Source organism: Polyodon spathula, chromosome 9 (genome assembly GCF_017654505.1).
Source record: "Polyodon spathula isolate WHYD16114869_AA chromosome 9, ASM1765450v1, whole genome shotgun sequence".
In the NCBI taxonomy this organism is placed as follows: Eukaryota; Metazoa; Chordata; class Actinopteri; order Acipenseriformes; family Polyodontidae; genus Polyodon; species Polyodon spathula.
Genome location: NC_054542.1, coordinates 47090142 through 47155411, shown reverse-complemented (window position 1 = coordinate 47155411; position 65270 = coordinate 47090142). Strand labels below are relative to the sequence as shown.

The following is a 65270-nucleotide window of genomic DNA, read 5'->3' as shown; positions in this document are numbered from 1 at the left end:
GATAACCAAAGCAATGCTAGCAACAGTATAGAAGATCTACAGTGGAAATGACAAGAGGTTTACAACACTGTTTATAATGCAAATAAATAAATAAATAAATAAACACAGTATAAAGGCATTCAGTATGAAGCTATTCACTGATAAGGGCCTAATACTCATGAATCATTGTAGAAAATAATGTTTGGAGGGGCAGACTCCAGTTTTCAAGAGGTCTGTAAAACAGATGCCTTGTATAAAACAGAATACACAATGTAGTAGGGAGCTATGCTGTTGTTTTTTTTTTTTTTTTATTACAAAAGTATTGAATTTCAAAATCAATAGAGATATAACTACAAAATGCAACTTTTGTCAGCTTTGTAGTGAATGGATAAAAAAAAAAAATATAAAAATAAAAAAATTAATGTGTTCTGTAGCTCGCACTTTTTAAATGTGCTGTCCCTCATGATAAAAGACTAACTTGATAAAGCAACTTTACAGCAACTACCCTGTTGCAAGTGAGTTTCATTCACAATTGGCAAATAGCAGGTGTGGCATATTTATACTGTTAGCAAGATAGCAGGAGCTGTATTGGAAGGTGTTGTCCTGATCAGGAATGCACAAATTGTTAGTGATTTATGAGGAACCGCCTCCAAAGTGATGACTCTTGCTGGAGAATAGACTTAAATGCAGATTTTAACATCCAACTGCCCTGGAGGAATCAAAGGGGGTAGATATTGATGAATGGTCATGTTTCCTCTTAGCACAATTTAAACAACTTGTCATGTCAGATCGGTGCAGTCCTGGCTGCCAGTGGTGACCCCCAACCCAACTGACAGCATTTCAATGGGTGTTTCTGGTTTTTGTCCAACCCATGTACATTAAGCCTTATGATTTAAAGCCAAAAAAATCTGCTAATGTTTTTGCTGATGATTAGATATCAAGCTGGGGGATCTAGGCAGCTCTCAATAGAAACTCTAGCCTGTTGCCATTTTGCAGATTCATAACAGGAGATGAGCATTCAGACTTTATGAAGTCACCTGCCCCAGGGACTCACAAATGCATGTGTCTAACAAATGTTCAAGTCATATCTCGCTGATTAGCAGGAAGAAGGACATCTTGAATGCATTAGAGTCAAACTGGAGTTACCTGACGCATTGATTTTTGTTCATTCATATAAAATTATAATACATTGTTAAAGCGGTCGTGTTTGTGTTGAATTAATCTGGGTTTTGTAATCTAGCAACAGAGGATCAGTTGTCAAACTGAGTAGACTAAAACACATTAAGTTAATTTAAAAAAAGGTTTACACTTCACACAAAGTCTAGCATTACATTTTAATTATGCTGCATTAATAGTGTATTGATAGTGTATTTTGAAAAGTACCAAATAACAAAGCACACAACTGTGATATAGGTAACTAAAGGAGTTTTTATTAGGTATAGTGGTACTGTAATTATAATGTAATCCTTGGGTATATTATTGGAATTCAAATGTAATATATTAAATACTGATAAGAGTAAGGTGTAAATGTATACATCCAATGATTAAAACATTGCCCCAATACAGTATGACTGTAATATGTTCTATTTACTGACCATTATTTCATTGTGTGAGTAGCCTTTTTAGTGAAAAAACTTAGCTTATTGGCTAAATTTTCTAAGTTAGGCTTCTGGGTTCAGTCCAAAATCAAGAACAAACAACCTGTGTGATATAAATTCGAAGTTGCACAGTAATAGAATAGAATAGAATAGAATTAAGAAATCTTATTAATTGATTGATTCAAGCACTAAGTTTCAGACAATTATTGCCGTTACATTGCAACATGTTTAATTCATTATTTTGCAGCAGCTTCCCGAATGTTCACATAAATTAATTTTCAAGCAACAAAAAAAAAAACTGCACCCCTCCCCTGGGAAGTGGAAACAAGCAGCGTACAGAGAACTGAAATTATAATTCACCGTTAAAAAAAAAATATGCATTCTAGTTCTAGCTGCAGTATCTGTCCACTAGGTGGCAATAAACACTGGGTTAAAAAATAACAATAATAACACCCTAAAGGGGAAGTTATTTTAGCCACAGTTAACTTGGGTATTTTTTCTGACACATTGCTAACAAAAATCATATTATTTCCCATTATAACTGCAAGTATTTACTTGAACTGTATTTGATCCTTCTAATGAACAATAAAAAGACTATTGTTTCCAGTTAAATGTGATGAAGAAGGTGTGGTGCAACAACATCTAGTGGTGAATTGGTAACAAAAACTATAAATAACACAACACATTGACTAGTGTGCTGACATGGCACGTGACTGAAGAGAATTCAAGAAAAAAAAAAGACAATCATTATCCTTGTGGACTTCTCAAGACACGCAGAAGAGGCACAACCCTCCTGGATCTCTAATTGAATGAACGCCTGTGTGGGCCATTATCCAACAGCACTGGATTTAAATGCACTCACTTTAATTAGGGCCATTTTACACACTATGTACAATCAGAGATAGCAAATTACAGTATAGAGGCTGGAGCTCCTGCCTTTATCAATTGTAAAGCACTGAAGGTTGTTTGCTTAGAGCTGGCGGGTGGAGCTGACAGAAGATTTTGGTTTAAAGTCACAGTTCAGCTGGTAATTAGGGGCAAATCAATGCATTGAATATTCACAGTCTGTTTATCATTGAAATTTGATTCAGTCTGGAATCCAGTGAGAATGAGATGAAGCACTACAATGAAGCAATCTAGCCCTATAACACATTACAGTTGCATTTACTCTGTGTGTTTCTTTTTGTTGTTTTTAGGGAACAGAAAGAATACCAGGTGTAAGGTGTTTCATTTGGGTTCTTAATACACAGAACACTCCTCCATATAGGTTACATTATGACGAACAGGACATTGTACCTGCTAAAAGGTGCAATTTTGTCATATGCCTCTGTGGTATTTTGAAACATTCTTTTACGGACAGGTATTACCAAGTCACACAATGAGAACTGTCATAATAATACATCTATACTGCATGCAGTAAGTTCATGTATACCATTAAAACCAGGTGAGGTTACTGCAACCCATGGCAGTAACCATTGCTCTTACACTTTTGTCACCACACATAGCCACCAACTATTGCATAAAGGGGAATGGAAAAAGATTACCGTGTCTCTGAAGTTAAATCTGGACCCTCTGTAGTCCTACTTTCTGGAAATCCTTTCATTCATATTTCACTATGAAGTACTGTCTTTTATAATTAATATTGTTATCTTTTAATAGCTAAACATAATTTTAGAGACTGTCCGTATTCACCTGCACTGGGACTAAAAAGGTAATAAAAGTGAATAACATTTTACGTATGCATTTCTATCATGTGGACAACACCCACAGCAGTTTCTTCAGGGCATTATGAGAAACGGTACCATAGACAGATTAAAAAAGGAGGGGGGTAAAGAATGATGCCATACACTTGTAGAAAAGGATGCTAAAACTCTACTGGCAACTGTTTTATTGTGGGATTTAGACCACAAAATCCTGTCAGTGCCAGACTACTCAGGCAATGGAAACATACAGAAATATGATTATGTTATAGTGCTGAAAACCTCATCTTAGACTGAATCTGCGTGCATTCTAACAGTTCAATATACAAAGGAATAAACATCTTTGTGGGACTTACAAATTAATGTATATGTAACTATAATTTTTTTTTATTATTATTTATTTTATTATTATTAGCATTAGTATATCTATAATCCATCAATAATATTCAGTGGACATTAAATTGAACATATTTTAATTTGGGGAGGAAAGAAATTACCTCTGCGAGGTTGTCTATTAAGTATCTTAAAACAACACTATCTTGTTGAAACATACCAGACAGTTAGCATTGCCTGTTGGATGAACAGTTTAAATGAGCAGACTATGCACTTTATATATTTGACCATATCCTAGTGTAATGAGTGCAGTGGGGAGGAAAAAAACAAGTTATACTATACTAGCAAAAAGCAAGGTTACCAGCCCAGTCAGGCCATACACAAAGCGTCAAAGCAGAAGAGAAACATTAGAGGCGATGTGAGAGAAATGTAGGGAATGAGCATCCTTCCAAACCATTAACAGAGAAGTGTACCCCAGGCCCCCGCCCCCTATTGCTCTAACGTGACATCGATGTCAGCAGTTGTTATGCTTCTGACAACAACAAAAAAGCTACAGTTATACTAAAATATAGTTGTTTCACAACAGGTCGTATTTGATCAGCTTATTTCGTTAGTAAACCTGAATTCGTTCAGGCCCTTATTGTAAAACTCTGTTCGCCTGAAACAGCGGGCGACAGTCTTCCCAGGCAGGAGAAGGTTCCAGCACGATGACTTTGAGCAGGACTGATGTCTCCAGGTCGTGGCACGCTGGCTTTATTTATTATTAAATGTACTATACACGCCTACAACTTGCATAGTAAACACAGCGACAGCCTAAATCCATGGGGATTCGTTTTGTAAATACAGCTATTCACATTTCGGTCAACTCATAACATGAATCTAAGCTACCCATGCCTGTCTTTTCCAGATGTAAACACACTTCAATTATTTGCTCTTATTAGGCATGGGACCAGGGTGATGTGGCGCACTGGTAAACTCTGTATGTGGTCGTTCCATGAAAACAACATGTTTAATGTTAACAGTGGCAATATGAAAGTAAATCCAGTTTGTTTATATTCGATAAACAAGAAAGTCTGCTATTTCAGTTGTTGCATAGGAGAAGGGCGCTGGTGTACGTGCACCCTCAGTGATTAAGCACAGCAGCAGACAGCAAGGCAGTTTAAGAGTTAACAAAACAAAACAAACACGCACGCATACAAAAATAAGTAAATACATAAATATGGTAACACTGATGATAAATTACATAAGCGTGCACTTTGTTTGTATCTGGATATAGAAAGACAAAAAAGAAAAGAATTGCAATATTGTATTTTGTTTCACTAGCTATTGCGAGACATATGAGCAATCATGAACTACGCTGTTTAGTATTGAATCGGAGGGTATCTTAGAATTAATAGATCTATGCATCAGCGAGTCTGGAGTTGAAAGTTAATGCAAACGAAGTAGACTGTATTTGTGATTCTAGCATAAAGCATTTTACAACCACTCTTGTATTACTCTGTCAAACTAACTGCTATAATCACATACTCTCTGAACTGATTTCATAAACCCCGCCCCTCAACGCTCCAGCTGAAAAATCTATTGGAGGAGAACCCAGAGGCAGGTTCTGTCTCCATGTTACTCATTGGTTGGCAGGAGATCAGTAACTATGTTTAACGCACTGTGAGGTGAAGAGAGTTAGTCAGTGAGAGGCACTGAGAGAGAGCCGGGGGAGTGTGGTGTAAAGTAATTGTCCTAGCGTCTCCAACTGTTGATGTGACACACGGATTATACGCAAATCATTTTGACTCACGAATGGTGCAATCTACACAAATTGGATCCCTGACTTCATGTGCTCTATAATATACGTTGGACTAATTAAGAAGTGACAAGGACAATGCAAACCTAGAGGTGTTTTACCCTGCATCAATGCAGCACGCCAGCCAAGACATTGACGACTGATCACAATGTTAATATCCATTCTGGATCTATATTTTCTAGCTGGATCGTCACACTCTAATAGGCATTCTTCAGCGGAATTCTGTGACTCACAGAAGACACCGTGAGCCAAGGCAAGCTATTGCATTATAAACAACTGAGAGAAATTGAGAGCGCCGCTCATTGGTATTACCAGCAGCACTTTGTGCTAACGCCGAGTCTTGTGGCTTTTCAGATTCTGCAAAGATACAAGGATAAATGAAGAGAGAAAATGTGATGCTGTTTGGAGCGAAACATATCTATGTGAGTGTCTTAAGTAATTTAATAAAACAACAAAACCTTAGTTATACATGTACTTAAAAAACACAGGACAAAACAAAGTCAATGTATTGCTGGAATGTGTTGCAATTGAAGTTAAAAACGGCTTAGCCAGTACAGTCGAAGTGGATGCAACAGCTTAATCAATTGAAGGAGCCCTCGGTTTTTCTGAGCCATCGAATACAAAATTAATCTATCCATACACGCATGTGATATTTTGTAGCTGTTTTGTGTATATTTTTCGTTACAAACTGTTTACCCACCGTATGTTAAGAAAGCTACATTAATAGCATTGTCATTATGTAGCTCAATCTGATGTCGCTTTAAAAAAAAAAAAGAAAAAGAGATGGCTACAGTAGAGCGTTTTGAATGAAGTACTAATTAAGCTACTATAAATATATACATTTTTTTGCTTTTGCAGTTTATAAGAAATGTTACTGCGGTTTAATCGGGTTTTTTTCTGTTTTGTTACATGATAGCATCCATTTGGCTGCATTTGTACAGTCTAAGTAATACACAATTTAGCAGACAAGTGTATTATACTATACCGGTCAAGATGCATCAACATGCTGTTTTTTTTTTTTTTTTTTTTTTTTTTTTATCAGTCTTGGAGAATATGTCTTGTATTGCATTTAATATTACTGATGGTAAATGCAGTGCACTTAAACCAATAATAACAATTTGTATCTATTTAAATGAAAACAGTCCCTCGTTAAAACAGCAACCCCTGACTAATATAGTGTTTATTACTGTATTTCATCTGCTGATCGGAGAATCTTTGGTTTTTCTTTTGTATTTCAGAAGAACACAAACAGCACAGCAGTTTCTTCTGGACCCTGCAGTGGCATCCTATAGCAACAGAGCTGTTTCTGGGCGTTCAGTGGAACAAGAAGACATTTCATTTGAATTCTAGCGCTGCACAGCACCATCGTTTGTAAAGAAAAACGTATACCTACAGGCTGCTGTCCTTGTGCAGGATTCCTCTTTATTTTCTGTATCACCGTAAACCGACTTTTCTTCCTGATGACATTGAAGTGTACGAATGATCATTTTGTTGCAAATATCAACAGGTTTAAAACGACAACAAAAATCTAAATACTAATCCGCGCGCACTTCGTAAGGGATGTACCTTTCTATTTTCTTTTTCCTGCTGCTCTGGGCTCGAGCCCTGACACTGAAAACCCTGAATTATTCTGTCCCAGAGGAACAAGGGCCCGGGACCGTGATTGGGAACATTGCCAAAGATGCCAGGCTTGCATCTGGAGAGCGAAACAGGAAATCTAACTTTCGGGTTTTAGAAAATTCAGCCCCACATCTGCTGGACGTGGATCCTGAAAGCGGACTGCTGTATACTAAGCAGCGGATCGATAGGGAAACACTGTGTAGGCGAAACCCCAAGTGTCAGCTCTCATTGGAAGTGTTTGCCAACGATAAAGAGATCTGCATGATTAAAGTGGAAATCCAGGATATAAACGATAATTCGCCCAGTTTCCCTTCAGAACAGATCGATATTGACATTTCTGAGAACGCAGCACCGGGGACACGCTTCCCAATTGCCAGCGCACACGACGCCGACTCGGGGGAAAACGGGTTAAAAACGTATCAGATCACCCGAGACGATTATAATATATTTTCATTGGACGTAAAAGCCAGAGGAGACGGGACTAAATTCCCTGAATTAGTGGTTCAGAGACCTTTAGACAGGGAGGAACAGAGCCATCACACACTTGTGTTAACAGCATTGGATGGTGGGGAACATCCCAGATCAGGGACTGTGCAAATAAATGTTAAAGTTATTGATTCTAATGACAATAGTCCATTGTTTGACCAGCCCTCTTATATTGTAGAAATACCTGAAAATGCCCCTTCCGGCACTGTAGTGATAGATTTAAATGCTACAGACCCAGATGAAGGCACCAATGGACAGGTAGTCTATTCTTTTAGTGGTTATGCACCAGATAGGATCCGAGAGCTTTTCTCTATTGACTCTAAAACAGGTGTTATAATGGTTCAGGGGGAAATAGACTATGAGGACAGTGGGATTATTGAGATTGATGTCCAGGCTAAGGATTTAGGACCCAACCCCATTCCTGCCCACTGTAAAGTAACTGTCAAAGTAATTGATAAAAATGACAATTGGCCCTCCATTGGTTTTGTTTCTGTCCGCCAAGGGTCCATCAGTGAGTCTGCGCCCACAGGCACTGTTATTGCCCTGGTAAGGGTTACTGATAAGGATTCAGGGAGAAACGGACAGCTCCAGTGCAGAGTGCTGGGCAATGTGCCTTTCAAACTGGAAGAAAACTATGATAATTTTTACACTGTAATTACTGATAGACCTTTAGACAGAGAGGTTCAGGACGAATACAATGTGACGATAGTAGCCAAAGACAATGGAATCCCTCCCCTCAATTCAACCAAATCTTTTTCAGTTAAAATCTTAGATGAAAATGACAATGCACCGCGTTTTACCAAACCAGTTTACCTTCTGCAGGTGCCTGAGAATAACATCCCAGGGGAGTATTTGGGGTCAGTTTTGGCACATGATCCAGATTTGGGTCAGAATGGCACTGTATCTTATTCTATTTTGCCATCGCATGTAGGAGACGTGTCCATCTACACATACGTGTCTGTGAACCCCACAAACGGAGCCATTTATGCTCTACGATCCTTTAACTATGAGCAAACCAAGTTTTTTGAGTTTAAAGTCCTAGCAAAGGATTCAGGATCTCCTCATTTGGAAAGCAATGCAACGGTACGGGTTAGTGTTTTAGATGTAAATGATAATGCCCCAGTTATTGTCTTACCTCTCCTACAAAATGACACTGCTGAAATTCATGTCCCCCGAAATGTTGGGGTAGGATACATTCTAACCACAGTAAGGGCAGTTGACAATGACTATGGAGAAAGTGGCCGGCTAACTTATGAGATTACAGATGGGAATGAAGAGCACTTGTTTGAGATGGACTCTGTCACTGGTGAGGTGAGAACAGTGCACCCTTTCTGGGAAGAAGTTACCCCAGTTGCAGAGCTAATAATAAAGGTGACAGACCATGGAAAACCAAAACTTTCTGCGGTGTCAAAGCTGATAATCAAGGCTTACACTGGCTCTCTGCCTGAAGGGGAGCCCAGAATAAACGAGGAGCATCGTCATTGGGACATGTCTTTGCCTTTGATTGTCACTTTGAGCATTGTCTCCATCATCCTCCTTGCAGCCATGATCACCATAGCTGTAAAATGCAAGAGAGAAAACAAAGAGATCAGAACTTACAACTGCCGGATTGCCGAGTATTCTCATCCACAGCTAGGCAAGAGCAAGAAGAAAAAGATTAATAAGAACGACATCATGCTGGTGCAAAGCGAGGTTGAAGAGAGGGATGCCATGAATGTGATGAATGTGGTTAGCAGCCCCTCCCTTGCCACTTCCCCCATGTATTTTGATTACCAGACTAGATTGCCCCTGAGTTCCCCCAGGTCAGAGGTTATGTACCTGAAACCCACCTCTAACAACCTGACTGTTCCTCAAGGACATGCTGCGTGTCACACCAGCTTCACAGGGCCGGTGACAAGTACAACGGAGACACCAGTTAACAGGATGTCAATAATTCAGGTAGGAAACCCAATTTATATCCGTCTGTCTTATAACCCCTCCATTCAGCACGTTGCTTCATTTTCCAGTTCAATATGTAAATATTATGGAAGATAAAAGTACAATTTGGAAAGGATTGTCTGCTGCTAAATGTAGTGCCAAGAAGGGTTGACATACTAGATTATTGTTTCTTTCTTTCTGAAAGCTGGGCTTTTGCACATTCACAAGGTTATGTTAGTAGTTTCTGTCTTACATTGGGTCATTTATATGTTAATTTAAATATATGTTTTTCTTGGTCTTTGATAAGTATTACAATGAAAACATTGAGCAGATTAGAACTTAGTATTAACTCCTGTGTATTGCATTTTGTCAAATAGAGTTTTAAAATATTCTTTGTCAGAATGAGCTTGCCTGTTCAGTACCCTCATTTCCATATAAAAGCAATACAAATGTAGTGAGTAGAATCAGGTTCATGTAAACAGCATTTGTAAATGCAAATCTTTTGGAGAGAGGTATGTGTTTTAAATGAAGTACCTTTTTCAGGATATAAGACCTCAGATACTACAGCTGAGGAAAAATTATGCTGTAGTTTTGCTTGTTTGAAAGGGTAAAGTTATATTTAAATTGCAGTATTTAAAAAAAAAAACTATGAGTAGTATACAAAAAAAAACACAACAGAATTGCCTTGTTGCATGTTGAGTTTTATTTTCACTTATAAAATGGGTATTTTAAAAGAGACTTTGGGGTTAAGAGGTGTTTTGTTGCCGTTGCTCCCGCTGTCCGTTCTTCGCTTTGCCTGCCTGCAGCCACTGGACCCACCCCCTGCACAGGTGTGTGATCAGATGCTGAACATTTATAAATTAATCTCGCACTTCCTGCCATACCTTTTAAATGTGTCCAGGTACGATGGTATCACGTCTTCTGCTGCGCCCTGCATTGTTTTAAATTGTTTCTTAACGCGGGTCCAGTAGTTCTCCACGTTACCAAGCTGTAAATTGCAAAGTCAGTTTGATAAGTGACCGGGTATTCCATGCAAATAACATCTTTCTCGTCACAATGAAGCTGTAGCACAAATCTTGTATGGATACCTCCTGTTACTACCCCAGATAACAAAGGATGATTTAAAAAAAACAAAAAAAAAACACACTCTCACCTGATGCTATTGCAGGTCTTGTGAGGAAGGGTCTGCGTGATTTAAAATAAAGGCAAAATAAAGGTTTAAAGGCAGACTCGTTTGTGCTGTGTCATGATGAAAATGGGCAGTAATATTTTACTTTAAAATGTAATGAATAAAAAGAATTATAAGAAGTGTAACAAATCAAAACTGCACTTTCAATGGCAATGTTCACTTCAACATCTGAAATTATTTTTTAATTAAAGCATTTTTTTTTTTTATGTTTTAAGGGACTATTGTTTCTAAGTTCAGGCAGAGGTGGAAGTATAATTATAAAAATTACTTTTTTTGTTAATTAAAACATGTTTATACTTTTTTTTTTTGGGGGGGGGGGTTTGTAATGTTGGTTGATCCATTTTATAAACGCAATAAGGCACTTCAGGGTGTGCGATATTCTCTAATATCCACACGCCCCGGACGGTTAAAGCCACTTTGCATCGCCTTGTGACTTATAACGCACCCGGGGCGTGTGGATAAAAGCATATTGTCCATCATCACCCAAGCACACATTCAATAGTGAAAAGTATATTCTGTTTGCGGTTCAATTCTCAAAGACTTCATTATATACACAGTGTGTGTGTATATATATATATATATAAAATCGATCGATCGATTTTAGAAACACGAAGCATTACTAAATGTGTAAGAACACATTGTAAGCAGTAAGGTATTGTGCTTAGACACTGTGGGGGTATACTTGTTCTCCACATCCCAAGTTAATACATCTTTGTGAGGAGCTATTCCACTAAGCCCCTGACAACCAGTGCATATCTGCTGTGCTAGGCCTGTTTTAAGCAATTTGAAATCTGTCATGTCAGACAAGGTTAAAGCCTTACTAAAACACTGTATGCTAGGTACAGTTTACTAAACGTATGCAACAGGCAAGTTTCTGTTTATGCAATGTAATAATTCACACTATTATTTGACCGGTTGGAAGATGAGAAGAACCTTAAGGGAACCACAAAACTGTTAACTAGAAATTGCAAAGCAAGGATCACTAAAATATGTCGTCTTTCAGGAACAAGTGGGATACTTTAAAATGTCAGTCTGCGTTTAACTTTCTGGTAATTCCTTTTAATAACATTTCAACATTTGTTTTTCTGCTTTACATAAAATCTATTGACTTATCTTTTTTTCTGTTTAAATAACTAATTAAAATGCATGCAAGCTAGCTTTAGAACTTGGATTAGTTTGCATGTCTGGCCATTAATTATGCTCAAGCTCATAAGCACACAAAAAATGTGTGTGATGGGTGTGATTGAACTAAGGCCTGATGAAAGACCACTATAAGTCAGTTACTCCTGATTTTAAGGTCTTCTCTCATAATGTGGTTAACAAAGCATAATCGTTAGCATACCAGCATGTATTACCTCCATATACTGAACATGTGTATTCTATTATTTACAAGAAGCAATACAGGAAGATACCCCGTATCGCATTTCCTATGAAAAAAAAAAAAAAAAAACTCTTTCTCCCCTGTGGTGAAGTGGGTAGCCTAAATCTGAGCTGAGTGGTTATTGGAATATTGCAGGAAACAAAGGCAGAATTCCCTTTATTGATCTGAAGTGGCTGCTGTATCTTTCATTAAGTGCAGAAAAGGACCTCTGTCACAAGGTCACCTTAAGCCTTTTATGAGTCTAGCATCACACGCAATAATACTGAAACAATCATTTCATTTAATACCGATCAAAAAGTTCTGTCTCTTGGCTCTAAGTAAGTCTCTGCAGGAAAATTGCTAAATGCAAAATCCTATGAGGAGTATCATCATAGGAAAACAAAGTCTTTAATTTGATTTGAATAAGAAGATGGATGGCACATAATGATACTTAATTCAGTTTAAAAGTGTTAAATCGTATTACTTACATTTCAAGACAGGTTAACATGAAGCTAGTCTGCTATTCTTCAAGATAGTGAGCCATGTATGTGTGGTGTGTAAAGTGAATGAGTGTTTACTTTAACACACTTTAGGGTTTAAAGGACCAGTAACATCATTTTGTTGCACTTTCATTTGTTGTGTTTTAGCTGTTTTAAATGTGTTTTTCTTTAGGTCTGTGCTGAATGTTAATAATGCTTACAACAAAATAAAGGTTCCACACATGTAAGAAATCATTAAAGATTTCTGTTCCTGAATTGAATTAAATATTATGGCATTGCCATGTCAGTACTTTAGTTTGGCTTTGAGGGCACCATACTTTTGATTTAATCCAGCCTCAATGATCAATTACAGATAAGTTTCAAAAAAGGTATAGGCTATAGAGGCTTTGATGCTTAATATTAAACTAATGTAAACAAATTATTTAACCTTGACTGTTTCTTAAATATAAAACTCAATCCTAAAAACATTATATCAAGTTAAAAACACATACACATCTGTTTAAGGTGTAGATTAATTTCAATACTGGGAAAGATTGTTAACAGCCCTTATCGGACTCACAATGGTACGATACAAATAAATATTCTAGACATGTTTATTATCAGAGCCATAAAATATAATGAAATACACATTGAAATAAAATATATCGTTTATCATCTTATGCTATATACTTTTAAGACTATACCTTTAAGATTCTTCAGTCACCAAACACTTTCCCCTTTCCCTAAAATCCTTCAAGCCATGAAACTGGAAGTGTAGTCTCAGTGACTAATCTGCATTCCATACAAGCTTCTGAACAATATCCTGTAAATTCCCCTCTAGGTGGAGTCAGTCTACCTTGTGTATGGCACAATTTGGTCTGTGTTAATACTTGGTACCAGTGCACAGCATTGTGTCCTGTGCCAGTGTTGTTTGAGTAAGACCTAGTTTCACCACCTCTGAGCATGTGACACCCAGTTGGAATGCTCCACAGTGCTTCTAACCTGTTTAGCCTCTTCCACAATTCTCGTTTGTTTAACCTGTTTTGCAGAGCTTGGAGATAAAGACAGGAAATGTGTTCCATTATTTTATATTGCGCTTTCAGAAATGAAGGGACTTGTGTATGATTTGAACAAAATTGTGAAAAAAGGTGCATTAGTTTTTCTAGGTGGCATCATTTTATATATTATATATATATATATATATATATATATATCTATATATTATATATATATATATATATATATATATATATATATATATCTATATATTAATCAAATGGTGTAGGTAATATCCACCAACTCAAATCAACTTGGCATAAATAAGTATGTATTAGCTATTTACTTATTTTATCATATTACAGTATCACTTTCTCAGTGCCATACACACAGAAAAAGCTGTTTTACAGGGATGATTTTTTAACATTACATTTTGATCGATAAAATGTTGGAAATCATTCTCAGTTAGCTGGGGCTGTTGTTTCCTTTCAGCATTTCAATGAACTCTCCCGTGGCCGTATCTCAAAATTGACCATTTTGTCAGATGTGAGAGTCTGGGTCTCTGGTGGCTGATATATCAGCAGTATATTTTCAGAAATAAAAAGCAGACAGTGTGACTTCATTGAAACAGTACGACTCTTTGGGTGTGCAGACACAGAGGCATGGGTCATTCTGGCTGTGAACCAACTGAGGGAAAAAAACCGTCTGCGTTACTTTTGGTTAAAAATCTTTTTTTATTATTCTGTTGTAAATTCTAAGCATGTAGAAAACACAGCAGACAGTCTGTCACAGATTCTGTGTAATATTTGTGTGACAGTCTCACATTTGTCTGTTCTAGCACCAGTGATACTGTGTTTACTGATATTTGTAGTTCCTGCCCTGGAACTTATCCGTGCAGTTACATTGTATTGAAACAACACCCACGCTTTACTGAGCATCTGGAATAACAGCACTTGATTTGTTCGGCAAATAAAAAGGTAGTTTAAGAATTGGGCTTTAAGACTGCCCAGTACAATGGAGTACAATGCTACACAAGCTAGGCTACATTCTTTAAAGGAATGTCGTTTTTCTTGTTTTTTCAAGCTCATAGGGGATTATTTATAAATGAGAAAACAGGAGTACATGATCGGATTTCGTCCATAGCTGCCTGTTTAATGGCAGTTGCAGTTCATAAGAGATAATTCTGATGTGTCATTAAGCCCCAACGATTTTAGTTTATGAAGGCATGTTTTTAACGAATTGAGAGAAAGGTTAACGATGACCTCATTAGTTTAAGGTTTTCATCAGTCCTGAGCGTCGACCTGCTATTCCTAAGAGTGAACGACAGCAAAATGCTGTGGATAACTAGGAATTATTTAACACTTTTTACAGTAAAGTCTAAACTAACGACTGGCAGACTATTTTTTTTAAATACATATTTTATTGCTACACTTGCTCTGTTATACAGTTTGACATACCTATGATTAACAGTGCTTATTTTGAAAAAAATATATATATATGTAACTTTATGTAAAGGAAAATGTTTATTATAAATACATATTCCCACAAGAACATATTCTCTGACAAATGATTTGAAACAGCGCTGTGAAGCAGAGAGCAGGTGAGAGACTGAGACTAGACAGTTATTAGGCTTCCAAGCCAAAAGCTGGGAAGCCTATTGTTATTGTTAAAGTTTTTTTTTTAATTATTATTATTATTATTTTTCTTCCCAAAAGTTTAAACTGCTGCTGCTTCGAGGCTGTGTAACTGATCAGGTTCTGACTTGGCATGTAAAAAGCTGGATACATTGGCAGTCAAAAATGTTGCTGCTGCGTCCTTGCAGTTGGCAGCGTGAAGTATTTTTTGATAAAATCTTTCGAAATCTTCTTCTTGGGAACCCTTGAAGCGATTGAGCTGAAACTTGGCCTATATCATTAGCATCCAAACCTGCATCAAGTTTGCAAAGCAGAAGTTGCTGTGATAAATTTTAATGTCAAAATGGCTGCCACAAATCTTATCGAAATGCGCCCCTAACAACAAACTGCTACTGTTTGAAGACCGTTTGTCTAATAAACTCCAAACTTGGTAGTTATCATCCCAGTAACAGTGGGATACAAATATGTAAAAATGATGATGTTTTATAAAACAAGATGGCCGCCACTTATACGTTTACATATGAAATTTAAACCTGCGTCAGTTGACAAATGATTTATTTGACTAACTCCAAACTTCACAAGCATCTTCCCTGATACTGTATCAATACAACTGACTTTTAAAAAATTGTGTTGACCAAAATGAAAATAGCCATTTGACACATTTTTTTAGAAACCTTTCGAAATCTTCTTCTTGTCAACCAGTGAAGCGATTGATCAGACACTTGGCATATATCATCAGCATCCAAACCCTAATTAAAAAAGAGCATGCTATGTACACTTGCTGTAATTCATGATCATTTTGGATGACTGTAACAGGGTCTTGCTTCTGGGTGTGTGCATTCGCTGTTGAGTGACAGGCAGGAGATCAAGACAGGGGTTGAAGTTGAAACGCTGGCACAGGCGCGCAGGATTTATTCACATACAAACAGAAAGTGAAAGTAAATACAAATGGTCATGTGACGTTACCAACGATGGTAACGCACAGAGGATTGCTACAGCAAGCTGTACAAAAAAATAACGCTAAATAAAACAGCACAAAAAACTATCAAAATAAAGGTGCCGTAATAATGGCGTGTGCTACTCCCTAAGACATGGAGGTCCCGCTCTATACACCTCGCTCACTGTACATTAGTGGGATTTACAATCCCTGAACTAATCTTTTCTGTTAAATCATAAACAAACCCCGACTTCCGACTACTAGCAGGGCTGTCGGCGGTTTCGCTTCTGATCCCGGGTCACTCTCACGGCGATCAGGATTACGCAGCCAGGTCTCCATGTCCGGGTAGCGTGGACAATCTTTTGCCGTTGTCCGTGGCTTTTCAGCAGCCCCGAGGTGAACAAACAGGACCTCTTTATACCCGGTGCTGTGCTGGAACACACCTACCTGCTGATTAGCCACAGCTGGTAATCACACACAGCAGGCAGGCTATCCCAGGACATCAGTTACTTCCTTAAATTAAATACAACAATTTACACACTTACTTGCACACAAAACCCACTCTTCATGTGCAGGGCTCCTACCCTGCTACAATGACCCATTAACATTTTACAGTAGTTTAAGGCCACATCTTTTCATTTTTATTTGCAACACAATGATTTGTCATCACTGAATGATGAATGTGTAAGACTATTTTGCTGGTGGCACTGGTCTTCTCTATAGGCAAAACTATGGGATAACTAAGTACCCATATATATACAGTCAGTACAAATGCAAGCCACACAATACATTTTTTTCACAGCATTGTAAATAATATAGTTTGAGATGCTGACTTGTAAAGTGGCATCAGGTTTACAATCCCGTTTTCTTATCACAGTTCTAAAGTATCACTGTGTTTCACACACTGATCTGTTTATGTGCATTGAAATTAAGTATAGAGTGCAATAAATAGCACCTTCTCAGCATCAACATAAATACGTTAAATATCTGTAGCTGGCAAAGAAAACATTCTAGTCTTTTTTTTTAATTTAAAAAAAAAAACAAAAACAACCTTGCAACTGTCGGCTCAGCAGTGGGATTTATATATGACGCATTATGATGTTTTCTTTGTATTTATAGATATCTTACAGATCTCAGATTATATTCAATTACCGCAACCACCAAAATAGTATTGGATTCTGCGAGTCAACACCCTGGTTTGAATGACCGCCACACCACAATGTTTAGCTGAAAGTCACATTTTACCGTTATTTTCAGTTTTTAACCATGCCCAAATAATGCCTCAGGAGGAACAAAAAATGCCTAGAAGTATTCAGTGATAAAGGTTCAGATGACGAGATGTGGAGATCGGTGGTTTCGGATCAGATCAGATTGATTACGCTTTCCTGTTACACTACAATCCATATTTTGGATTTTTTATTGTTTTTTGTATTGAACATTTTAATGCTATAGTGCTACTTGGCATGTTAACTTATTATTTTGTGTTGTGTTTTCACACTGGACACTGCAATTTCTTACTTACAAAGATTACGTAAAGCCCTTTATTTTAGAGGACAGAAAATTTCACATGCTTATATATTTTTTGAATAAAAATAATAAAATATTTAAAGTAAAAGAACAAATAAAATATGGTCTCAGGAAGAACACACAGTGTCATGAGTACCACTGTGCCACAGTACACATGTTTGTACACCATTGTCTTGTTTTGAATAAGACAATACATGTCCAGAATGAATCTTTCAAGAAATCTGGTAAATTAAAATAAATAGATACTTTTTGTTGTTTTATAATATTAATTAAAACTTAAATCTAGTAATTGCACAGTAAATTTGCTTTCAACATTTATTTATTAATTATTTTATAGAGCATTTTAATACAGCCTTTTACTTCAGTGCAGCAACAATTTCTGGTCAAAAAAGTCAAGACCAGATATGTTTGTCCACTAAGTGTTGCATTTTAATGAACAGGATTCAGCAGTCCCTGAGTATCACTTTGGGTAATTCTATTGCAGAGGTGGCCAAAGTTGACCCTTCCACTCCTTTGTTCCAACCTTGTTCTAAATAGTTTAATTGAACCAATTAAACCTCCGTCCAGACCCACTTCGTTATATAATTGTACCTGTCAAACCTGAAGGGGAACGGCCCTCCAGGACACCCCTGCTCTGTTGGGTATACTTTTCCTTTCTTTATAAAGAATTATGGTTTTGTCTAAAAAGGCTTCTGGTATTCATCTCAGTGTGTCAAACTGCACTATTAATAGCACTGCTCTTGTTTTTATGCTAGCTACTTTCTTGTGTGGCCTATGAAAGAATCTGAATCTCTGAATCTGTCACTTTCAATGCCTGAGGTTCTAGACCTAAACATGTTAGCTAAATGTTCCGTGCAGTTTAGAACTCTGTCTGTGAGACATCATGGAAATAAATAAGTTCCCTGCAAAATGTAACTGGAACGAAAGTAAAGACTATAGATTGTTGGAGTGACATCCTGTGTGGATAATCACAGAGCATTAGTGATGTGTAAAACTCAGCTTGTGTCAACATCCACTGCAGCAGTAAGAGACTTACCTGAAAGGAGCAGTACAGTACATTAGTTGCCCTTGATGGATTTCCCTGAATGAATGGGTGTGGGGTAGACACACCTGCGGCTGGACATTTGCTTTGTGCTTGGATATAAACCATAGCCTGTTTAGAGTTTGTTTGGTTGTGTCAGTTATATAAAGGTTACACCTGGATGCCAGTAAGTCTGTCCATGTGATAGAGAGATGCATTCACATATATTACACACTGTGACTTGTACAGTATTCTCTGCTTTTATTTATATATTTATTTTTTGGCATTTTTTTCCTGTTAAATTTCAGTTTAGACATGAAATATTAATTAATAAACCCAAACCCTAACATGAATTCAACATTAACAAAGGAAATGTAGTCAATATGAATAACAACTGCTTGTCCAAATCTGTGGGTTTACAACTTAATTTATTCAGGAAGCTTTCTGCTGAAGTTCTCAGGACTACATTTAACACTTTCTTTTCAGTTAGTTTCTAGTGTAATTGCATTGCCATGCTTCTCTCTGTATAATCAATTCTTAGTAAACTGAAATCAGCCATCTTTACCATGCTGTTCTGTTGCACTGTATAGAGATTTGAAGGTAAGTCAGCAAGCATATTTAGGTAGAGGGAAATTAGATTTGATGTGTTTTTGTTTTTTGTCAATCTTCAACACTGCAGTCTCTCCATTCCACCACCTACTGTTGCACAATCATCATTTGTTTTATTTTTAAAAGAGGACCATTTAATTGTAGCATGCACTGCAAGGCCTGTTACAACCCTTTGTCCTGTCTTGATAATTAACCACTGACACTGACTAGAATGCAATTATTCCCTTATTGTCTCCTTCCTGTGAAATGCTCCACAAATATCTCTAGTGCAGGTGTCTTTTTATTTCAAACTAATTTGGAATGAAAGGGAATAATAACCCAAGCATGACAAAAGATTGGTAGAGCAAATCGAAGAAATGTATGGACACATACGCAGACACAGTTTTGAAGTGACGTGCAGCTGGACCCCTATACTAGTTACATGTATGCAAGATTTTGTAATCCCAGATTGTAATAGGGTTTTTGTGGCTCAGTATAGTCCATATGTCTGTCTTTTTTATCTGAGCTTTTACATTTCAATTTTTACACACACACACACACACACACACACACATACACACACACACACACACACACACACACACACACACACACACATATACTCTCTGTGAATTAACCATGCATAAAGCACCATTTAAACAAGTTTATTTTTACAAAAAATAAAATAAAATAACATTCCCACTTGTGGATCATTTTAAGTAGCATTTTTTAAACTGTAAATAGCCTGGTTAAATGGCGGTTGGAAGTTCATTTCGAAGCGACAGACAAGCAAACCAATGGGTTCTCCCTAGGTTCGGCTGCTGTGGTGGGGCTGAAGCGATGTAATGTTCTTATTTTTTAATAACATTGTACTTCAATAATCCATTATTGTTATGTTTCTGGCCCCAAATGTGTGTGTGTGTGTGTGTGTGTGTGTGTGGAGGGGAGGGGGTAGCTATGTATTACGTTTGTTAACATATACTCAATTTTGTTATCATTAATTGTGTTCCTTTAACTTTATAGTCATTTAAGTAGCTTCAAATGTAATGAAACTAATTGGTTATCTGTATAACCAAAAAAAAAGTAAATACAAAAGTTATACCTATCAGCTCAAAGCAAAATGACCAACTGAGCAGTGTAGCATGTAAACAGTAAGACTAGAGTTCTTACCAAGTGGAGCTTTGCAGGAGCCTGATACATTTTTCAAGCTTTACTGGAGATGAGAATTGCATTTGTTAAATGTTAAACTTGGATAGTGGATCAGAACTATTTTAGAGCAGTTGTCATGTTCATGCTTGTTAAGCATATTGGCTTGTCCTGTAAGATTGTAAGTGTATGGCCAGCAAACAGAAAATGTGTTCAGATAATTCAGTGCTGTCTGGTGCCAAGAGAGATTCTCTATTGTCCCGAGGTTGTGTTATGGGGGAAATGTGATTAGACAGGTGTTTTTTTTCAGCTTCAGTATGATCAAATTACTAAACTGTTTGTATGCCAGGGAGCCAGTTGTACACAGGGTAACCTTATAATCCTGTTTCACAGCTTTTCCAAACACTACAAAACTCGATAAATACGAACCCGATTATATCTGCAGGATAACTCCATTACTAGGATTCAGATCCGCCTTATTGACAAGGCTCTGCTGTTAATATGACCCAGTATATTAAATTGACAGGAAAACTCAGGCGATAGAATCCATCTGCACTCTAATTGACAGGGAAGCCCTTTCAATAGATTCATAATGTTCTTTTTATTGACAGTGTGGCTCATGCTAAGGGCATATTTTAGGATGATGTAAATTTTGGATGCTGCACTGCTGTCCTGTAACAGTGCCACTACTGCCCCTTGAGTTTTACAGTGCCAGCCTGTGAACGGATAGAAGCTGGATATGGGCAAGCAAGGCATTTTTTATCATCAGCACCAACAGTTTAATCATGTGGGATGGATAGTATGTTATTTTAAATCTACTGATCTTTATTGTTTGTTTGTTTAATGTATACAGGCCATATTGAATATGTATGATAATGAGCATTGGGAATTCAGTGTTGTTTATTTGCTGTGTGCTTTTTTTTTTACGTGCTTCATTATCTGGCTATGCTTTTAAGAGATGTCACAGTGCTATTTGGGTAAAGCTAATGTATTGCAAGCTGCATGCATATTGTTGTCAGTCTTGGGTTTGCAAAACAGATGTGAGTGCCACCAACGTTCAAAGAAAATGAAGGCAAGTGATTTCCCTTGCTTCAGAATTGTGCTTTATGAAAATGTTCCCATCTTTTTTATTATTTTCATCTTCATAAAACAGCATCACAGGATTGCAGTGTATTTTTGATACATATTTCTTTTTGTTATTGTTTAAATTGTATCCTGTTAAAATACTATTTTGTAGGCTTTAACCTGAAAAGCCTTTTTAGAGACTCATTTCTTTAGAAATTTTGAGACCAAAGGACTGGGTAAAAGGTACAAACAAGATAAAAGAATACAAAAAATACAGCTATGTTGATGAAACCGCAAGGACATCTTTTCTATTAATGGATACTCTGCTATTGTGAATGTCTCTTGTATAACTGCAAACACTGAATCATTAAAAGATATACTGTAGAAAAAAAATACACATTATTACTTGTACAAATGTTTTAATAAAAAGTCTGTGTTGTAATATCAGAGTCCATGTCAGAGTTTCCATCACAGTTTTCTTGCAATCTCACTTGAATTGTGTCGGTCCTTGTCACAGATGCAGTGTCCCTTTTTAAAAAAAGGATTCAGATCCACACGCGTAGGCTGGGGTAGGCAAAGATTATCACTATGTAACACAATTTTTGTTCCTGGGTAGTAAGTGTTATTTCCTAATTGCTTATGCCTCAAAAGTGTAGAAAATGGATATTATTCCCCACAAACTTTGCTTTTGTGACCAGGACAGTGATATTTCAAAATATCACTATTTCCAATGGGAAAACGGGCAAATGTGTGTGTGAGGCGAGAGTGTATTAAATGGAATGTCCAGACAGTAATTTATGTGTACAGAAATAAAATAATTTATTTTTATTATCTATACACAACAAAATAATTAAATAACAAAAGAAAACAAAATGGTGTGAGGGAAGGAGTGCAGGGGTGAAATCCAAAACCGATCGTGATAACTCATCTTTAATCGTCTTCGTGGTAAACCATACATAAACAAAAAAAGACAAAAGAAATGTTAGTGTTTTTTTTTTAAAAATCCCGCTGCACCAAACTAGTCTCTCCCTCCACCCGTTACTCCTCCTATTTTACTTTCGGACCAACCCCGAACACAGTAGTACGTCCCCTTTAGTATGTAATGTCCCGCCTCTGTAGTCAGTGGAACACCAATCCCCAACTAACAAGTGTCCTTATCCTTCACTTGACTCCAGTGGCTGGAATTTACATACTCGTACTTCCGCCCCTCACCAAGGTGCCGCCCCTCAAAAAGATGACTTTTGCCATGGTCACGAGATCTTGGTAAGGGAAGTCCCGAGTTGGTTTGATGCCATCTACTGTCGGGAGGCTGAATCACAGACCGAAATCCCTTTGACTCATCACAGTGTGTCTTTTCATTCACATAAAGTCAGAAAAAAAACAACATATGAATCCAAATTAACATGTATTTATACTAAAGTAATACAAAAATGACTACAAAAGATTTAGAAGTGAGTAGTTTTTCGAGATTTACGATTATACTGTATATCCCATTGGAAATAGTGATATTTTGAAATATCACTGTCCTGGTCACAAAAGCAAAGTTTGTGGGGAATAATAGCCATTTTCTATACTTTTGAGGCATATGCAATTAGGAAATAACACCTATTACCCAGGAACAAAAAAAAAAAAAAATGTTGCACAATGTTATTATTATTACTATTTATTTTTTTTAGAATTGGCAATTTATTATATATATTTTTTAATTTCAACCTGGTTCACTGCTGCCACCCCCAGGCTTCTTTTCACTCTGCAGGCCTGCCATGCAGCCACCTCAGAACTACAGTGATGGAGGACCATGCAGCTCTGGGCAGCTTACAAGCAGGCCTGTAGTTATCCAGATGGTTTACAGGTGTTGCTGGTGCTTGTTGAGTGGAGGACACTCTGGTTGACCTAAGCCCTCCCCACCCTGGGTGGTGCTCAGCCAATTGTGTGGCGCCCTCTGGGAACTCCCATCCATGGTCGGCAGTGGAATAGCCTGGACTTGAACCCATGATCTCCAGGATATAGGGTGCATCCTGCACTCCATGTGGAGTGCCTTTACTGGATGCACTACTCAGGAGCCCAAAAGTTTTAGTTTTCATCTCTCTGAGAACCGCGTGTCTGTCTGTGGCAGGGCTTTTTTACCCATCAGTGCTGCTCAGAGCAGACGGGTCATTTTTGAGGCAGTTGTGCTATATTTCTGAACCTCCACTGGGGATCTACCTTGAACTTCAGCTGCAATCTTTACAATCCAAAGCATAATCCTTACAAGGGACATTTTAGTTACGCACACACCGTGCAACTGTACTCTAGAAAATGAACAATAGAAATCAAATCCTTGTCATGGTGCATTGTGTTTAAAGCTACAGTGTCAATTTTACTGTTCAGCATTTGCAGAACTCCAACTAAGCACGCTCTTGCTGCAAGGATACCAGGAGGTTACAAAATGACCTGTTGAAGCTCTGCTATATCAGGCTGCAAAACTTTTACTGAAAATGCATCCAACAAGTTAACAACTGTTGTAAATCTAAAGCATTTAGAAAGGAAAACTGCTTTGCAGAATTGAACTGCTGCATGGTTTTAGTTTTTAAACTCACTATTGCTGTGATGCTAATTTTGTAATTGCAGTAAGTCAAGCTCATTGCGTTTGTTGCAAGCTCACTGTCTGTGCACATTTCTCTGGTGCTGTACCTGAAACTTGTGTTGAACAACAGCAGCTAATTGAATATGTACAGATTTTTATCTAACATTGAAAAACAAGTAGGTATTGTTAAACATGGTTTTCAATAAAAAAAAAAAAAAATGTAGATGACGTACCTGGTATCTGTTGTTGAGGATGGAAATTATAACAAACCAAGAAGCACTCAGGTAAAATGGTAGTATCCTCATAGGACTCTTTAATGCTAAAACTTCACTGCCAATTGCTGGAAGAGAAATTTAGTGTAATTGAATTCAAGTGGTAGGCAGATCTATGCATTCATATTAAGTTAACTTTAATTCCATTAAGCCAGATTGATTGCGTAATTTAATTGTGTATTTTTCTTTTTTTAAGTTCCTTCTTCTAAGATTTAAAATGGGTTGAACAATGAGCTGCAGTTGCTTTTTGTTTTAACTTAACAATGCAATAATTTTTTATCAATAAATCATCTCACAAAGGAAGTAATCGCTTAATCTAAAGTAAAATACAGTAGTATCGAGTGAGTTTAAATACCTTCTTAGCGCTTGCACAGGATCAGGGGTATTTAGGGATACTGGAAATCATGCAGAGTCTGTCCAGCCGTCTAATCAAATCAGTATACTGTACATGTTGTACAGTGTTAATAAGTAAGTGTTTCAAGATTTTTTCATTGTTCCGCCTCAGTACCTAAATCCATTTAAATAGATGTTGTAGGCATCCGAAGTGACAATCCCTATTGAAAGCACTGCCCTTTGGGGTACAGTGGGTGTCATGTAAACGTGGTTCAAACCAAGCTGTCGATCTTGATTATGGATCCACAGGACTGGCATTGTCCTTTGCTGTCCCTGTGACTAGTTCACCTCATTGAGCGTCAGCAACCACTGCTGCTCAGACTCCTGAAGAGTCCAGGGAAAAGTCTGGGGATGGGCCCATGCCTGCAGGGTTCACTAGCAGAGTAACACCCATAACAGGTTTGCCGGCGAAAATAGAGAATTGGCTTGATCGTAAGAACGAAGGTTGGTCTTTTATCTTCTGTCCTGACCAGTCAATGGGTACCAGCTGTGAAGAAGCGTTCATAAAATCATAGATTTTTCATGGGGCTTAGAATTATAAACTGGACCCAGAACAAGACTTTGTGTGAGCCATAGTAAACATCACTTCATTTGTTTAAATGGATACATAAACTGAGAGGAATAAAGCATACGGTGGGAATTTAAACAGCTACTGTACATTCAAATGAAAAGACTTGTGGGAAGTTGGATCCTAACTGGTTGATTTGGTTTATTCTGAGCTGTGATTCCACAGTGTAACAATGTCTAAATTAGTAATCATAGATGATGCATATAATCATTAAAATGCATATTATAATAATTTAGGTTATTTATTATTTCCTCCTGAAGACTTTGTCTTCATATAATTTTGAAGAATCATAAATCATTTGATCTGTCCACCTAGAAATAGGAGACTGCCCTTTACAAGAGCGTCTGCTGTTTATGTTAGCAGTTAATTTGAAACCTGGAATTACAGAATTGTTTGGAAGGCAAAATTGACATGCCCTGTGTTTTGTAATTAAAATATACAAATCTAACGATGAAAGACAACTTTGCATTATTAATCATTTTGCCACCAGGAAACCTTGTTGCACGGCAGGAGATGTTTCTGTGTAGCACAATACGTAAATTTTCTCCTTTCTCCTTCACAGACAGACAATTTTCCCGCAGAGCCCAATTACATGGGCAGCAGGCAGCAGTTTGTTCAAAGGTAAGGGCTATTAAATAACTTGCTCAGCCATCGCATTTGCATTCCTGTCAGAATTGTTCCTTCAGACCATATTACTCAAATTAGAGTCAGTAAAAGAGGCACTTTGGTTCTCCTCTCTATTTTTAGCAGCTCCACATTCAAGGACCCTGAACGTGCAAGCCTTAGAGACAGTGGGCATGGAGACAGTGACCAGGCTGACAGTGACCAGGACACCAATAAAGGCTCCTGCTGTGACATGTCAGCCAAGGAGGCCCTCAAGATGAAATCAACTACAGTTAAACCCCAGCCTCTCCAGCAAGGTGAGTTTAAGCTCTGGCATCTTCAACACACAAAACTAGACCCCCCCCCCCCCCCCCCCCCCCCCCCTCTCTCTCTCTCTCCCCTCCTCTCTCCACTCTCTCTCTCTCTCTCTCTCTCTCTCTCTCTCTCGCACTCTCTCTCACTCTCTCTTGCTCTCTCTCTCTCTCTTGCTCTCTCTTGCTCTCTCTCGCTCTGTATGCCAGCCACGGTAACAGTTTATCAAACTAGACAAGCCCATTATGATTTTATAAGCCAAACCACTTTAGTCCTTCCATTTAGTCCAAGCTGGGGACCTGTACTGAGGATGATTCCTTAAACATGTAATAATAGAACATGGGAAAGGACTTATCATACACTTGGTAATTTAACACCTTCGGTTTGATTAAAAATGATACATTATTTTAACTGCAGCCGTTAGACAAATTACATATGGCACGAGTAGAACAATAACTAGGCTGGTATGAATTTCGTGTTCATTCTGTATGAGTGCTGAGGTGTTTTCAGTACACGTGCCATTTTGTCCCTTTTAAGGCGATGAACTTTCAACCTGGCAGTATCCAGTTGTTTTATGCCTCGTTACATGTTATTTCAATTATAATGTTTTCAAGTAGACCATAGTGTGCTCCCTGTCATAGTCGTTGTTATATCATCATCTAGTTTTAGCTTGAATGAAAACAGAGCCTAGAACAAAATTACCAATTAAACTGGACCCTATACTATCTTCCCAAAGTGGACCAAATGAATCACTCAGGACACTAGATCTTGCAGTAGGATTAAGAATAACCTGGCTGACAATGTAGATTATGTCAAAGCAGGTCGAAATGAAACAGTTTAGTAATATGTGTATCTTTAATGCAAGGCAGTTTGTGCAAGAGTCATTGAACACATTCTTTCCACTATTGTTTCTGGGTCTCATCCCGCTGGCAGTTGTTCAGTGACAATGCTAGAGTAGATGCAGTACTGGAAAGGCTAAGAAATCCAGGTCATATTTTCACCACTGTGCCGTTAATACTTGCTAATACATTTCCTGTAGCAATATACGGTCAACTTGTATTTCATCGCCAGTACCATTTTCGTATAGAATTTCTTTTGCCGATTAATTGGTTTTATGTCATAATTTTAATTCATTTGGTTAATCAGCTACAACCCTAAAGTGAGAGATCTGATATTAGGAGCAACCTAATTGATTTGATTTAAAGACATGCTAAAAGCATTTCTAAAGATAAAAGGGGGTTTGAGCTGAGGATAGGGAGCCAGAAGATCCTATTTCAAAATCCCAGCTCAGCAACAGGCTTAATGTGTGACAGAAACAACAGCAATTGTTTTTTGCATCATTTTGTCTCAAGCCAACCAATTATAAATATTGTGACTGGCAGCCCCATGCTGTGGTTATGTAACATATCGTAAATATAATAAACTGTGCACACTGTATGTGAGTGTCCATAGAGGTGTTAAAAACACACACACAGAAACTCCTGCAGCATGGAGAGTATAGTGTACAATTTTATGTGGCTTATTGTTAAGCAAATGGCATCACACTGATTACCTGTTGACGACAGTTTCAATCATGGGAACAGTGGTGGTAAACTCATAAAGTGTGGTTGGCAGGGGCTTCCACAAGTTTCACAAAGAACTGTCTCAAAAATGATGATTTAGCGGGTTCCAGAGAACAGAATTGACTGCAGATTTCCACCACTAACCTAAAGTAATTCGAGGCAGTCATTGCTGACTCACATCAGGTCATCACTGCCCTGGCTACCCTGGTAGCCTTACATCCTACTGACAGTGTGACTGCACGTTAGTTACAAAGTATGCATTTTCAGAGCATGTTAAAAAAAAACAAAAAAAAAACAGGGTGTAGTTAGGCCCCTGTTGTGCACAACCCCAGATGTGTTGCGGTCAGTATAATTCATTCAAAACATTAGCCTGCTTTAAAAGCTAATTAGATTTAAGTAAGGGGAGCTGGAAATCAGTCTGCAATTCCCATTTGCAGTGAATTTTGTTTAACTTTACCACAGTTTTATGAGAATGGGTTTCACTACATTAAAGGTATTTAAAAATGAATTTATTCATCTCTTCCAAATTAGTAGCTGTATATTAATTAAGCAGACATAGATCAGAAGCTGTATATTAATTGGTGATTAATTGGTGCAAGGATTTGCCTCCAGCACGAACTAATCCTGAAACGCATTCATCAGCAGCTGCACGCTTGAGTTCTTTCTCTCCTGCCATACAATGCCTGGGAGAGTGCAATAAAATATTGCTTTGTGAAAAAAAATGCAGGGGAAATACATTTGATACTGTGTGAATGTTCAGGCTGACCTCACCCAATTGGGCTTCATTTTGTGCATGGTAATCTGTTGAAAGAACTACTGTTTTCTTGACCATTCGACCCTCCTCCAGATATACATTTCCTCTGGTTAAATGAAGAAAAGAAAAATGAACCATTCTAGCTAACTATTAAACTGAATTAGCAAACTTCTTAGCCACCTGTTGTATATCTGTATGCATTTGTTTCTTTATTCTTTTAATTACACATTTTTGTTTATCTCTTATTTCTCTGTGCATCCATAATATAAATTACTTAATCACTTGGAAGGTGCACATATTACAATGTTTTGCATTTCTTGTGTTATGGAATTACAAGGCCATTACCTTTGAAACTTTCTTTGAATGTCAGGCATAAAGAATTCATGTTTTTGTCATCTCCATCTTAAACTATTGCAAACCCTAAGACTGAATTAATTAAAAAGGTCTGTTTTCAAAGGATAAATATGTTAGCAGAGTCGAACTGGGTGTCTTGTTTAATACATGTTGCTATAGTAACCATTTATTTTGCTTCCATACTGCGATTTTTTTTATATACGTTTGGAAAAGCATGTCTCATGTAATGCACAAGGGATGGAAACATTTCTGAATATGTTCATTACTAAACATTCAAATACTGGCCTGTATTCTCTTAATAGTATTGCAAATATTATATAGCCAACGGTATAAATATTGTCATTTAGAAAAAAAAAAATTTACACAAGGGTGAAGGTGAGAAAACTTAGCAGGGTGGCAGGTATCTAACAAGTGCTGGTAATTTAAATGCAACAGCGTGAAGCCCCTTGGAGGCACTAAAGGAATTAAAGGGATGGTTTTAAAAAGACACTTTGCAGGGGCTCCCGAGTGTCGCATCCAGTAAAGGTGCTCCACATAGAGTGCAGGATGCGCCATATAGCCTGGAGATCACAGGTTCAAGTCCATTTCATTGCTGACCGCGACTGGGGGTTCCTAGGGGGCGGTGCACAATTGGCCGAGCGAGGTATGGAGGGCTTAGGTCGGCAGGGCAATCCACGGTTCACCGCACACCAGCGCCCCCTGTGGCTGATAGGGCGCCTGCGGGTCTGCAGTGGAGCCAGTCAGATCTGTGTTGTCCTCCGGCACTATAGGTCTGGTGGCTTCGCACCAGCGCCCCCTGTGGCTGATAGGGCGCCTGCGGGTCTGCAGTGGAGCCAGTCAGATCTGTGTTGTCCTCCGGCACTATAGGTCTGGTGGCTTCGCACCAGCGCCCCCTGTGGCTGATAGGGCGCCTGCGGGTCTGCAGTGGAGCCAGTCAGATCTGTGTCCTCTGGCACTATAGGTCTGGTGGCTTCGCACCAGCGCCCCCTGTGGCTGATAGGGCGCCTGCGGGTCTGCAGTGGAGCCAGTCAGATCTGTGTTGTCCTCCGGCACTATAGGTCTGGTGGCTTCGCACCAGCGCCCCCTGTGGCTGATAGGGCACCTGCGGGTCTGCAGTGGAGCCAGTCAGATCTGTGTCCTCCGGCACTATAGGTCTGGTGGCTTCGCACCAGCGCCCCCTGTGGCTGATAGGGCACCTGCGGGTCTGCAGTGGAGCCAGTCAGATCTGTGTCCTCCGGCACTATAGGTCTGGTGGCTTCGCTGTGGATCCGCAGTGTGAACAATGATGGATTGGCAGGAGCACGTTTCAGAGGACTCGTGATTCAGCAGTAAACCAGGATACAAATAATAACTGGGCATTCCAAACTGGGGAGAAAACAGGCGTAAAAACTATTGCTGATGACTAAATTATATTTAAAAAAAAGACACTTTGCAGAAATGTGTCAGTGATGCACAGATAACACTGGGCTGTGATTAGAAAAAGGAAAGGTGTTCATGTAAAAGCTCATTAGAAAAGTAAATATCACTAGGATAAAACCATAAAAAGCCTTGTCAAATGCCTGTATATTTTACATATTGTATATTGATTTCAGACAGTCTATATGTGGCACAAACATTTTTGACTGCTTTGTTGTTCAACGAAACAAATATAATAAGACAAACAATTTGTATTCTAAAAAAGGTTTTTAAACATAGTATTGTTTTCCAAAACACACATTTTTCTTAGTACACAAATTGATACAGACCATTCTCCTAATGCTAAACAGCAGGCTCTTTAATAATGCCAATATATTTATTACTGCTGTATATACGTACAAATCTTTTCTTTTTAAATGAAACCATATTATGCAATATACATACAACTATGGAAGTCATTTAACTGATATGCCAAAATACAGGCGAGCACGATTAATGACCGCACAAGAAGCAAGCCGGTAAAAAGAGATATAGCACTTCACTTTGTCTTTTCTTTTGGATAACATTTTGCTGCATTTCAGCTTTTTCGAAAACACAATTAAATATATTACAACAACATTAGATTGATTTACAGTCAGCAGAAATAGAAACAAATGGAGTAAGGAGAAATTGAAGGATTAACAAATGTTGTGCTTTTACCAATACATTTATTGACAGAAATGCAACAAATCATCACCTGAAACTTCCAAATGCTATAAACAAATTTCATGATTTATTGACAAATGCATTTCTGTGGTTAAATGTAATTGAAAAATAATAAGCTTTATCTTGGAAAAATCAAGTTCTGAAGTGAATCAGGGATATAAATAGACTTGACTGTTGTGGCTTTGTTATTAAAAAAAAAAAAAAAAAGAAAGAAAAAAGTGCCAAGACAAACTAGTTACACATTTATTGCACGTATTCGTCAAAGCAGGTTTTGTCAGCAAAATAGCGAAACTGCAAAAAGACAAAAGATTGGATTTGAAGAGAATGTTAATTTGCAGACAAATAATACTGCCTGAGTTACATACAGAAACGTATCAATGCAACCTCGAGGTAAAGGCTTAGATTGATTTCTTGAAAAACGTTTCTATGTAGATAGATAAATTACTAATGGCCGGACCTTATTGAAGTAAATTAAGATTAACACAAAACTGCCCACACATCTTCCCTTTGATCACAGAGTCACAGGAGTGTTTCTTTAAGGGATATAACCTTGTTTTATGACCCTTCTCTGTTGTAATTATATAAAGCACATTAAGGTAATAAAGAGAGCCATTTGAGTGACTGATGAAGTTATTATGTGTATACAAGTATAATCAGTTTTTTTGGAACCCTTTCTCCCATGGTTGTTGAGATTACCAAGGGGCACTTCACACAGTATTGAACACTATTAACAGGGTTAGTTTGAATGAGCTTGCTTTGCTGTCTCTGAGGTAGCTCTCGAATAGGGTTGTGCAACTGCAAACAGCTACATTAGAGCCTTTATTATATTGCAGGTATCTGAGTGGTGGACAGTGTTGGGCAACCTTTAATTTAACATGCCCTGTTCTCAGATTTATAAAGGGCATTATGTATTGATGCTTATGTTGTTCTTTGAATTTTTGAAGGCGACCAATATTGTTTTTCATACTGGTGGAAAAGCACAGTTAAGCATGCTGAGATGCCGTCACAGATACATGTACCATAGTGTTTAAACACAGTGCTACTAATAATTGTGGTTTTAAGTAACTCATATTTTTTCATTGTTTTACCTGTCTTGTGTGCTTAGTGTAATTAAATGGGTGATAAAAGATCTCTGCACAGAAGTCCTGTAGTGTTTGATAAACGAGTTTGTAACACATTGCGGCACCATTTCAGTGATTTTATCCATTCTAATGATTTTTGCACTTCTATAATAATGGGGTTTAATCACTTTAGACATTCTCATTTAAGCTCATACACTGTTTCTCAGTGTAATGTACTTGGGCAATAGATTAAAAAAAAAATCATAAGCAGGCCTTGTGTTTTTAAATTAGTTTCCCCTCAAAAAGCAGTCGTTGCATGTGAATTCATGGACGTGAAGAGGCTTTTTTTTTTTTTTTTTTTTTTTTTTTTTAATTTGACCTGAAAAATCACATTGAGGCGAAAAGTCTCATTTCCAAAAGAGTGTTTTTGTGCAGCTTTCTTTTCTGACTGAATGTTGAATGAAAGGTGAATTCAGGGACTTCACTTGGCCCTTGTGTCGTAGTAATGCTATGTCTAAAAAAGAAACTGAAATAAAAGCACACAATTCATATTGACTAGATTTCATTCAAAGATATTCACACTAGTAACCATTTGTTATTGTGTATGTGTTACAGAATACAGTAACACACACAATATTGCACTTGGCTCTTATGGAACTTTATTGAAATCATACTTGTAACTGTAACTTCAAGGTTGTTGTAGATTTATTTAAAAATACCTGAAATCCATTGTGATGTGTTATATTTAATTTTTCAGTCTTACTGAGCACTGTCTCAATAATGTACAGAGGAGATACACTTTTTATTAAGAGAAATATCTAATGAAATTGCCCATGCAGCTTTCATTTCATTGTATTCAGTTTCGTTTTGTTTTTTAGCATATTGTACAGTTTGGATATTGAGGTCTGATTTACCTTGAAAAATATTGATATAGGTCTGAGTTATCCCATGAAAAAGGAACCTATTTAAAATGGTAACTCATTTCAATCATTCTAGTGCGTCTCTGCATTGCCATAGTTGAGCAGCATCCACAGGCCGGAGTTGAACTACATGCTTCATTGTAATAGGTTTATTTTGTTTGAAGTAGCCATTCTTCTCTCCAGCAGAAAAGTTATAGAAGTAAGCAGCTAACCGAGGCCTCTTAAGCCTTTGAAAATAGCATTATGATATCCTTAAAATTCGTAGTGCCGAACAAAGGTTTGTACAGTAAAACTGATATTAAACAGAAATGGGTTCATTAAAGAAGTGCAATTCATCTCAGGAGTTGAGAAAGTGAAACGATCCAAAACTGCCTGCAACCAGTTAAAAATGTCGTATTCTGAGTGATCTAAGTTATCTTTGCTACTATACTTCATGCTGAGGTATGCAGTACAGTATTTTGAAAAACTGCTAAAAAAAATAAAAAAAGCTCCACCATTATTGCATAGTTATCAATATAGACAATAACTACAAATATACTCCCTGATTATCATTTATCAGTGTAAAACTGCAAAAACTAATTCAATGCATCACAGCTGGGATACGGATATATACGTGTGAGTAATTAAGTTTGTGTATCTATCCTCAAGGCAATGCATCAGACGTTTGAGTTTAACATTTTACTTTAAGGCATTGTTAAAGTGTCTAATTGTGCTATGCTTCATTAGTTCATTAGTTAGCTGTAAAGAATACTGATTACAGAAGATGATCCATTAGTTCTTCAGTGTAAAATCATAGAGCAAAAATGTAATATTTAGTTTAATCAGGATACTTAATTGGTAGTCTTTGTAAATTTATAGTACACTCTATTAAAAATCTCAGAAGCTTTCTTTTTTATGTTTCAGTATCTTCAGAGCTCAAATATGTAACGTGTTGTTTTACATGAAATCGGGACCAGCAATAATGATTCTATTGTGACATCGTGGGATTATTTCCATTAAACAACAACAGATTACCCTTGTGTATAAAGAAAAGAGACTTCAAGAAAACTAAACAGAATCATTTACAAAAGATAGAATTGTTTGTGTGTTCCCATGCAGTACAATGCCTTTGTAATCTAAATTGTAGTTTTTAAAAAACTGTTTGCTATGCGTGTTGTGTCCAGAACTGACTACCCTGGTAAATATACTGTATATTGGGTTACTGTTAGATTAGAAAATAAGATGTTACCATTATACACCCTGTTAGCAAGATTATATATGTTGACCATTATATATATATTATATAATATATATATATATATATATATCTATGAATATATATATATATATATATATATATATATATATATATATATATATATATATATATATATATATATATACACAGCCTGGTTCGCTTGCTGCATTGCAATTTCGCAGACACACATGAATGCTCAACAACTAACTGTACACTCAAAGAGTATGTAGCAGCACAAGAAAGTCTAACATCCCCATGAATTCTCTATGGAGTGCTTCAGAACAGGGCTGACACGTTTGCTCTACAGACAGGTCTAGTGTGAAAATGATTAATAACTACAGCATGCCTTTACATTCCAGCTCCTCGGCCAGCAAAATTGTGTATTAGCCACTTTATTTATTCATCTGTAATTTGGCTTATGATAAACAAAAAAGGTACCAGGTAACCTGTGGATCTCCCTCCCTAAGAAGGGTAAGCTAACAAGGTTTGAATTCTGCCCTTTCTCATGCTCATCGGTTGAAGAGCACAACACATTCTTGCTGAAGTTTAAAAGGGGATTATTCTAAACTTTAGTTGATTTTCCATTCTGCCCATCTGTTGCAGAGATAGATTGTCTTGCGAGGGAAAGTATTCACATACAAAAATATATGAAATTATAGTTTAGTCTGACAGGTTTTTGAAAATGCAGATTTCCTTTTGCCCCTAACAAAACACTGTGCCAAGCTCAGCGATACCCCTGCTCTCTCACTCACAAAAAACATTATCCTTTATAGAAGTGAAGTCTTGCCGCGGTGGCCTCCAGAGTTGTGTTCATTTGAAGATACATAACATATTTACATGAGAATGAGATGCAGTGTGTTTTTCAAAGAAGATTTCTGGAGTGCGGGAATAAGAAATCCTACATATGTTGCCAGAAGAAGGCATACTGCTTTCAATGTGTGAAAATATATGCAAGTATGAGAATAGAAATGAACTAAAGGATGTCAGCTCTTGAATTTTCCCTCCCCCAGCTTTTACCAACAATCTGAGCTACAATGACTTCTGAATGAAACCATAGACGGGAAGGTTGACAAAATCACTTCTATGTGACTTGATAGTCAAAACAGGCCCTGCTTTATTTGACGGAAGATGCATGTTTTCTGACTTAACACGCCACAATACTGCAATCTGATGCCGCAATTACACGTTTGTATAGAGATGTGGCTCAGTGTTATGGAAGCAGAGTTGAGGTGTAGGCTGATAAAAGGGAATCTTCCTGAGCAGGAATAACGATTTTGTTGCAAGAGATACTTGAAATTCCAGGAAGCAGGAAGCTCTGAAACAAGACAATTTCAATTTATTGTACTATAGCCTCCAGCTAGTAACAGGGATGTTAAGGAAATTAAGCACAAATAGCTTACATATACATGTCTTAATAAAGCAGTCAGATTTAATGTCTTAAAGGGATGTAACACTGTCAGAAAGTAACTCCAGGCTAATTAGAAAAAAAGTACCCCACACCATGCTTCAGATTTTCCATCTGTTTCTTTTTAGAGGCAAATTAATTTGAAGCTAAAGGGAAAAGGCAAGCATTTTCTCTCAGATGTGTCGAACAAAAGTATGTTTCCTTACTAAGAGCTTATCCTGGCTTTTATGCTGGATCTCTGTGCAATTACAGTTTCAGCAGTGGCCGTAGAAAAAAAAAAGGCAGCTGTGAGGAAAGAGATGTGTGAAAGAGAAAATCAGAAATGTTCACAAAAGCTTGATTTGTTTTCACTTTTTTTTTTTTTTTTTTTGCAAGGCTCATTACTGCGTGATTAGTGTTGTCAGGTACTGCTACAAGCTTATTTGAAAGCACGCAGGCATTAATAAAAAAGTAGCAATTAATGAAGATCATAACACTTCTGTGTATCACTTATGTAAAACCTCCATGCTCCATAATGAAAGGCAGGAGTTTCTCGTATTCTTCTCTTATTGCAGTGAGATATAAAAGTGCAGAAGTCTGATTTAGAGTACTTGGGGACATTCAAATATAATATATTTCTTCCTTACCTATTTACCTTCTATGCAATCTAAGCAATAAAACATCAAAATCATTAATTCAGCAGCATGATTTTGAACTAGAACATAACGGCCAGAGATCTGTAGTCTTGCAAGAGCATGATTTGGTCAAGAGGCTCATCTATTATAGTATTCAGTAGTTAGATAGACTGGCCATCTGTCCTGCTGAGGAATGTAATCCTGCTCAATTAAAGAATAGAAAACACTACAGCAGTACCAAGCAGACCAGAACCTGAAATGAAACTTAGCCCTTAACACCACTGAGCAGCTCAATGAAAACTAAACGAATTGCATTTTATTAATTAGGTCTAGATTAGGCCATTGCAGCACTGCTAACAAAGACGTTTACACAAAACTATTAATATACAGTAGGATCTGCTGTATTCAGCCTTGACACCTCCATTGAGAATATACTATAAATACATTTATTCTGTACATTGAGAACAGGTGTTTGGGCATTGTTTAACGTTCTGTCTAGCTGTAGGTCAGTTCTTCATCTTATTATGGTTTTCAGTTGTCTTTACTTTTTTTACTCCCTGTCGATTTCAGTTGTGCACCCTACTAAGGTACATTTGCCAACCTCACAACATTTGAGTCTCTAACAAACTTAGCGGCAGTTTCAAGGTGGTTTTGAAATTGGGTGTTTGGTGACTCCACAAGATCTCAATTTACGTGACATCTTCATCTCTCACTTCAAAACAATTATCTCGATGAGTGGGTTGGGACTTGAATCCAGCTGTTTCAAAAGAAAAGCCAGAGAATTTGATTTTGGTGTAAAAGCTTTTTTTTTTTTTTAACAACACCTGAACAAATGTTCTTTTGTGGCATTTAAAATAGAAAAATCATATTTCAAAGACAGACTTGACATTCCAGCTCTTTACTTTTATTAATCTTGCCTAATATTGCTATTTTTTAACAGTTTTTATGACAATACTGAATTGTCAGATTTCCCCCAAGGCTCACACAAACACAATTACTGTGTCGCCATCAGTGGTAGACTGATTACTGCCACTGTTTAGTTTATTTCATATAAAGCACTACTTTTGACAACTATATAGTCCAAAACTACAGGTTTAACTTTGTGGTATGGGTATAGGAAGTTCAATTGACTCACACTGGTTTATGAAATTGTTTATGCACATACGAGCAGGGCTGTTCATGAGACTGATTAACAACAGATTTGCCAGGCTTTAAAAGAGAGTTTTAAAATCTGCTTAATAGCAGCAGCTTCTACTTAAAGTAATGAATACTTGCCAACATTTGGAAACTGTTCAGTTGGACAATCGTCCCCCGGGTGGGGTGGGGGTGGGGGTGTTGGGTTATACGCATAAAAACACTCATACACCCAAACACGCATTATCATATAAGTAATAGACTTACCCCCCTCCACTAAACAAATGCCACTTAGCCATCACGATAGTAAAAATAGATATAATGCAGCAGTCTCAGTAACTTTCAAACTGCTCACAATAAGTGAATATCTTTGTACTCCAGTCACTGTTAAACAAGTACTTTTTTTTTTGTGTTGATTTGATAGATGCCATTTTTATTCGCTGGACCCGACAGGCAGGGCTAATTTCATATACATGGTGATTAGAGTTTATCACACCAAGCACCATACCATTAATGTGGCAAACTTACTTTCTAATCATCTCAGAACCTTCAATCACTGTGAATGCTGTATGAAAATGATGGGTGTAGCTAACTCGAGTTCATCGCGTTCCACTGGCTTCCACATTTTACTCATAATCCTACACAAATCATATTGCAGCAGCAGTGAGAAAGAACATGCTTCTCCAGTAGACTGGATATGACACAGTCATGATCTCATCATGTGAAAATAATCCCGGCCATGCAGTGCACAAGGGTCAGCAGCCACTAACGAGAGAGAGAGAGAAAAAAAAACAGTATGGGCGCGAGAGCGGACACCCTAGAGCTGTGAAGAATTTCCAAGGATAAATATTGTGACTTTCTTCCTATGTATCAAGACGTGGGACATTTTCTAGGAAATCAGGACTGTCCCGAGCATAAAGGCACTGTTGGCATGGTAGTGCTTTTTTGAAATAATAATAATAATAATAATAATAATAATAATAATAATAAAAAAAATAATAATAATAATATATATATATATATATATATATATATATATATATATATATATATATATATATATATATATATATATATATATATATATATATATATATATATCATATATAACTTAATATATGCCTTTGTAGGTCATCCAATAAGTGAGCATCCCATTTGATAGTTGTTTATCATAATCAAGGTTCAGTAATCCTTTACTTACTTATGTAAGCCTACTAATATTTGACCATAGTCTTGCAGGTTTAGTATAAATAATAGTTTGAATATATTTTTTCTCTAAAAAAAAAAGGCCTCTTCAGATTTAGTTTTGTCAGAAAGTAATAAAGCACAATGATACGTTTAAGAAGTGTTTGTTTCTTGCAGTTGTTGATAAATGTTAAACAGGTTCCTTTAGTTTATGGCCTGCAGCAAAATATGTCAGTGGAAAGATGTGCAGATTTAATTCCAGTAAACTTGATATAATAATTTGTAATGATAATCACATCTGATGTCTTAATAAGCTGGTTTAATTCAATAATGGTTATGAAACTGTATGTAAAATGGCATTGTCTAGACAATAAACCCTAATGTGCGCTAGAGGTGGTTACAAATAGGGAGCGATGGATATTAAATTTGGAATTAAAATGAGTGCTTGTGTTTTTCTGCAGTTACAAAATATTTAATAAGCCTGGTACATAAGCCACAAGTCTAAAAAATAATATTTACAAATACAGTACAGAGATATGCCTTAACTTTATGAAGTGGTGAAAGGCAGGGTTTTGTGTTCTCTCTGTAACGCTCAATTAACCCAATGTGCCAATGAGTCAGCTTTCAAAAGTGAATCCCCAGCCTGTGGGCTGGAGCATGGAATGGAATTTAGATTCCGCTGTTGAGTAAGCAATTGTTTTCATAGTGGTGTGTGAAGATCAAAAAAATTAAATAGCCAAATTCTTACTTGGAGATCCTCAAATAATAATCTTGTGTACAAAGCCAAATTGAAACGCAGAGATTCTGAGCTAAATACCTTAGCAGCAACATGTTAACATCCTAGTTACAGTATTTATTTAAAAAATATGCTCCATAGATTTGTACGTTCCTTTTGTTTCTTTGCTTGAGCTTTTTCCTGTTGTCATCTGTCTTGTATTCTATAGAGCTGATCCTCTTGTTTCATTATGAGGTCTGTTGTATAGAAATACCCCATAAATCACCCTAAAGGTGAAACTGCATTTTGTAATTTCACTCCATGAAATTCAGTGTACTATAATAACAAACAACGGTGACACTTTGCAATGACAGAGTCGCTGCAGTCTGTATTCACATTAATCAAATTACAATGTGATATTGCATGAGCTAAATCATCTTTATGAAATGTTAAATAACAGAGTTTGGCTGCAATGTTAATATGAATCAGTGTTACACTGAAAATACATAGGATTCTATAACACCTGTATATGTATTTGCAATGTAAAAATCCCTTGTATATTATTTTAAGATAAGGGTGCTTACCACCACAAAGCCATGTTCATTTGGGGGGCTGACACACATTTATGTGTTGATAGTTAGATTGTCAAATGTATTTTGTGCATCATTTACATTTAAAAAATCACTGACAGCAGATGGGTCCATATGCATATTTTAGTTTTAAATGGCAATTACATAGAGTTTATGTCATGAACAGGGCAGGCGTGGTCATAGCAAACAAGCCTTTGAGCAAGTTTTTTATCCTTCCACCGTGTGAGATCTGGACCGAAGATATTGTAGAAAGTAAAACTGCTGTTAGGTAAGACAACATCCTTTAACGACTCCAGGTTCATAGACCATTGCCAAAAGAGCAAAGGTTCTTTATATAACTAAACTGATATACAGTCTGAGGATAGCGCTCATTACAGCATTAAAAGATGGTTACTCTGTTAGGGAAATTGGCAGGCAAGATACTGTAAACCTCTTCATGTCTGTGTTTTTTTTTTCCATACAGTTTAGTAATTGGAGTTAGTTAAAAGACTGAAAAAAATAAGCTAAACTGAAATGCAATAGTAGGGGATGTGCAGTACTATAACTAGATCCTTTAAAATGATTCACTGGTATCTTTCTGGGAAAAAAGCAAAACAAGCAAACAAAAAAAAATGCATTGATTTTCAGAGATGTTTCCTTTGATATTTTTGCCTTCTAGTCAGCAAGTTTGTTATAAAAAAAACTGCATAGTTAATCAGAACACACATTGTGGGGCTGTATCTGCCAATGAATACATGTGTTTTATAATTCTCTAGAACTTCTTATACATTTAAATGCAGCATATTTTCATCTCCATTCAAATAAATAGAGATGTGACATAAAACCCTACTCCACCAAAATTGCTCAGAGTGTTTTTTTAACCAGATGGACTTGTTTTAGAAACTATGAAAGGCATGCTGTCTTTACAGTGCTGACTTGTCCTTTGACATGCTAACAGAGGCAGTAGATATTCACCACTCAGACCTGTCTATCTGGGCTGCTTGTTCAGAAAATCTATTTCTTGCACTATACCATTGCTTCGGGTTATTTGAGCCTTTTATTAGCCTGTTGCTTCAGGTAAATGTTCAGTGGCTTTTGGAATTTGCACTAAAGCCATGGGCATTTCATTATTTTTAGTTATGGAAAGAGCCAATACATTTGAGAGGCTGCAAGCAAGATATTTCAGTTTTGTATTTTTCTTAAAAATATTTCCCAACATAAAACCAATGTCACCTTACAATAATTGATTTTGAGTTTAAGTGTTTAAAAAAAAAAAATCTAACAGAACGAAATTTCATTTCAATGTACCATTTGTAATTCAGTAATATGAGAGAATTGGTCAGGGGTCTGAATAATTTTGCAAGGCACTGTATATATATATATATATATATATATATATATATATATATATATATATATATATATATATATATATTATCTAGCTCTTGTAATGTTAAGTAAAGCTTAAAAATAAGAAGGGGCATTTTTTACATGAAATAGCACATCTTTGGACAGACTAGGACTCAACAATGTAGTGATTTCGTGTGTTCTCTTCAGCCTTTCCAGTTGTTGTTTCTCATTTTGTAATATGAACATGTATGTTTCTCCTTTACTATTCTTTTACCATAATACTATACTCTGCAGTAAATGTTGCAGTGTATAAGTAGAGTAAGTAATCCATTTCTGTAAAGAAAGTCACCCAATGCCTGAGGGAGCAAATCTAAACCCATGTGTGGTGAGGCAGGAAAAAAGCAGAGACCTGATACCCTTTGTGCTTATTACAGCCTCTAGCTTGAATGGAAATTTCTTCTTGCTGTTTTCACCTGCTTCTTTTCATAGCTGTTATCCAGGTAAAACATGCACCTGGTCTGAGTAATTTTTTTTTTTTTTTCGTTTTTTTTTTTTTCAGCATGTCCAGGGAAGTGAACTTTGGAATTGTGTAAACTATATTTAATTATCTGTATTCATTAATACATTGACAGTAGACTTTGCTGCACAATTACATAACTGTGATAGCTGATATTTCAAGTAGTTCTAGAACTGTTAGTGGCCATTAGAAATTGAAATTACATTATACCACTTGCATTGCTTGAGAGTGTATTAGCTAGAAATCAAATCTAATAAAAGAGAATGAGAACCATGGCATAAAAAACTGACTAGCTCCTCATGAGAAATCATTTTTAACGTTATTTAAACCATGTCGCATGAAGGGTATTTGCTGTATTAGGTAAATATCATACATAGTAGCCTGGAATCAGCTAGCCTATGCTTATCTTGACTTGCAGATATGGCCTCAGGTGTCACTCATTTTTGCCCACTCTTCTACATAATCAGTAACAATATACCTTCCTTAAACATCTTTAACCATGAATCTAAGATTAAAAAAAAGATATTTCCTAGTTTAAATCATTGTTGTGTTCGTTCCATGCCTCAGTTCTAACCTAAAAGACATTTTTGGAAGCCTATACTGCTGGTAGTGATATCTGTTTACTAGAGAGCCAGCTGACACAAGAGGTTCATTCACTAGCGTCTTATGCCTTTCACTGCTGTATTCCTCTCAGGTCACAACTGAAACAATGTTGGAGGTCTCAAACTTGTCCTCATCACCTAATTAGGCACGAAATGGCAGTGAGTGTAAGGGGAAGCTAAGCATTAAATACATTCATACTAAGGATTGAAAAAGTGGTATTTTATCATTGTAATATATTTATACCGGTATATCATGTTTATATAAATATATCACACTGTCCTGTAGTTGCATGACGTTATTTCAGATTAATTTGCACTCTAAATGAAGAGGATATAAAGACCCTTTATTCCTTGAGATTCTAGCCTGGCAATGTGTCCTTCTCATTTACGGAGCGTCCCTGTGGTGATTGCTGTGAATGGAACAGTCTGATAAATGGAGGGGACTGCTGACGAGTATATGTATTGTTTTTCACATTTATAACTCTTGCTTTGCAAAGCACGTTCAGGACCATTTTTATTATCTTTTTTTTTTTTATTTATTTATTGATGATTTAATGTATTATTGTTTTTATTAGAGCTTTGACAGCAATATAGAGCAAATTAGCTTTGAAAAGTGATTGCTGTAATAGGAAAATTGCTTTCCAAGCTTCACTGCTGGGAAATAGTACTTGTGCTGGTCTGAGTTCAGGGAAAGAGGTGGAGGGCAGTAGTGAATCATTTACAGGTTCAAAATCTAAACCCAGTGCTCTTTGCTCTAGTCAGTTTAACTTAATCATGCTCATCTTCCTCCTGCCCCCATCTAGTTGAAAACCTTCGTTGAAAGCACAGAATCAGCCTCAGTAAAGTCAGTGACTTAGCATACAATAGGAGGGCTCCATCACTGGACTTGGTGACTGTTAACCCTTTCCTTCTAAATCACATCGTTTGGGACCATAAATCTCATTTGCCAACATTCATTGCTGAGTAATGTTAGTGCAGGGATTAGCTACATCTGCACAATAGGCTATCACGGGACACACATAATTGCATTTTACCTCATTACAGGACTGACCTGTAGTAAACTGATTTTTATCCTCATTTTATATTTGGCTAAGGAAACTTGGCTATTGTATTAATAGCCTTTTCTGTCATTTACCTTCTTTATTTTCTTCATAAATGTTTCCAAAGTAGTGTAACAATAACAAACAAAGACATATTTAACTGAAATCAGCCATGTCTTCCTGTAACTGAATCCTCGCTGAAATTCAAGAGTAGCTGGATAACAGCTTGCTGGCAGTCTGGCAACAGAAACCGGAGATGCATTTGCTTATTGTTTAGTCTGGAAGAAAGCCCTTTGGCAATCCATAAATGTACCTGTGTTTCAGTTTAAGGTTATTCATATAATCACTGGGTATAAATGAATGTCATGCTGTCTTAAAGCCTTCTTGACTAATCATGGGCCATTGACATCTTTGGATATAAACCCAGGTAGAGTACTGTGAGTCTTTTGAAAGAGGAAAGGGGCTAGTAATTAAATTATGCATAGTCAAGGCTGCATAGTATATACCATATCCCAGTCAAAGCAACAGGGCTTTATGTAAATAATGACTGATGACTACGATGAAATGTCTTTTTTATTGTATGAAAAGATTTTTTTTTCTTCATTTGTTTATTTGTAATATCTTCTTGGTTTGGCTTGAACAGACAACCAGTTATTAACAGTAAAGGGCTCCCCTGCTGTTTAAAAATACACATTTTTTAAATGAAAGACATTTTTTATTTAATTATTTTCCCCAGCTGGTGTGGTAACAACATAGAACAACCTGCATGAGGTTGATAATATGTGAATATATAATGCAATTAGGCTTGCTTCCACAATTCTGTTTATGTTAAAATGAATATACTGGCCTAGGCTGGCCTCTGAATAAAGATAAGATATTCTTGGTTGAAGGACTATTTCAAGAGAAGACATGTGTCATTACCAGTGTAAGCACATTGTAATTCTGCATATCACCCCACTGAGTTTCCATGTCACTGAGCAGCCGGGCGACTGACAGAAATAAGGGGAAATGATAAAGGAGACTGTGAACATGGAAAATAGCACTGTTGAAACTGCCTATACTTTAAAAGCATTTTTTAAAATCCAGTTTACATTTTCAGAATATTTCAGTGTTTATTACCCTATTATATGTGTTCAATGTCATTCTGTTGTCTTGTTTCTGCTACAACATTGTTTGCCATGACTACTGACTGCTTGCAACCCCACCCCCTCCAAAAAAAAAAAAAAAACCCACAGTAAACACAGATACTCAGAATTAATTCATAATGAGAGCACTGTGCTTATGCAAACCACATTGTAAATACAGCAGGAGTCCCGGTGTGTTGCGGAGAGATTTATTCAGATCATTGCTAGCTTGTCCCCGAGGCATGCAGGTGTGCTGTAGTTTGTCACAGGTGCTCAGGGCTGAATCCAGCTGCCAGTGAATTCACTTGGAGTTAATGCAGCCCTGCTTGTTATGATAACTGTACCCACTTTCTAGGCTGTATTTTACAGCTACTCTTTTCAGGGCTTGCACATTGTTCTTATTTGAAACCAATAATCATAATCTGGAGCAATAAAAAGAGAAAACTGTTTAGTCCATCCTGTCCATCATCCTTTCTTGCTGTTCTAGTGTTGTGACATCACACAGTTTCAGTACAGTTTCTATCATAAACCACCCAGCCACTGCAGGAATTTTGCCCCCCGCCCCCAGGGTAAAAGAGTCTAGCCTTTACTTAGCTGTCCACTGCATGTGCTACTGATACATGAGATGGTTACGAACCGTCGAAAAAGTGTTTCACAACATAAATACCACCCTGATCTTGTTGTTGCAGCACACTCCATTCAAAACAGGTTTTGGCCACTTTATTTGGAAGTTGGTGAAATCGCCATTGTTCTGGTCGACACAGCTTGCTCACTTCTTGAGTAAGGGTTATTGTGTATATTGATTGACTCCTCTGCAGTTTTTTTACAGTACTTGCCCCACCAGTCAGCAATCGCTTCTGGGCGCATGTAAATCAAACTGTTGTGATGCTGGCCAACGTCTGAAAATATGTTGCAGTGTTTCTTGATTTCGATTGCAGTATGGGATACATACTGCAATAATATTGGCCCATTATCTACTGTACCTAAATAGATACTCAACATAGTTACGATTGTAACATTTGTTAAGCAAGGCGATTAGGCACAAATTAGTCCTCTGTTCAAAAAGGGAAATTAAAATCTTTGTGTTGTCTGCTTTGTGACGATGTCAGTAATTGTAATTACAGTTTGACTCAGGCAGGCAGAAGCTATGGTTATGTGCTTGTAACTAAGGATATCAGCATCCCAGTCGTGTGGTTATATCACACGTGACCTACCTGGGGGCCACAAAATAACCTTTGAACACCCGGTCATTGTTACTATCAACAGAAAAAACTAAACTTTGTTGAGTGTGTTATATAATGACAGAAGACAGTGTTTTTTTGTTATTATTTTATTCAGCCATACATTATCAGTACACCAGGATGGAACATTTTACAAATGGCTAGTTAATGGGAACCTGTCCTGGCTGCCCTCACACTATAATAAATCAAACGATTAAGATGACAGAATTGACTTTGTGCTATACTTTATTTAGCATATTGTGTCTGAAAAGGCAAGTGAAAGTCAAGATGTTAATAAAGGTTTTGGCAACAATACATTATGTAGCTCTCTGTACATTAGGCGTGTACATGAGCCCTTCATTTAGCCATTTGTCTACTGTAAGAGTACTGTGTTAAAGTAATTGTAATTAGATCATGTAAGCTTTAATGGCCAGGGTATACAAATGGTTTTATGTGGGCCCTGTCTTGACTGTGAACTTTATCTATTAGAAGAGTTATTTTGAAATGAGTGGATGACTGTGATCTGCATCCTCAGGATTCTACACCTTTGTTCCATTCGGCCAGGGTGTCCTCAGCTCACCGCGCACCAGCGACCCCTCTAGTCTTGCTGGGCGCCTGCGGGCTTTCCTGTAAGCTGCCCAGAGATGTGTTGTCCTCCGACTCTGTAGCTGTGAAGAAGCAGTCGGCTGACAGCACACGCTTCGAAGGACAGCTTGTGTTCGTCTTTGCCATTCCCAAGTCAGCGCAGGGGTGGGAGAAAATAACAAAAAATAATTGGCAAAGACTAAATAAAAAAATTAATTTAAAAAAAGAGCTATTATTAATACATTTTCTGAAAGCATGTCTGTTTCAGGGTTTTGCAGTTAAGTGATAAAGGTGTCACCTTCAGACCCTAATTGCAATGAATGAAAAAACAAATCCTAGCTCGATGATAGAGTATCCAAAATATTGTATTCCATAGGCAGATGATGCTTATTTGTATTCTGTGATTTGATTTTTCCAGGAAAAGTACAACACAAATGATTCCTTTTCGTTCCCCTCTGAATGTCAATTGAAAAAGATCTCCATCTTTACATGGTGCAGCACTATAGTGCTACTCACCTACAGACCCAGATAGAATGTGCTCCTGTATTTGTAATGCGTAACGTCCTGTGTAAACCAGCCCTGACAAAACCAGTAGGACCTTCTGTTTCAAATTCACTGGCAAAGTATCCAGAGCTCCATTTTCCAAGTGGTTTGTCTGGTGGCAGCTAACTCTTGTACACCAAACAGGAGCTGCGAGGGATCAAATGAGTGATTAAAGGGATGACATTTGGATAGCAGCAGTATCTGTTTCCACCCAAGCATTCTTGTTGCCATGAGGACCAATTACATCCTGAGGACCTTCATTGGAAGAATGACTCATAAAACCTTGTTCAGCTCATAAATTCCCCAAGCATTTATCAAATTATAATGATCTTATAATGCAGGTATTGTCCTTTATGTCTCTATTTTTGCTTGAACTCACTAGGTGGTGTCTGGGTATTTGCGGTGTATAGATTTGCTGCTTATGAACAGTTTGCCAGCCTCTTGCATTTGTTTGTCTCTAATGAATCAGGGTTTCTACAAGGAATAATACAAATGAGTTGCTGAAGCTGGAGAAATGTGGCATCTCCCCTTCTTTTAATTCTGCATAGCATTGACTAACATGTTTTTCTTTTTATGAAAATTTTTTATTATTTCTCATTCATACTGCTGATGATTTATTGCATGTTTATGGTTGTTGCTGTTCTATTACAGCACTTGTTCGATCTCCCCCGTTAGCTGGTGAATGCATTCAGAAATGCAGGCTAATAGTCAGATGAGGTGCTTATAATGTATGATAATCAATACTCAAAGCCTACTTCCTCTGATGTGACACAACAATAGAACAGAATAGATGAAGAAGCTTCAGACTGTTGACATTATATTTCAGATCTTTATTCATAGCGAGTAGCTGAGAATCTCAAGGTCAGCTACCAATAAATTACTAATAAATTCACATGAAATTCTTGTATATGTACAGTATGTGAGAGTGAAAGAGAGTATGTATAGTGTCACAATGCCACATTTATACTGCACCCCAGGACCAGTCTGCCACATTTATATGTGCACTTTTGTCTATATACTGTACTTGCATGGTCTGCCGTAACAAACATATGCGTTCTGTACAGTGTGATGCATCACTAAGCATGCTTCAGAAGACATTTGGATTTTAAACGAGTCTCAGATCTTTTTCAGAGGAGCAAAGCTTTCAGACTTTCAACCATCCACAAAAATCGTTCATTTCAGAAAGGGTACCACTACACCCATTATGCTACAGACATCTGATTAACCAAAGAGGCTTATATTACTATAACAGTACTTTAACAGAACCAGATATCATCACAAACTAACCTCTAAGTTGGCCACAAAATATATTATACAAAAACAATTTCTTAAAAGCCTATAGAACACTGCATAAATGCCAAGCAAATGCATACATTAGACAATTTTTATTTACTCAGTTTTATAGTACTGTTCCTTCCTTTTCAATTATGATTGGTTAACTTTTCCTAGTAATGTACATTGCATGGTATTTTATGCATGGAACTTAATAAGGTTAGGTTCTAAGTACCAGTTTGAAATGTTGCCAGAATAGCTCTCATATTTTATGATCCTGCAAAGGACGATAGAAATTCAGGACCTGTGAAGTACATGTTGTTGTGTTTAGGAAACATGGTAACGGGGTATTTTTCACCTTAATTACTAGATTAAGGGAGAATATTGTTTTTTTTTTTTTTTTAAACCACATTGTTAGTTAAAAGAGTTAGCATTTGTGCAATCCTTTTCTTGCTAAACACTTTTAGTTATTGGAGCACACGTGTATTTCTCTGCTGGATAACTATCTTTATCATTGGCAAGTGATCTTTTTTAATCCAGAATACATTTCCTGGTCAAAGGAACAGCTAGCACCTACTGTAGTCTGTGCTTTGTTTATAGATATTCACATATTTAAGGATTTTTGATTTTTGTCATAAACACCCCTTCCAACTCAAGCAAGGGGCGAGCCTCAATGAGCCGAACACAAGTGTGTGCCTCTAAACAAACCCATATTGTAATTGAATTAAATATGCCACTTTCTTCATAGTTTCTTATGATTTGAGACAAAGGGGTAGAATAATTACACACGTTCAGAAATGTAGAAAGCACTTGGCAGTAGTATATTGTGATTTTGAATTGGGAGAGCTTCAACTACCTAAATTACATCAACATATCATAAAGTTTCACACTTTTGCCAATTTTGGCTTTGATGTTTTTGCAATATGAATGTCATGCAACACACCAGCCTCTTGATGATACTCGTGGAAAACACAACAGCAGCCATCTGGTCTCCCTAATTCTCATGACAGCATGTTTTTTTATATATTTTTTTATAATAATTATTCTGTTTTTGTTTTTAGTTACAGGAGACAATGGGTCAAGCAAACCCCTCAAGCAACAAATGTACCGTAGAGTATTATGGATTCTGTGATTTGTGTCTAAGGTAGTAACCCTAATGAGACAACCTGTTTGTTTGTTTTTTCAGAGCAAGAAGAGTGCGTTAATTGCACGGATGAGTGTCGAGTACTAGGACACTCTGACAGGTGCTGGATGCCACAGTTCCCCACAGCTAACCAGGCAGAGAACGCAGATTATCGCACAAACCTCTTTGTACCAGCAGGTGCTGAAGTGAACGTCGAGACTGAGAGTTATGAAACCGTGAACACCAATGGAAAAAAAACATTCTGCACTTTCGGAAAAGAGAAAAGAGATCACACCATTCTTGTTGCCAATGTCAAACCTTACTTGAAAGCCAAGCGTGCTCTGAGCCCCTTATTGCAAGAAATTCCCTCAGCTTCAAACAGCCCCAGCAAGACATGTATCCCAGCATGCACATCCACAAGAGGACTGATAGAAGGCTGTGAAGTGAAACCTGGCAACTTTGCAGAATCAAGCGCCCATTACCTGTCAACCAATAATAAGCTGAAAGACTCCCCATACCCTCCATCAGATCCGATGGCTAAAGTCCTTGGCGATGTGCATTCTCGAGTGAGTCGAGACTCCAGTGAGATGGACTGTGTGCTGGAGCAATTGGACCAGGCCAACCCAGAGTTAGGCAGAGAGGCCTTGGATGCTGAACAGGTTGTACGTGAAATCGACAAGCTTTTACAGGACTGCCGCGGAAGTGAAGCCACATCGGTGAGAAAGTGAAAAAAAGGACACATTGGCAATTGTAATGCGTGTTCGTAAGAAAGGAAGGCTGATTCAGAAAGGACTTTTCCTGAGGATGATTGTTTTCCTGGAATGACAGAAGATGCTGCTTCAGGTCTCTAGCAAGCATTTCAAGTGCCCACCAATTAATAACTACAGATCATCTTTCACAAAGTCACATTTCGAAAAATGGACAACAGGTGATATTTTGACAATCGGTGAAAAAAAAAAAGCCCTTTGGTTGACAAAGATTGGACTTGATGCAGTAATCACAGTATGTTAAGATGGACACAAATAGCATTGTGGATTTCATTACATTAATATTAAAGTGTATACGAGATAGTGATAAGGGGGGAGGGGGGGGGGGGCAAAATGAAATAGACCTTCACCTGTCATGAGTTGTTACTTGTGGTTAACTGTACCCTGCATATTTATATGCCACATAGAACATTACAAATCAGTGAAGCAGTAAAACACATCCTTTTCATTGTGTGAACACCTCATGTTCCATGAACTACAGAACCTGTTATGTATCGTAATGCCCAGCTCCCTTAAGCCACTTGTAATCCTGTATATTGGGACATTTTTCTTGTACTGTGAAAAAAGAAATAGTGTCCAAACATTAAAAAAAATATATTTATAATTTTGTAAAAAGCTTTAAAATTCTAAAGTGCAGTTAATTGTGAAATAATTATGTATTTATGAACTGCAGAGGACACTGAAAAAAAGGAAAAGTCCCTTCACATTACCACTATACACAATATCATCTAATGTGCACATATATCAAATTTAATGTGTTTACATCAAATTACATATTTTTATTGATTTATTGCAATTTATGTGATTATGAGCCAAATTGTTAAGTGTATAAGAGCTATAGTGTGTATTTTATTAAATTAATATATAGTTGTGTTGCAATATACTTGGGCTTATATTGTATTTGGCAACTGTTGCCTTAGTAGCTGTCAAACTCTATGAGTTTCAGTTCATTTATTTGCTCTTGTGTCTCTGGGGTTTGGGGAGCAGTCCCTCAAAGTCTAACTGTTTAATGTTTCGTCCAAAAAAAACCCACAGAATACATAAACTGTTCAAAGCTTCACGCCAGCTAATAAAAAGCAAAAACCTTATAGGAGCACATGTCATTTGTTTAGGCAGCTAAATTTGTAATTTTACAGTGTGTTGTCTTTTTCTTTTTAAAATAAAATCTGTAACGTTTCCATTTTTACAGCAGTGTTGCTTTACTGTAGAATAGCTATCTGCCTTCCAAGCAGCTGACCCGTGTTCTAAGAGTGGACTGTGGTGCTCCTGTCAGTTGAGGACTTTCACATCTCCTGATGTACTGCATGTTCGGTACAGTTTTATAATTTAGGACCAAAACAGCATTTATTTTGAGCAGTTTATGTATCATGAGAATGTTTTCATGTGCGTATTACATTGTTAATTCCAATACAGAAACCTCCAAGACTAACCAAACATGATAGAATAAATAGAAATATATGGGATTTCAATTAATATTATGACAACAGTACAAGCAGAACAAGAAGTTAGAAGACTTATGATATCATTATAATAATATCATTATTATCAGGAATAGTGAACCCAACACCATGACATTTTCTCCTGACACTATTAACATTGTCAGGGGTTAAAAAACATAACAAGGGGTTAAAAAACATAACCATAACAAAGTAAAATCTATATAAACACTATTTATTAATAAGACAGTGATTTGTTCTTCACAGTATGGCTGAAACAAAAAAAATAAAAGAGCTCTTAAAGACCTTTTTTTGAACGAAGAATTATGCGACAGGTGAAACCAAATTCTGATGAGACCAGTCATCGGTAGATCCATTCTGTTCTAGTTTAGGGTTTAGAACTTGGCTTAGTCTGTCCAGAGTCCAAGATCCTTCAAGCAGGGAGTTATTGATGATAAGCAGACATCCCTGTGATACTGTTTCATTCTGTTTCACCAAGCCTAGAAACATGAGGTGATAGCAGAAGAGGGGGCTGTTCAAGGAACTAAGAGAATAAGGACAGGCTGCTTCTTTATAGGGGCAGTGCTTAGAACCTTGTTTTTCTCAACTCCTAGAGCCGGGATTGTTTCTATTTTTACCTTTTTTTAAAACAGATATTTTGCATCGGTTTTCCAACAGAGAGAGTATGTGTCAGTGTCTAGCCAGTGAACTTCAGAAAACAGAGATGCTTCTTAATAAATATGATTTTAAAGATTTAGCACATCTGACATCCTGTAGAAGGACTATAAAACAAAACTACAAAAGTGTAACATTCTGGGCATTGCATGCTCTTTAGCTTGGATTTGCAGCAGACATCAACCATAATGTTTCCAGATGAGTTCACCTAATTCACAGGTGCTTCACACAGTGGCATTAACCCTACCATTTATCCTGGCCACAAGCTACAGTCATCTTTGGAGTCAGTGGGTTGTTCTGTAAAACAATTTTAATTCCAGAACAAAAGAGAGAGGTTGCCAGTGGTAGATGTGACATGGTTTATTGTAGCTGACTTTCAGTCATTTGTTGTCTAATGGAGTATAAGTTGCTGAGGTCAACAAGTAGTTTGAAATCCAGAATAATATACACCTCGTCATTATTGTGTAGTTACATTCTTTTGGCATCAGGCAGGATTAATCGGTGCATTAGTCAGAAGGGAATTTCAGCTATCAGGGTTTGTTGATTTGGAGTGTAATTGAATGAAACCTGATTAGGGTCTTGACTCTTCCAGTCCCTATTGGTCTGTGGGTTGGTGTTCCACATTTATCAGCCCTTGTCACCCCATAGGGCTCTACGCTACACCAGGCAAATGGTGAAAACAAAGAGGCATACATTGTATGGATTATCTCAACCGCTATTGTCTAAAGGCTGTGTTTAATGTGATTTATCTGGAAAATGAAGACTATGAATAAAAAGCAATTACTAATGGTGGTGTCTCCTGCTCTTGCATTCATTAATACTGGGGACGTGTTATATACTACTTTCCACTGGGAATCTGATAGTAATTACTTTTGAAATGCAACTTGTAGCATGGTAGTTGTTACAGCTAGTTAGCAGCTTGCCAAAGAATGACATGACTTTTTATGTCTCATCAGGGAAGTGTAAAAGTCTTATTGTTTAACAGGCCAATGTAATGAAAATCTATAGAACCAGAAAGTACTGTTATGTTATAGGAGGCATTAATATCACCGGTGATACCACAATATGCCATCTCTCGCTCAACTGGTGATAAAGTTGGAGATGGAGAAGTTATCTATGATAGTACAGCCTTTAACGCCTGTGTTTTGGCTGACGAGTCTGAATTTATCTTATTAGTTCAGACCCCCACCAAACAAACATCCCTGCCTGAAGCTAATATATGCTAAATAAGCTATTAAATGCTGTTATGCAAGTCAAGCACAACAGATCCTTCCTTACTGATGAAACAATCTGTCCTACATTCTTAACATCAAACCAGATTCCATGGTTAACTTAATAAGTCTCCTGTAACACTCTCACTGCACTTTGTTACAGAAAGGGTGTGTTTCATTTTAAATGCATAGTTTCAATAATTTTACAGCAGAATATTTCTGTACATAAAAATGACAATTTAAAACTCCTTTTTTTAAAATGACTAATGAATAATATCATAAATCATACTTGTCAAATACTTCCATTTTGCAGGTCTGACATGTGCAATTTTGAAAGAAACAGCAAAATATTTCCATTTGAAAAATCACCTGGTACCATACTACAGTATATTAATGAAAGCTCTAAGTTTGTTTGCCTTTCAGAAGTTATTGTTTCTTTGGCCAGAGTGAACAATAAGTATTGAAGGCTTATATGAAACTGAACTTATATTTTAGTGGGGTAATTGTACTGTGAGAGACAGCTGCTTTAAAGCAGTGAGTTACTTATTTTGTTTCTTTAATGTATTTTTTCAGTTAAATGCAAATGCATTGTGAAACAATAGATTGTCAATCCCCTTATAAAGGTTTACCACAGCGCGTCTGCACTTTTACTATGTTTTTCTGATGTTTATATGAGATATTTACCATAGTTTCCCCTGGTTTGCCATGTTTTAAAATGTGCTTTACCATACTTCACAATGCTTACCTACACTTTACTGTGATTTCACAGTGCTTTATTACACTTTGCTGAGCTTTTACTATGGGACTGTTTTATAAGAGGCAAGACATTTCTATAATCTTCCTATTATTGGCAAACAGGCTGTCTACTCCTGGCTCCACCAGTGTTCAACTATGCAGATTAGCCTTTGTTAATAATGTACAGTATGCAAACTATTTGGGTCTGTCTGGTGGTCAGAGGAAAAGAGAAACATGAGCCTTGAGATCCTGTGTGTGAATCACAATTCTTCCACTGACTCAGTGTGTGGCCTTGGGTAAGGAAATGTTTTTCCACATCAGTTGACCTCTTTATGCTTCTCCCCAATAAATCTCAGACTTTGTCAAACCTAAGCAAGGGTGGAATGGAGGACTCGTAATAAGAAAACTAATAGTGTTATTATCATTCATTTCTGTGGTAATACTGTCACAAGGTTTCCAGTCTTTCCATGGAATGGATGTGTTCCCATTAATTCCAATGGAAAACAATGTTATGCCATAGGCAATGGGGAGTAGAATATCAGCTTATAATGGCAGAGATGACTCAATGGCAGCAATACTGTGCCCAAACAGAACCTCTCTGGAATGAATATCTAGCAACTCTGTTAGGCTACCCTGGAACATCATTTTTTGTAGAACACCAACAAAAACATGTATTTTCCAAATTATGTGGAGAAGAACAAAGGGCCTTTTAAGCACTAATAACAAACATAGCTTCAAAATAGAGCTCCACATTATGAGCAGGTCCATTCTGATCTGGTATATTGGTTATACTGTGATGGTAATACATTTGTTTGATAAAAGTCTCGTTTAGCCTTCAGAATTTTCCCTAGACATGGAAATATAATGTAGCTACTGATGGCGGAGGGGGTCATTTAACAAGTTGTCTTCAGTGTAAACTTTGCATCACTTATTTCTCAATGGAATAGTATAAATGGTATTCTTACAAAATATGAACCCTTTAGTACAATGATCCTGTTTGCATTGGAAGTCAGGTCTTAAATGATAGTGCTTTACATACATGTTCTTTTGAAGTGCAGCAACATTTATCTAGGTCTGCATCATGTGGTGATAATATACAATATATTGTGCACATGGATGTTTTACAGTAAATGGTTTGCACACTGTAAACAAGTCCATGTTACATCCTTATAAATGTTTTACTGTTGTATGTCATGGTAAAACCATGATATATAACAATAAAACAGCATAGCATGGTAAAGAATATGGACAACATTGATAAAGCTACTGCATTCAGCTTCTTAAATCGAGCCGGGATTATTATCACAAAGCCTTTCAAAACATCTATGTAATAATGAATATAAATATGTACTTTTTCTCTGACAAACTTTGTAGTGCTTCAAGTTCAAATGGTTTGAATTAGATTCAACATTTTAAATAGGTAAAATTGATTGCAAAACTATTCCCATTTGTGTCATGTCCATCTTTGTATTCTGTCTGTTTGTGTTATAGTGGTGTAAGAATTAATATTATTGGTTGTAGGTGGGTAAATATGATGGATGCTGCCTAAAATATGCATCTAGCAGTTGTTTGCATTGTGAATAGGTGGGATTTAGGCAGCATATTACATTGAACAGGGGTTTGATTAGAGGTTCATATTGATCTTGGTGTCCCCAGTGGCTTCCCTATTAAAAGTTGTCAGTTTTGGCTGGGGATCCACAACTATCTACAGTAAATATACAGTACTTTCCTAAAGTGGCAAAGTATAGTTTTCTGCAAGGGGAGATTATATTGATTTAACAAGGAATATTTTTGGGAGAGCATTTATAAACATTATCCTGGGTTAATCTGTGCTTTAAAAAAAAATGGGGTATATTTATTAGCCTTCTAAAACACTTAAAAGGGTTTTGTGAAGAGGACATCTAACTTACTTTATCAAAATAGGCTTTAGCAAAACATTCCCTAAGGTTTTGTGAATAGGGCCCTACAGATAGGAGTGTGTTATTGCATACAAAGATTATAATAAATTATTATTAGCAGTTATTAAGAATAATTTTTAATGTTGGGACAAGTTTGAACGTGTCAGAGTAAAATACCTGTGATTATATGAACACCATTGGGAACACTGACAGGTGTTGCACACATCTGGCATTATGAAATGCTTTTAACATATATTGTAATTGTACAGCTGAGAATAAGATAATTAGCTTAAAGAGCCAGTATCACGTCCATATAAGTTGTAACAATCCCGGTAAGATCTGCTGGACTTTGTCGTGCCGTTTTCTATCTTTCCAGATCACTTTAACTTTCAGTACTTTTTTGGCCTGCTTTGGGAAACTGTGATCTATCCCAAAGCTCAGTATTGTTGCTTACATTTTGTCTGTAGTCCTGGAATTAGCATCTTCATTCTTTCCAGCATGGTGCACCCTGAAAAAAGTCAGTAGATGCACCAATTATTCTAACTCTAGCGTTCCCCTGAGCCCTGACTTTTACGTACAGTAGCTGCTCAGGTTGCTGATGTCATGTCCAGTTGTGTCATCTGGGATGAATATCGATTTCAGAGATTTTTTGTATTTTTAGACATTTAAAAGTCATTTTTAAATTTTCGTAAAAATGCATATTGCAATGGTAAATTAAAGGACAGTAGACAGTCAATTATCTGAACTAATTGGGACTGATACTAGTTTGCATAATCGATTTGTATGGATAATCGAACAGGTATTAATAACAATTACTGTGCCTTTAATAATGTATAGAATAACGTTAACATACACAGTACTTCTGATGATATATAGCTAGTAACCTATTTATCACATTAAGCAGCATACAAATCATTAAATTAATGTAATTCAATAAAACTTTGACACCTACAGTTAAAGTAAGGAAATACTGTAATTAAACGTACCACATACCAAACTTTGAAAATCATCAAAGAATACAATTCAGTACAACTTTGACACATTACAGAACTTTAGGAATCATTAAACTTCAAAAATTCAGTAAAATGTTTCCATACTTTTTATACTTGCTGTTAAGGCATTGTAATAACGTGGAATTGAAATTAATAAAATAAAAGTTTTTAGCTGCACAATAATATAGATAGGATTTCCAACCCTTACTGACGAAATAGAAGAAAAATCAAGAACGAGGTGACTGTTTTAATTTGCTTAATTGTGACAATTTAAAGCACACAATGCTCCAGTTGGTTTCGGTGGTCTGAATAATTCTGTAACTTTCTTTTGCCTCAATCTGCTGGTCTTTTTTTTGGCAGCTAAATCTCATAGCCATTTCAGCAACATAAGCTGTGTGCGTAATACACCACACATAATTCATCACGTGATTACAGATGCGTTCAGTTGATTAGACAGTATGCTTGATCAAAAACTATAAATGAAATACCACACCGTTCTGGTTTTGAGCTGAGGTGGTCATCTCATGAGCTGTTCCTAGCCTGGTCATTCCGAACAGTCATTCTGGCATTCTGTGTAGGCTACTTATTCATTCATTCATTTTTTGTGTGTATTATTAGGGCTACAACGTTATAATAACTTTTGGTTTGACTAGCGTATGTGTAGACTAGACACTGTCTTTTATATTTTATTTTGCCTACATTTATCCTTTTATTCTCGACTCTGGTCAAGGCCACACAATGTATGAAATTTCCCATCTCTTAATAAATAATTTGAGAATGTTTAGAATAAACATGGAGAACTTATATAATTACCAGTCATTTTAAGAAAAGCTAACCCATGTGTCATTCTCCTCCACTGACAAGGTGGCAGCAAAGTATTATTTCTACTGTAGTGAGCAGGTACATCTTGATTCCTGCAGTCTTTTGAAAACATGTCAGTGTTATTTTTAAGTAGCCCATTGATGGCTGGAATTTTATTTCTGTGACTGAAACAGAAAGTGCACAGAGGATAGTGGGTCTCTCCAAAATGGGAAAATGAGAGAAAGAAAAACACAGCATGAAAACATTATCAGGTAAGGTGACATTGTTTATAATAGAGATGATTCCTTTGTTCAGTGGCCTCTTTGAGAGGAGTGGAGTCAGACCTACAGCGAGTTACCTTTGGTGTAATACTACGCATCAGCTGGGAGTGACAAGGCATATGCTTTTAGGAGCCTGTGACCTCCGGCTCACAATCTTTGCTTGGTGAAGCTATAGTTTGATCTGCATTGCAAAATGAGCCGTTCTGCTGGATGTCTTCAGCATCGTCCTCCTCTAGTAATGAAGGGTTCATGGAGAATAATGACTCCAAACAGGCTGCAGATGGGCTATTTCAGCTCAATAGTATAAATGCAGAATGAAAAGGTCAATAAGCGCTGTAGAAACTTAATATCAAATAGACATGTGAACACCACCAAACAGCCTGTTCCCTTTGGCAATGCAGAATGTTGACTGATGCTGCCAAATCAATGAACAAATATCTAATCCCCTTAACATTGCGGTCCGAATTAGCATTCCAGTTCCTTTGTTAAATGTCACCTGTACTGTTACACAGTTTCTTTCTTGTTAACCATCAATTTGTCAACATGTGCCAAGCACATTGAGGTTCAGTTTCTATGAAATGAAACTGAAAAAGTATAATGTAAATAAGCTCACATACTAAAAATTAAAGATCAGTAAAAAGGATGCAAAAGCAAGTATCAAAGTAAATGAGTGACTTCTTCCCTTCAGTCAGCTTGGCATATTGACTGGTGCCACAAGAACAATGCATAGACATCTATTAACAATAAATCAGTAATTGATATACCAGCTCTTCTAGTCAATGGTACTTACACTGGGGAATCATATTGTAGTTGCTATGCACAGATTTGTTAACTCACCCCAGCTGCAGAGTATTCAAGTCAGGTACTGCAGCAGCACAATGCAAATAGGATGTGTATAATTAAATCAGATTCTCTAATATGATTTTTACTTTGCTGACACCATTTTATTTCTCTCATGTCTGCATTTTGCAAGCTTGTTCTACACCCCTTAACAAATTAATTCACTTTATTATTAAACACATTCATAAACAAGGCCCTGCAATAAAACAATGTTGGTGTATTTGTCCCCTGGGCTTGTCAGTTTTTACTTTCTTAGATTCTCTCTATCATACAGATTAATTTAAGTTCAGAGTGTAAGATCCTTTTCTTTACCACACCTCTGAAATGAGTGCCAGTACAGTGAACCAAAGCTAAACGCTATGCTATGAACTCATATGCAGATCCTTTTTTTTTATTGTTACATTGGGAAATTTCAGTGGGTGTCATAAAGCTCCAATCTTGGCAGTTTCATAAAACCTCCATTAAGATGTTCTTTATAATCATTTGCCCCCTTCAGTTCTCCCTGTCAAGTCTGAGCTGAGAATGTCTAAAGAGGATGATTTTGCAGAAGTGGTGAAAGAGTAGATGGGCTTGTAGAGTGATCAACAAACCCTGTTATCAGAGTTTCACTCTCATAGGGTATGTTCACGGTGACTTCTGGCACAGAATGAGAAGTTTCTTTTCTAGATTTGTGATGTCATCATACCATACTTTTTTAGATTTTGCTAACGTCTGGAGGGGGCAGGCCAGTGCCAGTTTGATATGATTAACATCATTCCATATGTCAAAATGTGACAAATTGTAGAATCTTCATCTTACTGAGGTAGAAATACACTTTCTTATCTCCTGTAATCTCATTGCAAATCTTATGTTAAGAAATGCATATTACACTTTTCAAAAGACATAAGTGAATAAGCAGCCATCAGTCTTAAAATAATAAGTAGATACAGACTTCACTGTAATAACATTTCCAGTATTTGATTAAACAGTTGATACCATTTATTGAACCAATACCTTTTATAATCAATATTGCTTCTTCTTTTTTTAATCTTTGAATTTATATAGCTATGTAACAGGGCCCTGTAAATAGTATGGTTTGCTTTGGGGTTTTTAAATAAAATATGGTTTTGGGTTGGATTGTAAATAATAATGGGTTTAATTTGTTTAATTGGATGGCAGGGCTGGGAGGTTAGACCTACCTGCTTGCCTAATTAAAAGGAATGTGCAGCAGGTGGCCAGGGGGAATTGAATAATTGACAATCAATTAACTCTGCTCACCTGCCTTTAAAAAGAGGCTGAAAAGCCAGTTTCTTTGTTCTTCTTGGTGTGGTGCTGTTTGATTGTTTGGTGCGTTGTCTGCACAGCCTGGCGGTGAAGCACTTTATGGTAAGGATTATTTTAGGAGTTTTAATCCTACCACAGTTTATTTAGTTTATGTTAGGAAGAAGGTTCCTGGTGCGGGACCTCCCTGTGTAGTGGGAGTAACACCTGGCCTGAGCTTGGCCACCTTTTATTTCTTAGCTGTTTTTGAACTGTGTTTTGTTTTTCCTTTTTGTTATTCATGTACTGCTAAGAATATATCCTCTGGCCCTAGGGCTACCATGGCTGGTACCCTAGTGGTGGCCACCAACATGGCAACTTTAAAAAAATAAAACCTTGATGCCTGAGAGGCGTTTCAAATACAAAACCCATTTCAGCAGATACCCACACTGTAACATTGTTACACTTGGTGTTAGAGTGGGATCAATTAAGTCCTGCCAAGGCAAGACCACCCACCAGAGAGAGACATGGACATCTCCTTGGCCTGGATTCTGGATTCTAGTACTCCCCTCTGACTAGAAATGGAAGGGAGGAAATAGCGTGGGGCCATCCAAGTGGAGATGCTGGTGGATTTCGACCTCAGAAGCCCAGCTCAAGGGGATCCGTGGGCACTAAAACAGGCTTTGGATGCCATGGGCAAGGTGGTCGACTGGATCCATGGAGAGCGGTGGGAGGTGGAGCAGTCCCAGTTGGCCTGGGCCCGTGCACCCATGTGCTCTATTTGCATGGAGTATGGGCATGTGGAGGCCAGCTGCCATGACTGGGAAGAGGACGCAGACACAGACCTAGAGTAGGAGGACCTTGAGGTCCAAAGCGAGGCAGACGAGCTGATGTTCCTGTTTAGTAAGTAATTGAGAGCTCAGTTGGAATCCGCAGACCAGGATTGAGAACTGCTGTGTATCTGACAACTTCTCTCCCCCTGCCTGCCCAATAGCTAAAGAGGGAGGAGTTGCCTGCCCAAGAGCCAGAGGGGGAGGAGCTGCCGTCCTGCGTGCCAGAAAGGGAGGAGCTGCCGTCCTGCATGCCAAAAAGGGAGGAACTGTTGTCCCTACAGCCAGATGGACAAAAGTCGTCATCTGAACGAGCAGCACAATGACCATGCACCACTCTGCAGCCCCTACACATGACGCTGAGGGGAAGCATGCCACCGCCAGCATCACTAATGGAGTGCCCAGCACTGTTGTTGCCATTTCCACTGCCGCAGTGCCCATAAAATAATGTATATTTGGTGGTAGTTTATATTATAAATATGGTTTGGTGGAAAAATGTATTATATATTTTTTTTAGAATATCTGTTAGATATGGCAGGGTAGGGAAATTAAACTTCCCTCCCAGCCTAATTGAAAATGAATGTGGCCAGGCATCAGTTGCATAAGTGATAATCAATTAACACTGGTTACTGCTTTTAAAAAGGGTCTGGAAGTCCAAGCCCTTTGTTCTTGTGTGTGAGGTGTTTATTCTGTCCTCTGCAAGCCTGGAGGTGAAGGAGAAGAACCCTCATAACTGCATGGTAACGAGGGTGAGCTATGGGATTATCATCGAGTGTATACTGGAATAACTACCTTTTTAAAATTTAGGGATTAGTTTAGGGGAATTTTAATCCCACAAAAGTTTATTTAGTTTATGCAGGGAGAAGGTTCCTGAAGCGGGACCTCCCTTTTAGTGGCGTTTCAACTGCAAACCCTCTCTGTCTCTTGAATACCTCGGCAGATCTCTACAGCGTGACAGGACCTCTGTTACAGTCCTTATGCCTGTATTATATAATTTCACACTTGTGTGTTTTTTTTAATAAAGGTTTTTTAAATTCCAGTACAACCGTGCAGCCCTTATAAAAATTGTCTGTGGTAATTTTGCACAGTAATTTTCCACTTTTAATCATTTTTTGATTACTGTTCAGCCTCTGCTTACTATACCTCCTTGTACATCATGCTTAACAACGCTTTCACTACGGTATATTATACTGTGCCATGTTACATTGTATTACATTTATTTAATGTGCACTTTTAGTTTTGATCCTTGTTTCTCTTGGTAGACGGTGAGTGGAGTAATATTGCTTCACCCTTGCTCTCCTTTATACCACAATTAATCTATAACAATATACAGAGTTGATATTCAGAATGGAGCACTAAATTCTATCTCGATATTCCCCATGCAAATGTATGCAGGTTATTAATTAAAGTTTGATTACGATGAAGTATATAATTATATAATTTAAATAATATATATATATCTATATATATCATATATATATATATATATCTATATATAATATATATATATATAATATTATATACACAAATATACTAAGAATATTGAAAGTACAAATACCAAACAACACTCATCAAGCAGACTATAAATCATTACCATGTGTGCAGAGAACAATGTGGGGTGTGTAGATTGTGCTTGAAATGTACACTCTACACATATGCATTAAGAAGATTTCTGTATTTCATTTACATTTTAAATGGCAGATAATATTAGGTTAAATAATCACTGAAGCAAACAAACAGGAAACCGTGGAACGATGCATGAGGAGGCATCCATCAGCACCTACTGGCAAGAGAACCATCACAAAGAGAGAAGTACATGGTCACATATCCTTACTGGCAGAGGCAACGAGCCATCCCTGTTCAGTACTCACATTTTTAGCAACTGTTCTTATTAATCAATCAAATATGCTCACTCTCTCTCTCTCTCTCATACACATACAGTGCCGCTCACCTGTCTTTTTTAAAACAGCGGAAAGGTACACCACTGAAAATCAATACAGCAGTGTAAGTGCCTAATTACCTATAGTATGTTAGTAAGTAATGATGATAAATACCTTTTCTAAATCAAATTGTATGGGGTTAGAGGCACTCTGCCTATGGCATCATAACACTGGTGTGATATTTCAGCATATCATACACCCCCCAGTACCATCATTCTTAAAGCCATCTCTTCACTCAATCAATAAATATGTGGTAAAACTAATCATGAAGGCACCTGTTAAAATATTTGCCTGCATGGCTTTCAAAAATTTGTACTTTTTGTAATATTAAACTTCAGTTGTAGGTATTAGGTATTGCTCTCTTTATCTCTAAATTTGTTGCATGTTTTCATTTTTTGTTTATTTTCTGTAGATTTTCTTTTTACTTATAACTATAACTCAATTATCATTGATTATTAAACTTTCAGTCCCATCAACCAATCAACATCTGTCTCTAGCTGGCTTCTATCAGACAGAAAAATCCACTTCTTTGTCTGTGCATAAGTTGTAAGTCAATACTCTTAGTAAGCCAACAAAGAAATTATGTCTTTAACAGGACAATGTTATTATAAATGCTTACTTTGCATCAATATTGAGAAATTGGTCCAATTTTTCCTTGACTGGATCATCCAATACATATTCACCCTAAATAGCAGGCGATGGACACTGTGCAACTCTGCAGCCAGTCCTGTGCTGAACTGAAACTCATCTTTCTGACACAACAGAAGTGCAGACTGCAAGCAAAATTTAGTTTGATTCTGGCTTAAAACACTTCCTGAAGGCTCTATGGTCTGGTGGTGGACCTTGACTTTAGTGTTCTATGTTATTGGTTCAAGCAGGTATTTATTACCCATCCAGTGCTCGATAAATAAACATCCTGACTTTTAATTTTCTCAGAATCATCAGTCTCCAACTCTTCCTCTCAAATGCCATCCTTACACATACATTTATCTAATCTAGAATTGATTTCTGCTCTTCTATATGTGCTGGCCTTACAAACAATCTAAAACTGACCCAAACAAAACTAAATGGAGGCCTTACAACAGCACTGCGCTGCATCTGAAGTTCCCAAGCCAAGTTCACAATTGATTTTTAAAATGTATATTATACCTACAGGGTCCTGAAGGGTTTTGTTGCCTCCTGTCTTTGAGGTTTATTCTCAGCAGCAACATACCTCAGGCTTTACCTTGGGGGCTTGCATGTGCAATTGAAATATTATTCCAGGTCTCATTCAGAATGGTTCAATGACTCACTCCATGTATGTTTTATCAACAATACACAGGCTTTAAACAACCATATATTTCGCCCCAATTTAGGATGCGCAATTATTGTTTTTTCCACTCACTGCAGCAATTCCCCACACAGCTTAGTAGAACTGAAAGGTTCAGTGAGTGTCCACCAATCCCACGATCAAGCCAGTTTCCTGGAACTTGAGAGGGGATCTCAGCGAGCTACTGGCCTCTGGAGGACATAGGTGTCTCTAACCCGCAAGAGCACCAGAGCCAATGCAACGCTCCCTCTGGAGTCCTCAAAGACCAGTAGCTTTACACAGCCAGCCACATTCTATGACTCACTCTGCACAGCACATAGCCCTGTCTTAACCAGGTGAGCCACTGTGGGACCCCTAAACAACAATATTTGACATAACTTATTTGGATGCTCATTCAATACTTACAAATACAATTATTAAACTTTCAAAAGGTAGGAAATGTACTATATGTGTGTATGTGTGTGTGTGTGTCAATGCCGTGCCACTAATATATATATATATATATATATATATATATATATATATATATATATATATATATATATATATTTCAGCACATACACTGTACCTCAAGTAATTGAAGATGGTAAGTTTTCTGATCCCTTTGTCATGTCTTTAAGTTCCCCTCTCCAGTCCAGTGATTTAAAGTGACACGAGAGAACAGTCACAAGATTGACCAGTTTTATGTAACAATTACCTGTACAGAGACGGACCTTAACTGAAAAATCATATTTCTTCAAAATTCACATTGCTGTACACATTTCTTGTAATAAATGATGACATACTGTATATTGGTGAGGAATGACTACAGATACTTTGGTGCGTTTAAGGGTTCTTATTTACTAGAGCTGATGCTCTGTAAAACCTTAGAGCATAATTCGTAAGCAACAGGCCCATGGACCTATAGAGAGTGGCTAATTCTGTAACAGTGCAGACTCATGTTCTCGGACCATGTATAACTAAGTAAATAATACTAACAAATCTGAATAGAAATCTGGATTACTTCAGAAATTTCTACCCGCTTTGAAAATCGGACTGTTTTCTTCATTTGTTTGTCCAGGTACACTGGCTCTCCATGACTGGAGCGCAATGAATGACATGCTGTAGAAACACAGGGTTCATGCATTTTGAATTATATTGTAGAAATAAGCAGGAAAGTATTTGCAACTATTCACAAGCGGTTGGGTTCAAACCAGAAGCACCTTAAAAATGCATTTCCGGC

The 65270-nt window shown here is 37.2% G+C and overlaps 1 protein-coding gene across 2 annotated transcripts; it reads left to right on the top strand.

Annotated features, from left to right (window-relative positions):
* The first annotated feature begins 5250 nt into the window (after positions 1–5250).
* Positions 5251–52765, top strand: LOC121320950 (protocadherin-17-like). 2 transcript variants are annotated; one of them, XM_041259788.1, is made up of 5 exons: positions 5251–5830; positions 6647–9452; positions 25735–25793; positions 25923–26092; positions 49158–52765. In XM_041259788.1, exons 2-5 carry the CDS (start codon positions 6969–6971, stop codon positions 49820–49822), a joined length of 3378 nt encoding a protein of 1125 aa, XP_041115722.1. In that variant the 5' UTR covers positions 5251–5830; positions 6647–6968; the 3' UTR covers positions 49823–52765. The 2 variants fall into 2 exon arrangements, with proteins under 2 accessions (XP_041115722.1, XP_041115720.1); XM_041259786.1 differs by having other exon boundaries at positions 25920–26092; positions 49158–52764.
* Positions 52766–65270: the final 12505 nt, after the last annotated feature.

Coding starts and splice junctions, on each gene's coding strand:
- LOC121320950 (XM_041259786.1), top strand. CDS start 6,969: ATGTACCTTTCTATTTTCTTTTTCCTGCTGCTCTGGGCTCGAGCCCTG. Junction 9,453..25,734: donor ACAGGATGTCAATAATTCAG/GTAGGAAACCCA, acceptor TCTCCTTCACAG/ACAGACAATTTTCCCGCAGA. Junction 26,093..49,157: donor ACCCCAGCCTCTCCAGCAAG/GTGAGTTTAAGC, acceptor TTGTTTTTTCAG/AGCAAGAAGAGTGCGTTAAT.